Raw genomic sequence first — 72,089 nt, forward strand, 5'->3', positions numbered from 1 at the left:
AGTTCCCCAGCCAGCCAGCCAAGGTTGGACACCCCTGAGCTAAAACATTCCCTTAACAGTGCAAAACAAAAAGGAAAGAAAATGTATGCAAAACAGTTGCAAAACTTTAAAAAACGAAGACACCCAACAGTCAATTCTCACTGTATGAACACATAAAATTATGCTGTTTTGTGGGGCACTTCCTTAAGAGCATCAACCACACACCCTTCCTCACCCACAAAAGGGCATTATCACACAGTCTATTCCAGTAGAGATTCCTTATCTAACGTCGGTATTATATGAACTGGGAAATTTTGATGGGTGTTTTTTTTTATTTGTGATTCCTTAAATAAGTTCTCCATTATATGAAGTGGGAAATTTTAATCGTCTTCTGTCCCTAGGAGACATTTCCAAAGACCGCATGCCAACTAAGGAGAAACGATTTTGTTCTTTCGTGTTTGTTTGTTCCAAAGCAAGTTTGTTCTTTGCCAAAATTAGAACAAAGTGCAGAAAAAAAGTCTCAAAAGTATTGTGTTCGCCTTCCTCTTGTTTTCTGATGGCATTTTAAATCAGGCTATAGATCTCAAGCAAGCATATTTTATCCACAGTTTCCGGGAAGGTTTCCACCACATAAATTAGGCTTTCTTCACTAGAATAGGAGCACTTGCAAATATACAGAAAACAAAAAGAAAAACAATAGCGTATTTTTTTTTAAAAAAACCAGCATTTGGTATCGGTCACTCAAAAGTATAGAAAACCTGGAAGGTACTTAAAGCTTTAAATAAAAGCGAAATAAATAAATAAATATTGCATGTAAATTGAAGACAAAATATATCAAGAACATCTATTGCACAGCTTCAAACTTTGGAAATGCCTGTAAAGCCCATGGAGTGAATGACCTAGAGTTAACACTTCCCATTTCAAAGAATAAATAATTTATCCCAGAAAGGCAATAAATCTGGCTCTAGGTTGTATCAATGGAAGCTTAAATCTGTACAGATAGTTCTTCAAAATCCCTGCAGTGTGCAAAAGGCTTCGCTTCGTTCCTGTGACTGCATGAATTTTCATACAGTTACACAACAGCCCCCTCGGGCGTCGTTTAGACCCAATTTTTCCATTTTCCTAAAATTAAATAAATGATAATTCTTGAGATTATCTGCCTGGAAGCTAGAAACGAGCATGGCAATGAATGCTGTAGAATCCATGTATAGATTCATTCTTCCGTGTAGCCCTGGCAGCTGCATCGGACTTCTGTGCTTCCAATTTGACCTTACACCAAAGCTACACCCTCCCTCAATTCTCTTCCAGGCAGGAAGGGGACCGGAAGCATCCTGCGTGTTGTGCTGGTCGTCCCCACCCACCCCCGGACTTCTGCCCCCTAGGCGGCCAGAGGTTCCACGCAGCTACATGGAGGAAAGCAGCTGAGGGTTCAACGATCCATGCCAAAGATTCTGCTTTGCGGTGAAGCCAACTCTGCCAGTTTTTCTCATCCTGCTTTCCATGGATGTCCCAGGCTACAACTTAGCACAGAGGATGGAAAAATGCACCAAACTGGGTATATTCCATAATTTACCTAATGCATCTTCCTGGAGGGACTTCAATTTAGAGGCCTCCTAGCCAACATGGCATTTGGAAATTGGGAAGAGGCAGGCCAATACACAATTGGATGCAAAATTTTCCACCCTACTGCATTTTCCTGGGATATCTTAAGTCAAGCCAAAATATTCCAAGGAGATCCCTTTGCTTGAAAAATGTTAACTTCTGAGCACCAAGATTGTCTTACAACTGTGATTCTCAGCCTTGGCCGCTGGAAGAAGGGTGGACTTCAACTCCCAGAATCCCCCAGCCAGCATAGCTTCTGGGAGTTGAGGTCCACCCGTCTTCAAGTGGACAAGGTTGCAGAAACAGTGGTGTACCATGTTTACTCTCTGAAGTTCAACCTTGCAAGCCAGCACTTGTTAATATAAATAGTTGGAGAGAGATGTAGCCTTCATCACAGCATCGATAAACCTCCTTTGTTCTGGCAAGTCATTAACAGGCTCTCTTCCAACCTCTACAGTTTAAATAGGACTGATTATGTTTGCAAATTAAGGGAGTCTCTGTGCACGATGAGACTTATGTGAAAAATTTGCTTTTTCGTAAGCGGGGTGTTCAGACGTGAATCTGACACAGCCCCTATCAGCTATTCTAAAATAGTTGGGATCCACCTGAGTCCAGCTCAACTTAACTTGCAGAAAAGCCCGGAAGCATAGACTAAAACCTCAGATGACTTAGCTCATCTTGACTGGTTTAACGGCTCAGTTGATGTCAAGAAGCAAAACTGTCAGGGGTGAAAACGCCACCCAGCAAAGATGATCTAAGGAGATTGAAAAACAGCTGGAATCCCTAGGACTACTGAATACCACAGCATGAGCTAGAAAACAACCCCCCCCCCAAAAAAAACTGGAAAAATTAAGACTTGATAACACAGTAAAGATAATACCGATATTCTAGCTAACGATGTAGAAGCAGAACCTTTTTTTCAGACTTAACACAATTATTCTTTTGCAATCTAGTCGTTTCCGAACTCCGGAAGGACCTTTGTAGAGCAAAGAATTTAAACAGCTGATCTGTGCTGTGGGAAGGGGGAGGGGGAGGGGGAGGGAGAACACCAGGAGCTGATGCCAGAGACCCTTCCCACAGGTTCTGACTCTCTCTGAGGGCATCTCTGGCCAGCTTCAAAGCAGTTTACTACTTGGTACACTAAGCTGACAAAATGTTACTGCTCCGGGATGCTGGCTAAGGGACACAGACACCCCACGCAGCAAACACTCACAGACACCTATGAAATGAATGCAAGGAGAGGAGAGGAGGCTTTCCTCTTGGTTCCTGAATTCCGCAGGACACAGTGCAAGGAATTACGTCGACGACAGCCAAGGCCGGAGGGAGGGAGGGGGGGGTTGGCTGCTACACACAGCGCCAGGTGAGTTGGTTCTTGCTGGGCTCCAGAAAGTGCTCCACGAGGGCTCCGATGAGCTTCGTGAGGTCCTCTTCCAAAAAGGCGACATCGCTAAAGAGCAAGGAAGGCAAGAGTTGGAAACCATCAAAATAGGAAGGTTCATTCTAAAGCCCCAAACCCACAGGCAACCCACCTGCTGCTCCTCACCCCCAAAGTCTTGGCAAAGTCAAGCTAGGGGAGAGACGGCTGTCAGCTGGGCAGCAGAAAAGAATACAGGATATTCTCTTCAATAGAAAGCAACGTTTGTAGCTCAGGGTTGAACTGTGGAGTGCTTGGTGATCTCTCAGCCTGGCTGTTTCCTTGCAGGTGTTTTATTACCCAACTAGGTAACCTCATTGGTGCTAGAAGGGAGTGGGGTTTGGGGGGGGGAGGAGGGAGGAGGAGGAAGAGACCCCCTCCAGTTGCCAACAGGCTTCCCCTCTGCCACTGCAGCAGCACCCTCCATAACCTTGTGGTTGGGATACTGGGAAGCTGAGAGGGGAAAGGCAATATATCCTGCCCTGCGCATCCAAAGAGGAAGTCCTTCCAAAATCAGAAATAACGGTCATCACCCTACAAGGAAGTCTAGACTAAGAAACCATAGAGGTCATAGAGGACTACTTTTTTTGTAAAGCTATAGCAACAGCATCTTGCACGTCTGAGTGGGCTTCCACCCCCCATCCCACCCCTTTACTTCACTTTACTTCTATGTGAACTAGGGAAAGGCTTCTCTTATTCACGTTACTTTCCAAGGCAAGGCTCAAGCCCTGTTTATCTGGCCATTGCTTTGGGGGTGGAACTTCCTCCTGTCCTTCAAGGCCATTTCCTCTTCCCTCTACCCCTCCCCCCCCCTCCCTCCAACTTGGCTAAAGCCTTCCAGGAATCAGGCTTGGTTTACAGGAAAGAGTTTCCCCACCTCTGGCCTGGCGGCGCACACATCTCCGCGTAGTATTTAATCTTTGGTTCGGTTCCACTGGTCCGGAGAGTGGCCACGCAGCCATTTTGAAAAGTGAAGGTGATCATCTGGCTGTTTTTGCTCACGGGCAACACCTGACACAACAGGAAAAGCACCGGAAATCACAACCCCTCTCTAAAGAAGTACTGATCCGATCGTGGCTTTGCACAGAATCTGAACTGGATGTGGCCATCACACCTTCTTCCTCCTATTTTCCCCACAACAACCACTCAATGAGGTGAGCTGGGCCCAGCTGTCTTTCACCCCTAAGACAGGACTAAAACTCACACTCCCCTGGTGACTGGCTCAAAGTCACCCCACCGGCTTTCATGCCTAACCTGGAACTAGAATTCACCATCTCTTGGCGACTGGCACAAAATCACCCAGCTGGCATTCCACCTACTCCAGGACTAGAATTCACAGTCTCCTAGTGATTGGCCCAAAGTCACACAACCAGCTTTTGTGCCTAAGGCAGGACTAGAATTCACAGTCTCCTGGTCTTTAGGTTGGGGCATTACACCAGTAGAACAAACAGGCCGTCCATTTCAGTAGGATGCTTTGTGTATTTAAAGTGCAAGATGAAAAAGGAAGTAAAAATTAGTTACTATGCTCTGCATTGCATACTATTCTAGGGGAACTTCAGAGGCGTAACCCTGGTAGTCCTAGTAAGCCCTAGTAAAGTTTACAGGTAGTCCTCAACTTAAGACCAGCGACTCTCAAAGTTAAAACAGACCTATATGCAGGTACTTAATGACCCAGATTTGAGCTTCCAATGGTGAGGCTCCCCTTGTGGTCATGTGACCTCACTTCAGGTGCTCAGTAGCCAGCCTGCTTTTACAGCTGTTTGCTGCATCCCATGGTCGCTTAATTAAGCATTTGCTTAATGCCCACCACAAAAAAGGTCATAAAACCCACTTTACGACCATCATGACTTACAACTGTAATGGGCAGGCTCCATTACAGCCCAAACTCAAGGACTAACTGTGTTTGGATTTGAGGAAATTGATACCAGTTTCTGTGGAAACGGAATAAATCTGGAATTTTGTGATTTGCCAAAGAAATCTGGGATTTGCATGTTAATTTTTGCAACAGGACAATATGTGACTTGTGCGTTTCAAAGCAGGATATAAGCTTAGGCACGTATCCCTCTGGTTTGCAATGCAATTTGCCACCATTGGTAAGCAAATCACTGCCGTTGTTAAGTGGGTCATGCTGTATCTTCAAAGGGTCATTAAGTGGAAGACTACCTATATACATTGAATAAAACAGAAAGCACTTCTCTAGAGCCTCTGTAAAAACAAAACGAAGTTATGAAAGAGCTTGTTTCAAACAAGAAACTAAACCTTCCAGAAATAACCAAAACTACAGAGCTTCGGTCACTCTGAACCAAAAGAGGGAAACGACTGACCGATTTTTTCTTCAGCTGGCTGCTGTCATAGCCGGTGGTGACGTCCCGGACATGAAGAATACCGTAAGTCCCACAAGAGGTCGGATAAGAATCAGGCATATCGAAGTTTCGGAGCCTTTCAAATATCCTTTTGATTGTAGGGGGATCGTAACACAGGAAGTAGGAGGTTTTTGAAATGTGGTAGCCATACCTGTGAGAAGACAAGGCAGAATTGGCTAAAAGAAAACATTTTGGATCTATCGTCTATGGAGATCCTCAGGTCATGGTTGTCCCTTTGGAAGAAAGCACCTTTGGGACTTTGGATCTATTCCAAGCTGGGTCTCTCCTGAGCAGGGACAGCCGGGGGGGGGGGGGGGGGGGGCAGAGAGGCATCCCCTCTAGGCAGAATCTCTGTGGCAGCTGCCAAAGAACAGCAGCGTATGTCAGGTGTGCCTCCGTTCAAAACTCAAGAAAGAAAAACCCCAACTCCATGTTTGTAGAGAAAGGTACTTTTACTGAGCATGAACTGAATGCAACGAAGGAAAAGCAAAGTCTGAGGGAATAGGCGTGCAAATTACATATTGAAAGCATCCCCCAAATCCCTCCCCCAAAGGACCCAGGTTGAGTGTCCAATCCACATCTCCCCAAGGTATCATGTGGCCCCATCTATCCGGTATGCTGGAACAGTTGACCTTGACAGCTATCAGCTCTCTCTGCAGCTGCTATGAAGACAGTGAGAATTTCCCTCCCTTTTTCGAGACATCTCCACCATTTACCCCCCTCCTCCCAAATACCAGCAATGCCTCCCCCCTCCTGTTACAATGGCAGCCGAAAGCAAGCAAGCATCATAGAGGCTGACAGCGTGCCTGTGTGAACATCTGTTCCAGCTGTGGAATTTAAAAAAGGTTACCTCTGCTGCCGTTTGCACTTCTTGAATCCAAGGCAGCCAAGGACTTACATTTTATAGATCTCCGTTAGCTGATGGGCCAGCCTTTGGCCCTTGGTGTCCAGCCAGGCAGCCATTTCTGCTATGACCACGGCAGCGCTGACGCCATCTTTGTCCAGCACGGACGTGCCGCACATGAAGCCTGAGAAACAAACATATCCCGTTCAAAGGACAGCAGTTTGTAGATTATAGCAGCACTCAAGCTTGAAAAATCAAACCGCCTCAATGACCAGTGGCTTAAAAAAAAAACAAGAGGAATAGCAGAATTCTGGGATCATTTCCATGGTTTTTATTTCTTTACTGATTTTTATCAGCCGTCCCAACTTGGCCAGTTAGAAAAAGAAAGACTCTCGGCCCCATAGTTAGCCAAAAGTATACTTTACTAACGCCAAGTTGGTTAGAGAAGAAGCAAAGTTGGATCAGAGGTTTTCGCGGCCAAAGTATAGGGTTAATTTTTCCCTTGTTCTCATCCACCCCCCACCCCGTTTATCAACGAGTGCCCAATTAGATGCTAACGAATTGTTTGGGTAACATTCCCTGTTTTTTCAGGCTGGATGGTTCTGCATTCCTTCGTGTGACCTTGGAACAGCCAGCGGCTCTCATGGGATGGCATGATAGCAATAGCCCTTAGACACAGATACCACTTTACAGTGCTTTCCAGCCCTCTCCAAGAGGTTTACAGAGTCAGCATACTGCCTCCAACAAGGCTCATTTTACCCACCTCGGAAGGATGGAAGACCGAGTCAACCCTAAATCTGGTGAGATTCGATCTGCCAAATTGCAGACAGCCAGCAGTGGCCTACAGTACTGCACTCTATCCACTGCGCCACCACGGCTGACCCACTCCTTATCCCACCCTGCCATTCCCCACCCCCACCCTCATGGCGTAGCAGGATGGCAGCCTTGACAGATTTTTACTGATAACTCCAGAGTCGTTTGCCGAGATGAGCAGCTATAGAAATCGAATAAATAATAAATCAGCTGTAACCCTGCATTTCCATGCTTTCTGGCTGAGATGTCACCCTCATCCCAAACCAGGAACAAAATGAAAAGAGACAGACTTTTCCAAGAATTCTGCCGAGATGGAATAATTTTTAGATGAAATACATCCCTAGGCGTCACTCAGCATTCACAAGAACATATTCATGTCAACTCTGAAGCTGGCCTGACTGAATTGGCCATCTTGGAGGCTTCAGTGTAGCCACAATGGTGATGGGGGAGAGGGAGGGGAGAATAGAGATAGTTGGGGTTTTGTAGCCAAAGCAAAATAGTTTCCCCTGAGAACCAAGGACATTCATTCCCACAGGTGGCTGACCAGAGGAGGAGTGAAGTTTCCAAGCAACCGGACGGCACCTTGATTGGACCATGTGACTGATTGTTTGGGGAACTTTTACTTTTAATTAGGGGAAAACCGCGGGAACCTTTAGAGTCATTTTTCACCAGTCTGTTCCAATATGATACGTCCAATAAACCTGTTCTTTGAGGAACCTGTTTACTTCGGAGTTCTGTTTGCTATGGGTGTATTACTTGGAACCCTGACAATTTATTGACTAAATAAATGAAAGGTTCTGGTTTGGGAATAAAAAATACCAGGAGAAATCCCTTTATTTCTGGATGAGGAGGACGCCACAGCTGGCCAAGGCTTACCGATGGATTCTTCGAAGGCAAAAAGGACTTCTTTGCCGCTGTCCACCAGATCCTTCACCCTGCTGCCGATCCATTTGAAGCCAGGGAGGGTCTCCTGAAATGAGACAAAGAGATGCTCCTTTCAGAAGAACCGCAGTGGTGGCTCACTCTCAGCTGCGAGCAGATTTCACCGAGGGATGCGGTCCACGAGACCTTGCCCGAAACTTCTGTTGCTAAGCAAGACGGTTGTTAAGTGAACTTTGCCCCATTTTGCGACCTTTCTTGGCTGGCAGTTGTTAAATGTATCGTTGCAGTGGTTACGTTAGTCACATGGTTGTTAAGTGAATCTGGCTCCCCCATGGATTTTGCTTCTCAAAAGGTCGCAAAAGGGGATCACGTGACTCCCCCACCCCAGGACACGGCAACTTTTCATAAATATATAAGACAATTGCTGAGCGTCTGAATTTTGATCATTTGGCCACAGGGATGCTGTCATAAGTGTGAAAACAGTCATTAGTCCCTTTTTTTCAGTGTCATAACTTTGAGCAGTCAAAGCAGTCCAGGACGACACACCTGTATTTATCAAATTTATATGCAACCTTAAACCTCTGTTCAGCCAGGCCTCCTCGCTCCAAATAAACAGGGCTAGTCTTCGACTTACAACCACAATTGAGCCCAAAATTTGCATTGCTAAACGAGGCAGCTGTTAAAAGAGCTCGGCCCCCTTTTACGATCTTTCTTGCCACCGTTGTTAAGTGAATCGGTGCAGTTGTTAAGTTAGTAACACGGTTGTTAAGTGAATCTGGCTCCCCCATGGACTTTGTTTGTCACGAGGTCCCAAAAAGGGGGGGATCGGACCACGTGATCCCAGGTAAAAGCAACCGTCATAAATATGACCCAGTTGCCAAGCCTCTGGTCATGTGACCATGGGGTCATGGGTGAAACACAGTCAGACACTTTTTTCAGTGCCGCCGTGACTTTGAACAGTCATTAAGCAAACGGTTGTAAGTGGAGGGCTACCTCTCTGCATACAAAACTGAACTTGGGTCGGAATCTTCTGGGGTTTGAGGGCCACAATCCATGGCAGCTGATCTTCTGAGGACTCACAGCAGGCGTGGCCAGTGCCTGCTCACAGGCAGATATTCTCCAGGCACAAAAAAAACCAGACTTGAAAAAAACCTCTGTTTGGAACCAGCGCAGGAGGAAACCCGTGTTCATAAGGATGACCAGCGATCAGGACTGAGTGACCCTCCTCCTCAAAACATCTCAAGACTTCCTCCTGGAGGCCCGAGACCACCTGGAGCATGGCACCAAAGAGGAGGCCCTCGGACAACTCACTTCAAAATTAAATCCTTCCTTGAGAGCGATGGCCCGCAGAATTTTGGAGGAGACGGTGGTGGCCAACATGTAAACGTTCTTCACATCGGCTTCCTTGGGACAATTATCCTTCCAACAAGTGAACATCCACCAGCCAAACAAGGCAGCCAGCTCATTGCCAGTGAAGACTTTCCAGCGGCCGCTGAGGGGGAAAAAATGAGACAAGATTAAAGACTTAACCAGGTTAGGGGTAGTCCTCGACTTAAGACCAGAATCAGGACCTGAATTTCCATTGTTAAAGTGGTTATAGCTGCCTGGTTTGGCTCTGCAACCCAACAAGACAGACACAGACTTCAGAGGATCATTAGAACTGCAGAAAGAACAATGGCTACCAACCTGCCTTCCATGGAGGACCTGTATCCTGCACGAGTCAAAAAGAGGGCTGGGAAAATATCTACAGACCTTTCACATCCTGGACATAAACTGTTTCAACTCCTACCCTCAAAACGACGCTATGGAGCACTGCACACCAGAACAACTAGACACAAGGACATTTTTTTTCCCGAACGCCATCACTCTTCCAAACAAATAATTCCCTCAACACTGTCAAACTATTCACTTAGTGAATAGCACTACTATTAATCTTCTCATTGTTTCTATCACCCATCTCCTCCCACTTATGACTGCATGACTGTAACTTTGTTACTTGTATCCTTACGATTTATATTGATATTGTTTCCTGATTGCTTATTTGTTCCCTACGACTATCATTGTGTTGTACCTTTTGATTCTTGATGAATGTATCTTTTCTTTTACATACACCGAGCGCGTATGCACCAAAGACAAATTCCTTGTGTGTCCAATCACACTTGGCCAATAAAGAATTCTATTCTATTCCATTCTATTCTAATTTTCTATTCTATTCTATTCTATTCTATTCTATTCTATTCTATTCTATTCTATTCTATTCTATTCTATTCTATTCTATTCTATTCTATTTCTACTCTACTCTACTCTACTCTACTCTACTCTACTCTATTCTATTCCTAATTCATATTCTATTCTATTCTATTCTATTCTATTCTATTCTATTCTATTCTATTCTAATTTTCTATTCTATTCTATTCTATTTCTACTCTACTCTATTCACAAGGTGGTTAAGTGAGCTGCGCCCGATTTTATGACTTTTTCTGACACGATTGTTAAGGGAATCACTGCAGGCATTAAGTGAATCACATGGTCATTAAGCGAAATTCAGCTTTCATTGAGTATGCGTTTTTGTCTATGGCAAGCATGTGACCGAGTTGTCAAGTGCCGAACTTTGATCACATGACCTTGGGTGACAGTTGTAACTACAAGGGCCGGTTGTAAATCATTTTTTTCAGGGCCATTGTAATTTTGAAAAGATGGTTGTTATGTTGAGGGCCACCTGTTCTAAATTAACCCGCTTCCTGGAACCACGGGTGGCAATTTCTCAAGCGAGCTCTTTGTAACATGTCATGAAACAACAAACAGGGTTAACGTTAACCAGGCTTAGCATGTTGTGCACCAACATTATTCAATCTAGTTTAAGAAATTGTTTGAACGCAACCATTCTGGGACAAACGTCACTTTATAGGCTGGGAGGGCTCTTGGCACTTGTCTAACGCACAACAAAGGGCAACTAACAATTCTTAAAGGATCACTAAGGATTTGGAGAGCTTAATAAAAACAAGCACTGTTGTATTAAAGGTAGAAATGGGTCCAAAACGTGTTCACAGCAAATTCTGGCATGTTAGTATTGGAAATGAGATTAAGGGTAGTCAGAACAAGGTGTACGGTGTTCCACAAAGAACATGTAAGTGCAGAATTAGGACTTAACGAATAAAGAAATGTTTGGAAAATGAAGAACTGGAACAATAGTTGTACTGATTCCACCTGCACTGAGCCATAAAGCATGTCTGGTTTTGTTCCTTAGACCACCAGCCGCTGTGTTTTTTATCTTCAGTATTATATGTAAATAAGCATTATGGGATATGTAGCTTGTTTGACAAAGCTCCAACAAGCCTGCAGTACTGACAATCATGTTGCTAATCCAAATTTATCTGAATATTTATAATAAAATAGTTAGATTATGAAACAATCATTAAAGTTTTAATTTTTTATTCTCCAAAGCACCTGAGGGCAGGACAAGAAGCAAAGGGTGGGAACTAATCAAGGAGAGAAGCAATTTAGAACTAAGGAGAAATTTCCTGACAGTCAGAACAATTAATAAACGGAACAACTTGCCTCCAGAAGCTATGAATGCTCCAACACTGAAGGTTTTTAAGAAAAGACTAGACAGCCATTTGACTGAAATGGTATAGGGTCTCCGGCTTGAGTAAGGGGTTGGACTAGAAGACCTCTGAGGGCCCTTCCAACTCTGTTATTCTGTTATCAATCAGATACTGGGGAATAAATATTGGAGAAGGGAGTTCTGGTGGAGCAGTGGTTGGAATGAAGCAGGGTGGATAAAAATCAATGATTTTTTAAAAAAAAATCAAAAAAATCAGATTTTTTTAAATTTAAATCAGATTTTTTTGATTTTTAGCAAATTTATTTTAATAAAAAACTTTTGGGGTAAAAATCTATCGTAAGATAGTTTTCTATTTAAGATACATAAATAATTTAGTTTATTCAGCATGAAACGGAGCTTAGTTATGTAGCAGGAGGCTGTATATTCTGCAACACTGGGACTATCGGTGAGTCAACGGCGGGTCAAAGGAGTAGCAGAGGTGACAGTCGCTCTTTAAAAATTATGATTTAAATCGAGTTGATTTAAATCAAGCCTTTTTACTAGTGATTTAAATCGTGATTTAAATTGTGATTTAAATCAACTCGATTTAAATCAAATCCACCCTGGAATGAAGTATTGCAAGAAAACTCTGCCACAGCCAAGAGTTTGATCCTGATGAGTCAAGGCTGACTCAGCCGTCCATCCTTCCATGGTTGGTAAAATGAGGACACAGATTGTTGGGAACAAGATGCAAATAATGCTTACACTGTAAACATTATTTACAGAGAGTGCTGTAAAGCACTATGGGGTGGTATATAAGCCTAAATGCTATTGCTATAATACATAATCTGTATAAAATTTGGTGTACAGACATCTAAAAATCTTTGTAAACTGAGGTCTAAATAGCAATGTTCACAGTTCTTTCCTCTGGGACAGGAGGCGAGGAAGAATGGCCCTTTTATGACTTGTGGACTTCAACTCCCAGAATTCCTGAGTCAGCATGGAATTCTAAGCATGGCTGGCTCAGGAATTCTGGGAGTTGAAGTCCACAAGTCATAAAGGGGCCACAGTTCCCCACTTCTGCTCTAGGAGATCACACAGAATTAGCCTCATCAAACTGGAAATAAGAAAACTCTAAAGTTTTAAAGCTTGTTAACAGTATTTTTGACAATGAACATTTTAAGAACTGGATAAAGATATTTGGGGGCAGGCAGCTTTCGAAATTCTTCAAATCTATATGCAGAATCAGAACTGGGGGAAAAAATCCTAAAATTTACATTGGTTCTTTTTGTTAAGATCTGAAATCTTTAAACACAGGATGTGTGTGGAAAACACTGCACTCTGCCAGCCATTCAAATTGTTAAAGGTGCTTGGTACAGGCAGTCCTTGACTTAAGACAACAATTGAGCCCAAAATTTCTGTTGCTAAGTGAGACAGTTGTTAAGTGAGATTTGCCCCATTTTATGACCTTTCTTGCCACAGTTGTTAAGTGAATCATGCGGTCATTCAGCAAATCTGGCTTCCCCATTGACTTTGCCAGTCTGAAGGTCATAAAAGGTGATCACATGACCCCGGGACACTGCAACCGTCATAAATATGAGCCAGTTTCCAAGCGTCTTAAGTGTGAAAACGTTCATAAGTCATTTTTTTTCAGTGATGCTATAACTTAAAACAGTCACTAAACAAATGGTTGAGGTCGAAGTCAAGGACTACCTATATTTATTTGATTGATTATAACATTTATTTGCCACTATAAGCTACCCAATAGTCACTCTGGATAGTGAGATGGGCGGCATATAAATTAAATAAATAAATGTTACTTTCAGACAGGTTCACGGAGAGCAGCCAAGCCAGCTTCTCCTGGGGGGTTGACGCTCTTGGCTAAGAAGAAGAAGGAGTTACGGCAAAGCCAAGCCACCGGAACCTCCAGCCACTCACTTTTCCTGTTGTTCGGCCACCGCTAGCCTGTCCGCATCAGGATCCGTAGCCACGACCACTCGCGCACCCTCTTTCTCCGCCAGCCGCAAAGACAGTTCCTGGAAAAACATTTGTGGTCACCATTCAAAAGAGCCGATCGGAGTGTCGATCCCAGCCGATCGACTTGGAGAAGGCCGCCGCTCCCCTTCCTGTGGCCCATAGAAGCACCACAAACACCTACCAACACCGATTCTCCTTCTTCGGGATTGGGACATTTGACCGTGGAAAAATCTGGATCCGGATCTTTTTGTTCGGGGACTGGAATGGGGGGCTGGAAGCCAAAGGCCTGGAAAGCCAGCTGCACGTAGTCGTGTCCCACCCCGTGGAAAGACGTGTGCACAAACTTCAAGGGAGTCTTCGCGTTCAGCTCTCTGTAATGGAAAACAGCAGGAAGAAAGCGTTAGAAGGGCAGCTAGTGCTTCGAACGAACCTTCACCGAACTCAGCCTACACCCGAGCTACAGATATTCCCCACCGTTGCAGGCAGTGGGGGCTACCCAGAGGGGAGAATTCAAGGGAAAAGGGACCAATGGCAGAGCAGCGGAGAAGCGGATTTCCTCCTGGTTTGGCTGCAGAATTGCAGGCTGCAATTTGAAGGCAACCATGCTCTCTTCTTCACAGGGGCTACCCTGCAGGAAGTCCTCCACTTACAACCCTTCATTTAGGGACTGTTCGAAATTACAACGGCACTGAAAAAAAACTGACTTATGGCCGTTTTTCACAGTTACGACTGTTGCAGCATCCCCGTGATCCCATGACAAAAATTCAGACTTTTGGCAACTGCTTCATATTTATCATGGATGTAGCATCCCAGGGTCATGTGATCCACTTTTGCGAACTTCTGACAAACCAGGTTAATGGGGAAGCCAGATTCATTTAACAACTGTGTCACTAATTTAAGAGCAGCAGCGATTCACCCAACAACTTGGCAAGAAAGGTTGTAAAACGGGGCAAAACTCACTTAACGAATGTTTTGCTTAGCAACAGAAATTTTGGGCTCAGTTGTGATTTCAAGTCAAGGACTACCTGTAGTTTTAAATTTTGAAGCACACACAGACGTTTCACCATTACTTATTGCTAACCACAGTGTTTTTCAACCTTAGTAATTTTAACATGTCTATTCCTAGAATTCCCATCAGGGTTCTGGGGGTTGAAGTCCACATATGGTGGCTTGGAAATTCCAGGAGCTGAGGCCCACCTTTCTTAAAAGTTGCCAAATTTGAGAAACACTGATTTACTCCCATTACATTCCAAGATGCAATTTTCCAGAGATCAGTCATGCATTTGGGGGGGAGGGGAGGGGCAATGTTGGCTGGGGAATTCTGGGAGCTGAAGTCTTTATGTCTTAAAGTTGCCAAGTTTGAGAAAGACTGGAAGACATGTTAAAATCCCCCGAAGCCCAACATTATGAATGCTGCCTTTGCTCCATGGTACTCTACTAGAGAGGGAGGGCTATGGGCTAATAAAAGATGATTATTGTGAAATTCTCACTATAGATATAGATATAGACAGGACTGTCACCTCCCTTCCCCCAAAACCATTGTAAATGCTTTTAATGTGGAGAAGTGGGCTGAGAGAATATTTTAGTAAGCAGGCAAAGTTAGTTCTTTATGGTGGCAGATTGTTTCTGCTTGGTCAGATATGTTGAAAATGCTAGATTGAAACCCAATCTGCATTCAATTTTAGATTGCTGACTTTGGGTTACACGGTCTCCCATATGCCTCGTGGTTCACATGTGATTACTGACTCAGGTAGCTTTCTAATTGGGAATAAATAATCCTGATGAGTAAGGAGACAATCTATCATTTATAACACGATAGCAAGTAAAAAAGGGCCCAGTTTGGTCTAGTGATGAAGGCACCAGGTTAGAAAACAAGAGACCGTGAGTTCTACTCCTGCCTTAGGCAAGACGTAGCCCAATCACCAAGAGGTGATGACTTCTCGTCCTACCTTAGTGTGGAAGTCAACTGGGTGAATTTGGGCTAATCACCAGGAGATGGTGATTGCCCCATGGTGAGAAGATGGTGAGCTCTAGCCCATCTTAGGCAAGAAGTGGGCCAATCCCATGGAAGCCAGCTGGGTGACTTTCAGCCAATCCCTCTCTCTCAGCACAACCCACCTCACAAGGTTGTTGTAGGAAAAATAGGAGGAGGAGGAGGAGGAGGAGGAAGGAGTATTGGGTATGTTCGACACTCAAGTTATTCATAAAGCTAATCAAGGCAAACGTGCTTTCCTTCTCCGGAGACTACATTTCTCCTCTTCAAACTGTGCTTACAGGGTAGGGTTTCTTACCGGTGGTAGCAGATCTTTTTCAGGTCCTCCATGTAGCTTGCAGAGATTTTTTGCAGAGGGTCCCGAGTGAGAGGGCTGCAGTCCACCAGGTTTTCGTTCCAGGAGTCGTTCCACGGCTCCACGCATTCTTCGATGCATTTCAGGATCTCTTTATCGTGCGGGGATGTGATCTGAGCGCCATTTTCCCAGTAGACCTGCAGGGAGAGTTTGCAAAAGTGAGGAATTCACTTAACAGTCAAGCTGTGGGCAGAGGTACACAAGGTAGTCCTCGACTTACGACATCTAACCGGTAGTCCTCAATTTACAATTTACAACAACTAACAACTATTCTCAAAAACAAGCCCTGTCCATGTGTAATTTTTGAAGGCTGTGGAAGCCTTGCAGCAATGGGGTGTGCGGTCTCATACAGTCTCCAGGGACTCCTGAGGTCACGTGAGAGGGCTATGTGCTTGCTGAGGGCACCAAGGACCCCTCATTTTCCAAACTTCTGGCACACTGAGCCCAAAAGGTTCACCATCACTGACTTGGGGAGAGAGGAGGAAAAGTTGCAAACCAATTAGTCAAATCAGGCACCTACAAAGTTTGCTGACCTACCTTGTAGCCGTTGTCTTCTTTACGGTTGTGGGAAGCTGTAATCATCACCCCCGCGACAGCTCTGAGCTGCTGGACCGCATACGGCTACAAAACAAAATTTATTTATATTTAATATTTCTAAACCGCCATCTCCTTCAGAGATCCTGGATCATATCTATGAACTGTCCAAACTCATGCGTGGTTGACCAAAATCACCCAGGCTTAACCCCTAGAAGGAACACCAAAGTACCCCAAGCACCTGGTCAAGGCAGTCCTTGACTTATGACCAGTTGCTTAGCAACTGTTTCAAGTTACGACTGACCTCCCGGGAGCTACTTACAACCTGGTTTCAAAATTCGGACAGCTGCCTCTCTCCATGCAATTGCATTTTGGGTGCTTGGCAACTAGCTCACCTTTATAAAGCTGTTTGCAACACACCACGGTCACGCAACTGTGATTTACAATGTCTTTTGCAGGAAACAAATGAGTTTGCTTAACGACCATGGCATTCATTTAATGATTTTTTTTTTTAATTTGATTTATATGCCGCCCTTCTCCGGAGACTCAGGGCGGCTTACAATGCGTTAAGCAATAGCCTTCATTCTTTTGTATATTTTATACAAAGTCAGCTTATTTCCCCCACAAACTGGGTCCTCATTTCACCTACCTTAGAAAGGATGCAAGGCTGAGTCAACCTTGAGCCTTGGAGAGATTCGAACCAGCAGAAATTGCAGGCAGCTGTGTTAATAACAGGGTGCACTAAACCACTGTACTATCAAGGCTCTAGTGTAGTGTTGTAGTGATTGTAGTGTTCATTTAATAACGCTTAATCACTGCCTGAAAAAGGTTATAAAAGCAGGCTCTGGTCACATGGGGACCTGCTTAATGATGACTGGCACGACATACAAGCAGCATTCTGGGCTCTGTTATGGTTGTAAGTCGAGGACTGTCAGTGCAATTTTAAGGAGGGATGAAGAGATGTTATTGCCTGTAGATTAAGGGAAATCTTCAGTTACCACAGGGGGCGCCCAGCACTAACCCCGTTTCATTTCTGGATATGGTGGTTGAGATGGCCAGCTTAATTCAAACCGCAGTGCCACCAAATTCAAGAGCCTTTCACAGCAGAAGTACCAATCCACTCCATGAAGCTCAGTCAGAATTTTTAAAAATGGCCACTTACCACAAAAGGCGTGGGGACGTATCTTGAGAACAAGTAAACAGGAACTCCCTTTGCAAGCAGGACTGCTGCTGTGAGCCTGGCAAGTCTGCGGAAAACAAGAAATTAAAATATAGGAAATAAATAGCTTCTCAGGAAGAGAAAAAAAAAAAAAACAGCCATGGGCAAGACTGACAACTTGCTATCATAGGAGCTGCAAAACAGCTCAGCTATTTCTTTTATACTGCATTACGCTCTCCTGATTTTTGCCATGAGAAATAATTGGGTGTTGCAGTTAAGACATCAGGCTAGATACCGAGAGATCACAAGTTCTAATCCTGCTTTAGGCATGAAACTCGGCTGGGTGATTTTGATCAAGTTACCAGGACACAGTGAGTTCTAGTCCCACCTTAGCCATGAAAGCTGGCTGGGTGATTTTGGTCCAATCACCAGGAAAATGTGAGTTCTAGTCCCATTTTATGGCTGAAACAGCTGGGTAACTCAGTGAATTCTAGTTCCACCTTAGGCATGAAAGCCAGCTGGGGGACTTCAATCATCAGGAGACCAGGAGTTCTAGTCCTACTTTAGGCATGAAGCCACCTACCCTGGGCCAGTCCCTCTTTCTCAGCCCTAGAAAGAAGGCAATGGCCAAAACCAATCCTGAAATCTTGCCTAGAATATTGCAGGGACTAATCTAGGCGCTCTCTAGGAGCTTAAAAAAACGAGTCGAAGGCATAAAAATAGTGCCATCCTTCTCAACAGCACAAATTACTACACAGTGCTGACTAAGGCACATGTCTGTTCTGGAACCCTAAAGTGCTGAGGGATATAGCAAGCACAGAAACATGGGCCTGTTGAACAAATTTCTCTTCTGAATCAGCTTCATGCCCAAATCAAAATACTTTCCATATTACAAGATGATTTTAAAAAACACATTTAGACCCTGTGAGTCTGTTGGATTCCAGATTAATTCAATAGGATCAACAGCAAATTCTGCAGGAGAATGTATGATAACTGTACCCATGGTGAAAGGCTAATATTTATCATTCAATTCTGCTTAAATGTTTTGTCTGCCACAAAGGATTTAGATCTAGATCTACAGCTTCCGTGGCACCCAAAACTATCCAGATTTCGCTGACCCCTGGAGAGAGAATGAAGATCTGAATCCAGTCAGATCTATGTAAAGCATTAATTAACAGTTATTACTGATGCTTATTTGCAGAAAAAAAATTGTGGGTTTTTTTCCAGATTTGCTCTCCACTTCAAACTATTAATATTGGCCTCTGCGAGAGAAACAGAGGCATTCTTTACTTCTAGACTTTTAAATCTGGACCAAGTCCGTACCTGAAGCTGCTGCACATGCTGGTCACCTGGCCTCGTGTGTCATATCCTACCACAAAACCACGTTGCTTGAAGTCGGAAAAACATTGCCCAAGGTATTTGTACATCCCCTGCAGGAAAGGAAAAGAGAGAGGAGGAGAATACAGTATCGTTTGACTGGGTAGGAAAGTTAATGGAAAGTTATTGAGATTGTGCTCTATTGCAGGGCTGTCAAACTCAAGGCCCACAAGCCAGATCCAGCCCGTGTGGTGCTTAAATCTGGCCTGTGGGTTGGCCTGGAAATAGCAAAGGACCGGCCCGCGGTGCCTCTGGCAGCCGAAACGGGGCATGGGGAGCCGCACACGGCCACACCCCATTTTTGGCCTGGACGACCTCCTGAAGCATTTTGCAGGTGAAAACAGGGCGTGGGGGGATGCGTGCAGTCGCACGGCAGGTTTTTTGGGGGAGGCCAGCAAAGTGCTGCAGGAGGCCATCCAGGCCAAAAACAGGCTGCGGGGGGGGGCTGTGCACAACCCCCCATGCCCCGTTTTGGCTGGCAGGGTGCTGCAGGAGGCGTCTGTCCTGTCTTCCTCTCCTCCCCACCCCAGCCGGCCAGCAGAGAACTACAGTGCTGATCTGGCCCTCGAAGAAATCCAGTTTGACACCTTTGCTCTATTGCTTAGACCAGGAGGCATCACTCTTGGATTCCGTCCAAGGAAGTGGTGGTTCCATTTGGCTATATATATATAGAAGTGTTTTTCTTTTAAAAGATAAGGAGTAATTCTTATTTACAAGATGTCTGGCATGGCCCAAGGTCTGCTACGACAAGGCTCTTGGATCAGCTACTATCTGAAGCTACTGATCCCTGGATCACTTTGCAAGAAAAACAAAAAGAACTACTCACAGTCGGTCGCTTTCCCCAAGTGCCAATAGGTGGAGATAACTGCTAAAGCAAACTTCACAATGGACAATATTTGCTGAACGGTACGGTTCATTATATTCCCCACACAATAAAGATTTCCAAAACAAACATGCCATTCCAGGCTAAAGACAGTGTACTGATTCAGATAATTCTATTTAAGTTAAGTAGATCAATGTATCAGCAGTCTCTTTCTCCACAGCTAACTACAATAATGCCAAAAAGCTTTCCATTTGTTATTCTTTGGTATCTGGGCCACTGTCAGGTTCAAAACTAGTCAGTTAAAATCTTAACTTGTTTTCAGCTTATTTTCTGGATAAGCAAAATTTTAGGGAGGGTAGGAAGGAGATAGGGAGGGAGGGATAGGAAGGAAGGAAGGGAGATGAAGACCGATCACATGGGCCAAACAAACACTCTAACCTCCTATAGTTTATTAAGCTGAGATATGACTGCCTAACAGCATAATCTTAAAATGCCCTGCATGACAAACAGAAGAAACTGTGCTACCCCAGAATAAAAGACTGAAGCACTCAGATGTACACAATTCTCTATTTTGGGGGGCCTCAAAGTCAGACAAGCAAAGACTTCACATTCTAACTTTTAATTTTCCCAGGGAGAAATTTTAGTCTACCTTCCACATACCTGACACCGATATTGTTTTTGTTTCACTTTTCTGTGTTCTGCATAGGTGTAGGTGTATAAATACACTCATATTTGTGGACTGATTTTGTTTTTAATTTCTCCCAAATTAATCATGTTGTGGGGGTTCAAATTATGCAACCCAGAGGATATCTCTGAATCAGCACAAATCCAATAGAGGCTCAAAATGGCTATTTGGGGGAATGCTGATTTAGTGCCTGGTACTTCGGTCAGCACAAATCCCACTCAAGAGACCTAGTGCCTGAATCTTTACCACGCTTAACTGATTGCTCAATAAGTCTGCATTGCATAGTCCTTTTCTTAGGGCTGGCTGCAACATGGATTAAACAAAACAAAACTAGTTAAAACTAGTTAAAAATGCATAAGTAAAATGTATAGGTAGGGACCAATTCTGGACATTAGTTCATTTCAAAAACTGCTAGATTCTATTCACTTATTAGAGCAGTGTTTCTCCACACCTTGCTCAATTTAAGATGTGTGAACTTCAACTCCCAGAATTCCTCAGCCAGCATGGTGGTTGCTAAGGCTTCTGGGAATTGAGGTCCACGCTTCTTGAAGCTACCAAGATCGAAAAATACTACCCTAAAGATATAACCAAGAGACCTCAAAATGAGCTGTGAAAGGGAACGTTGAACAAAATCTGGGTCCTCCAAGACATTCTACAGCCCTGGCTGCAGGGCTGTCTGAGGAATTCTGGGAGTTGAAGTTCACACATTATTAAGTCAGCAAGGCTGAGAAAGACTGTAGTAGAAGGAAGGATCCAGGATGTGGAAGTCAAAGGTTAATCCAAGTTTCTACAGCTTTACTTGGATATTCCCTAAATAGAATCAATGGGGCAATACAAGGTTGATATAGGGAATATGGGGGGGTGGGGGCAAGGACCAAAAGCAACCCCTTCCCCAACTACAAGCCAGCTTACTAAAGGCTACTACAGATGCAAATGCAGTTCGCACGGAAAGAGCAACTACTGCTAAGTGCAATTCGCAACTTACCCAAGATATATCACCGGATGGATAATGTAGCCGACCGATCTTCCTCAATTAAATATGCACACTTGGCTGGCAGTTAGGATAAGATCAAGAAAAAACACCTTCATTAACCCCCCCAAAAAAATGCTCACTAAGATATCCTGGGGTGACTACTGAAAATTTACGGAGACATCAGCATTATTCTAAGTCTCTTGTGGCAGCATTCCTTCCTTCCTCTTCCTCCCTCCCTCCAAAAATTGTGTGTGTGTGTGTGTGTGTGTGTGTGTGTGTGTGTGTGTGTGTGTGTGTAAAAAACAAACAAAATGTTAAAAAGTTATGGTATTTATGTAGTTACCTATCAAGCACATCTAAATTATGTTAAAGTAACCAAAATATCTTTATGATCCCCAAGGCATGTCAAACTTTTGAGCACCCCAAGGTTTGGAAATTGAAAACTGAAAAATTTGACACGCCCTAAATGCATCCTATAGAGAGGATTTGTTCACAACCAAATTACCGCAACAATTCTGCTAGATCAAAAGAGCAGCCATGCAACCCACAGGAATTAGGGAAGCAAACATCCAGCGGCCCAGAATGTAATCAACAAAACAAAACGTAGTCACAGGGACTCCCTGGTGTCTGAACGTGACCTTCCTCCCAGAAACGCCTATTGCGATTTATCAGCCCAATCTCCAAGCGCACATTCTTCCTAGCAAACCAAAGCACAAAGCCAGCATGTGCTGGGCAGGCTTTCAGAGCATGACCAACTCGGAGTCAAGAAGGAGGAAGTTCAGAGTTTGGCAGGCTTCCACAGTGATCCAAGGTCTCTTGATCTGCCCCATTCTTGCTTCTATTAATTCGTGTTTACTTTACTGTAGAGCAGGTCTTGCTCCAGACACCTCCCCAGCTTTTCAATCCTGCGCACACAAACACAACCTCTTCGTATTTCCAATACTCATAACCAAGATTGTTAATAGGTTCACCACTCACACATGGGCAATTCAGAGAAAAGAGGAAAATGAAAGCTTCCATTTATACAAGTAGTCCTCGACTTACAACCACAATTGAGCCCAAAATTTCTGCTCTTAAGTGAGATGTTTGTTAAGTGAGTTTTGCCCCATTTTACGACCTTTCTTGCCACAGAGGGTTAAGTCAATCACTGCAGTTGTTAAGTTAGTAAGGTTACTGAGTGAATCTGGCTTCCCCATTGATTTTACTTGTCAGAAAGTCACAAAAAGGGATTACATGACCCCAGGACCAGGGGTGAAAGCAGCAGGTTCTGGAGAACCGGTAGCAGAAATTGTGAGTAGTTCGGAGAACCGGCAAATGCCACCTTTGCTGGCTCTAGAGTGGGGTGGGAATGGAGATTTTGCAGTATCCTTCCCCTGCCACGCCCACCAAGCCACGCCCACAGAACCGGTAGGGGGGGAAAAAATGGATTTCACCACTGCCCAGGACACTACAACCATGATAAATATGAACCCATCTCCAAGTATCTGAATTTTGATCATGTGACCATGGGGATGCTACAATGGTTGTAAGTGTAAAAAATGGTCATAAGTCACTTTTTTCGATGCCACTGTAACTTCGAGCAGTCATTAAATGAACTGTTGTAAGCCAAAGACTACCTAGACATGAACCACACTGCCTCACTGCCACAGCCTTCCTTGGAATGTCACTCTTGCCCAAGATAAAAAAAAAAAAATTCAGATAAAAAGTGATGTTCCCTTCATTGGAAATTAGCGCTTCAAGCAGTGAGCATTTTGTTTCTTAACAGGGCCACGCGACAATAATTCATTTCTAAATGCGTTTCCTCAGGGTTTATTCCACTTACATCTTTTTTAAAAAAAAACCACATAATATTCTGGCAGGCTTAGGAAAAACAAATCCTCTCTGTTTTAATATTCCTCCAGGAAGCTCAGACGAGCAAGGCCCCGTTCCACTTTATTGTTTTCTCCTGTAAGGGAGGTTAAGCCAAGTTCACCAATAACCCCAAGCGTTTGGTTGGGTTTTTTTTTTTTTTTGGTTTTTTTTTGAGAATTACTTAACAAGACAGGGCAAATCTGTTTCGTTGAACGCTCGGTGCCGAGTCAACAGGAAGAAGGGTTGCTGACTGTCTCCACAATGCCAAAATCTCCAAAGCTGTACTTCTCTCCCTTTCCATTTCTCCGTTTTCTGCGGCATTTTTTCAAATGGAAGCAAGGAGGAAACACAACTTGCTTGGCTTTGTTGTCCATTTTTGAGCCTTTTTAGTTGAAGAGTATGGCAGAAACATTTTAGATCAATGTTTCTCAATCTTGGCAACTTTTAAGATGTGTGGACTTCAATTTAAAATAACTTGAAGTCCATACATCTTAAATGTATGTACTTCATACATTTTTGTCTTAAAAACATTAGGGTTGTTTAAATTGTCACGGGCCAAATTATTTAATCATATTTTATACTGTTTTTAAATTTTGTAATTTATGTGTTTTATCTGGCTGTTCACCGCCCTGAGTCCTGCGGGAGTAGGGTGATATATAAATCTAATAAAATAAAAATAAAATAAATAAAATAAAATAAAATAAAATAAATACATCTTAAATACATCTTAAATACATCTTAAAGTTGAATTCTGCGACTTGAAGTACGCAGTTCTTCAAGATGAATTCTGGGAGTTGAAGTCCACATGTCTTAAAAGTTGAATTCTGGGACCTGAAGTACACAGATCTTAAAGTTTAAAGGGTTTCCAATCCCACACAAAATCCAAGCTGGATTTTGAGTCCACACATCTTACAATGCCACAGTTGAGAAACACTGCTTTTGATTAGCGGTCTCCAAACTTGGCAACTTTAAAACTTGCGGATTCAACTTCCAGAATCTGCAAGACATCCTAGCTGCTTGAGGAATTCTGAAAGTTAAAGTCCACAAATCTTAAAGTTGTCAAGTTTGGAGATCCCTGTTTTACATGTACCAAGCATGTATCAGAGGCACGTGGGATATTAAACAATTGGTTTTTTTTTAATTTGCTTTTCCAATTCAGGATACGTCCTTCATGCATTACGGGGCACCAACAATGCATCTGATGTCGTATGTGGGACAGAGGAGAGGGGGGACAGAGCTTTTAGCCTTCACAATGACTCTGGAACTCACCTGGGTCGACTGGATCACGGTAAGATCGTTGATGTAGCAGAAGCCAGCCCCCATGGCGGAACGGAGACCAGCGGTCCCAAAGGTCAGCCTGCGGCACAGACGATCGTGCAGCTCCTTATTCCTCCCATTTCGTAACAGATTTTCAATCTGCTCTTTGGTTTTAGGATTCTACGAAGGAAACAATTGGCAGGATCAGACTTCACATATGTCGTAATCACATGCTCCTAGTGGGCTAATGACTTAGTAAAGGAAGTCATCTAGTAGAGAAACTCATAGAAAATAATATTTGTTGCTCAGGGTTGAACTGTGGGGTCCTTGGTGCTCTCTGTGGTTGGTGGTTTTCTTGCAGACATTTCATTACCCAAATAGATAATGCCATCAGTAGTAGAAGGGAGTGGGACTTGCAGAGAGGAGGAGCACTCTAAGTCTGATCACGTGACCTGGGGGGAATGTTGCAGCGGTCGTTAAGTGAGAGAACTGGTCATAAATCACAAGATTACAAGGGCACTGAAAAAAGTGACTTCCGACCAGTTTTCACATTTATAACTGTTGCAGCATCCCAGTGTCACATGATCAAACTTGTTTGCGGTATCCTGGGAGTGCCATTTGCAACCTTCCCAGCCAGTTTCAGACAAGCAAAGTCAATTGGGGAAGCCAGAATCACTTAACGACTGCATGATTCACTTATCAACTGCAGTGATTTGCTTAATAAAGTCGTGAAATGGGGGGGATGACTGATTTAACAATTGCCCTGCTTAACAACAGTAAATTTGGGTTGAATTGTGGTCATACATCGAGGATGACCTATATTCCAACTTTGTTTTGTTCAAACCAATAGAATAGAATAGAATAACAGAGTTGGAAGGGGCCTTGGAGGTCTTCTAGTCCAACCCCCTGCTTAGGCAGGAAACCCTACACCACTTCAGACAAATGGTTATCCAACATCTTCTTAAAAACTTCCAGTGTTGGAGCATTCACAACTTCTGGAGGCAAGTTGTTCCACTGATTAATTGTTCTAACTGTCAGGAAATTTCTCCTTAGTTCTAGGTTGTTTCTCTCCTTGATTAGTTTCCATCCGTTGCTTCTTCTCCTGCCTTCAGGTGCTTTGGAGAACAGCTTGACTCCCTCTTCTTTGTGGCAGCCCCTGAGATATCAGAACACTGCTATCGTGTCTCCCCTAGTCCATCTATTCATTAAATTAAACATACCCAGTTCCTGCAACCGTTCTTCATATGTTTTAGCCTCCAGTCCGCTCCTCATCTTAACTGAATGCAATATTCCAAGTGTGGAATAAATGCTCTTGCTACTTATATTCCACTCAACAACAACCCTGTGAGGTGGGTTGGGCCAAGAGAGAATGAGAGGCCGAAAGTCACCCAACCAGCTTTTATGACTAAGGAAAGACTGATGTAGAAGAACTCAGATCAGTCCAGTCCACCATTGCACAAACTGAAAATTTAAAGTCATGTTTTTAATTCCAGGACATACTTACAGAAATTGCACAAGCAATTGTAAGAGCCTGTAGTACAGTGGACTAAAGCACTGTTATTAATATCTGCTGCTTGCAATTACTGTAAGTTAAAGTCTCACCAGGCTCAAGGTTGACTCAGCCTTCCATCCTTTCAAAGGTAGGTGAAATGAGGACCCAGATTGTGGGGGCAATAAGCTGACTTTGTATAAAATATACAAAAGTATGAAGGCTATTGCTTAACGCATTGTAAGCCGCCCTGAGTTTCCAGAGAAGGGCGGCATATAAATTAAAGCAAAAAAAAAAAAAAAAAGCAGAAGGAAGCGCAAAATACATCACAAAACAAAACAGTCTACCATTCCCCACTAAGCCTGTGTTCACAATCAAGAAAGTTTTGAATTTTATCTGTAACCCTCTTTAGCGATAAGATGTATTTTACTGCCATTTTAATGTGATTTATATATACTGTATATTTGTGGTTTCTTTTTAATGTTGTAAGATGCTCAGAGTTGCTTTGCAGTGAGATGGGCAGCAAACAAATTTAATAGATTAAATAATTAAATACAAAAATTAAACCTAATTCAAATTTCAGAAGTCACTTTGATTACAGTCAATAAAAGCCCAGAACAAGCCACAACCTGTTATAATTGGGAGGAAAATTTTGTTGCTGATCTCAGAAAGCCTTGTACATGCTACCATTTGTTTTGCCAAATCCTTTTTGTGAAACCCGAGGATTTGCAAAGCTGCAAGTTCATGCTTTCATGTTTCTGCCAAGCACAAAGATGGTAGATAGATCACTGGGAGTGCAATTTGTACCGCATAACAAACCCTGCAGCTTCTGATTTAGGTGCAACTGCGTAAAGCGCATGCATGCAAAATAAAATCTCCTATGCATCACAAGCTGCTCTCTGCAGCTCACGGCCTCCTTACAGGCCCTTTAAAAAGGCAATGGCATCTAGAATCCCAGGGGTGAGTGAGAAGCCTGACCTTTACTACAAAGAGGTCAGCCAGGATCCAGGGACTGCCAGCTATGGGTCAGTCGGTGGAAATTGAAAAATAGGTATTTCGAAGACAGAATGTTTTTATTTTAATTAACTAATTAAATCTATTTGCTGCCCACCTCGTTTCAAAACAGCTTAGTTATTTGGGAACCAGATCTGGCTGACCTTCAAAAGAACTCAACCGACATCAGTCTTGAATAAAAGAACATCCTCTCCTGTTAAAATCACAAAATTTGATGGAGCTGAACGTGACTCAGAACATCATTTGCACATGAATTAGATGAGGTAAACAGGCTGTGTCTAATTCGTGTGCAAATGATGTTCTGAATCACTGCTCAGCTCCATCAAACTGAAGTAAAAAAAACGAAGCGTTTCACAGGACAAGAACTTTACACTGCCTTGAACAGAGAAAAATGCATTTTACATTTTAATAGGAAAATTCTCATTGCATATAAAACTCTGAGGTTTATTCATGCATGATCAAATCTAAGTATGGCAGAAGAGGAAAGAGTTCAATTCCATCACAGAAGAATGTTCCCCAATACATGGATGGGTGTTTCCAACAGAATCTGTACTGTTCTATTCTTCAAGGTCTTTTAACTTTTCTTGGCAAAAAAAACCCTCAGAAAATTTAGGATTATGGATCTTTGCACAGATTAATCTGTGCAAAAATCCATAATCCCAAATTTTCTGTTTTTATGACATCAGTCAGCAGTTATATATTTTAAATGTGCAAACCATGGAAAACACTGCCTATGGAGGCATGAAATAACACCTCTTCCTCTCTTCTCTGAGAATTTAAGGGAGCCTAATGCTGGGAACGATGGAGGGCAAAAGGAGAAGGGGACGGTAGAGAAGGAGGTGGCTGGACAGAGTCACTGAAGCAGTCGGCATGAGCTTAAATGGACTCAGGGGATGGTAGAGGACAGGAAGGCCTGGAGGAACGTTGTCCATGGGGCTGCGATGGGTCGGACACGAGTTCGCAACTAACAACAACAAAAGACTGCACATACTCATCTGACAGTGCTTTAAAACAGCACTCTTTCCTCAAATTTCGAAGAATCACTGCAAAAGTCAGATGGTCAAAAAGAAGCAGAACAGTACAGGTAGTCCTTGACTTACAGCCATTCATTTAGTGACCATTTGAAATTACATCAAAAAAGTGACTTATGACCATTCTTCACACTTACAAACATTGCAGGATCCCCATGGTCAAAATTCAGATGCTTGGCAACTAGTTGCAGTGCCCTGTGGTCAGATGATCCCCCTCTTGCAACTTTCTGACAAGCAAAGTCAGTGGGGAGGCCGGATTGACTTAACCACCATGTTACTAATTGACAACTGAAGTGATATAGGTAAAATGAATATACTGAATATACTGTAAAGGTATAGGGCCGTGATGGCGTGCCAGAGGTGGCACACAGAGTCCTCTCTGTGGGCACCCGCTCCGTCACCAGCTGCTCTTCCAGTTTCCGTCTTCAAGTGCGCCGGAGCGCTGGAAACCCGAAGACCAGCTGGCAGGCGTGCATGTGCGCCAGTGGTGGGTTTCAAAATTTTTTACTACCAGTTCTGTGGGCGTGGCTTGGTGGGCATGGCAGGGGAAGGATACTGCAAAATCCCCATTTCCTCCCGATCAGCTGGGACTCGGGAGGCAGAGAATAGATGGGGGCGGGGCCAGTCAGAATTTTTACTACCGGTTCTCCGAACTACTCAAAATTTCCGCTACCGGTTCTCCAGAACTGGTCAGAACCTGCTGAAACCCACCTCTGATGTGCGCGCTGAAAACCCAAAGACCAGCTGGCTGGCGCACACATGCGCACCGGCCAGCTGGTTTTTGTGTTTCTGGCACTCCAGCGTGCGTGAAGACCAGCTGGCTGGCACACATGTGCACCAGAAACCCAAAGATCAGCTGGCTGGCGCGCATATGTGCACCGGCCAGCTGGTCTTCGGGTTTCCAGTGCTCCGGCGTGCGTGTGCATTTTTGGTTTCAGCACTCAGTGCCGAAAAGATTCGCCATCACTGGTATGGGGTTTCCTGCTCAAGCAGGGGTTTATTTATTTATTTATTTATTTATTTTTCATATTTGTATACCGCCCTACTCCCGAAGGACTCAGGGCGGTGAACAGCCATAATAAATACAAATACATATAGAAGTTAAAAACTATTAAGAAACAGATTAAGTAATTTAGGCTCAAAGATTAAAAAACATCCAAATTTATCTAAAGAGGTTTAAAACCCAATTTAAAAGCCAGTTTAAAAGCCAATTAAAAAGGGAGAGTTAGGCCAGACCAGCTTGTTGGAATAGAAATGTTTTCAGGGCACGGCGGAATATGCGTAAGTCTTGGATGTTTCGTAACTCCGGGGGAAGCCCGTTCCAGATGGTAGGTGCCCCCACAGAAAAGGCTCTCCCCCTGGAGGCCATCAGTCGACATTGTTTGGCCGACGGCACCCTGAGGAGTCCCTCTCTATGGGAGCGAACTGGTCGGTGAGAGGCTATTGGTGGCAGGAGGCGGTCTCGTAAGTACCCTGGTCCTGAGCCATGGAGCGCTCTAAAGATAGTAACCAAAACCTTGAAGCGCACCCGGAAGACCACTGGGAGCCAGTGCAGCTCGCGCAGGAGGGGGGTTACATGAGAGCGCCACATTGCTCCCATTACCACCCGCGCGGCCGCATTCTGGACCAGTTGGAGCCTTCGGGTGCTTCTCAAGGGGAGCCCCATGTAGAGAGCATTACAATAATCCAGGCGTGAGGTGACAAGGGCGTGAGTGACCGTGCGTAATGAGTCCCGATCCAGAAAGGGATGCAACTGGCGAATCAGGCGAACCTGATAAAAAGTCCTCCTGGCTACGGCCGTCATATGCTCTTCAAAAGACAGCCGTGAGTCCAGGAGGATGCCCAAGTTGCGAACCCCATCTATGGGGGCCAACGACTCGCCCCCAATAGTCAGAGATGGCGCCAACTGACTATATCGGGACGACGGAAACCACAGCCACTCGGTCTTGGATGGGTTGAGTCTGAGTTTGTTCCTCCCCATCCAGATCCGTACGGCCTCCAGGCACCGGGACATCACCTCGAGGGCATCATTGGGGTGGTCTGGGGTGGAGATGTACAGCTGGGTGTCATCAGCGTACTGATGGTACTTCACCCCAAAACCACGGATGATCTCACCCAGCGGCTTCACATAAATGTTGAATAGAAGGGGCGAGAGGACCGATCCTTGTGGCACCCCACATATAACGGGCCTCGGGATCGACCTCTGCCCCCCTGTCAACACAGACTGCGACCGGTCAGAGAGAAAGGAGGAGAACCACTGTAGAACAGTGCCCCCCACCCCCAACCCTTCCAACCGGTGCAGCATGATATCATGATCGATGGTATCAAAAGCCGCTGAGAGGTCTAATAAGACAAGGACTGAGGAGCAACCCCTGTCTCGAGCCCTCCAGAGATCATCAACCAATGCGACCAATGCTGTCTCTGTGCTGTACCCGGGCCTGAATCCCGACTGGAACGGATCTAGATAATTCGATTCATCCAGGTACTGAGGCAGTTGTCGTGCAACCACACTCTCAACAACCTTTGCAACAAAGCAAAGGTTGGAGACAGGACGATAATTTGCTAATACAGCTGGATCCAGGGAGGGCTTCTTGAGGAGGGGCCTCACCACCGCCTCTTTCAAGACGGTGGGAAAGACACCCTCACTCAAAGAAGCGTTTATAATCTCCTGGAGCCAGCCTCGTGTCACCTCCCGGGAGGCCAGTACCAACCAGGATGGACACGGGTCCAATAAACATGTGGTCGCCTTTAGTCTGTTCAGCTTTCCTGTCCACGCTTTCGGGTTGGACTAGAAGACCTGCAAAGTCCCTACCAAAACTCTGTTATTCTATGTTCTATGATTTACTTAACAACTGTGGCAAGAAAGATCGTAAAATGGGGCAAAATTCGTTTAACTGTCTTGTTTAGCGTGGAAATTTTGGGCTCAACCTGTAGTTTTCCATCAGCTGGAAAGTTTCCATACAGGGCACAGAATATGACATTTGAGTTAAAAGCCATTTAAGATTCTGCTAGAAAGAGCAATAGGAGGAGATCGCCTTTAGACAATCCTGATAAGATCCAGTAGTTCCCAAATCTCTTATCTGTGGTTCAATATAACCATCTGTTTACCCAGCAACAAAAATTCCAGCTCCTGTGAAAAGAATGCCCCACTGGCATTGACACAGACTTCTCTGCCCAAGTATTAACTACATACTCAAAATAATTCAACTTCCTGTTAATAGAGATGGTAACTTAACCCTGTTAAATGCGACAAAAGAATTAGCCAGCTTGAATTTCTTTATTGGAAGATTACAAAACCACTTAGCCTGTGGTTTACCTGCAATTAGCACTTTGTTTTTGCTTGCTGTACAGCTTGCTATATATATATATATATATACACACACACACACGCACAAAATAAGGTCTTACTGTAAACTTCCTTCTCTAATAAATGCAGGTAAGATTGCAACACAGGTAGTCTTCAATTTACGACTGCAACTGAGACCAGAATTTCCATTTGCACAAGCAGGATGGTTGTTCAGTGCGCGATTTTACAACCTTTTTGGCCATGGATGTTAAACGCATCACTGCAGTTATGTGAATCACACAGCCATTAAGTAAATCTGTGCCCCCCCCGCCCCCTGCCTCTTGCTGGAAGCCAGCTGAGCATCTTGCAGATGGTGACCACGTGACCCTGGGATGCTGCAGCCATCGTAAATACATGCCAGTTCCCAAGAGCCCAAATTCTGATCCCCTGGCTATGGGGATGCTATGGTGGTTGTGAGTGGAAACCTTCTCAAACAGGAGGTGTAACGGTGGACCAAATTGTGCCCGTTGGTACTCTCCAGCCTGGCAATATGCAGAACCTCTTCAAGTCAAGCTTCACATGAAAAATATCCTCTCCACGTCATTTGCGAGCAGTAACAGTAGAAAGGGAGGCGGAAAAACCAGTATTTGAAAATCTGACAGTAAGAAAAAGACAGCAAAGCAAGAACCACTTGCTAGAACGATCAACGGGCTTTCTCAAAACAAGGTCAAATTCCTGGCTGAGAATATCCAAGGTTCCAGTAAGAACTGATGTTATTTCTAGGTACATACTACCAATCTCTTGTACTAGCTAACCCTTTGCTATTGGGAAATAAGGAAAAAGGACTTGCATTTAACCATAAACAATATCATGATACAATTTTAACGTTCAGATCTACTACAAGATACAGATTAGCATGGGGTGGTGAGAGGAGGGGCAGGTCTAACTGACTGGCTGGCCAATATGGCCTCCAAAAACTCTGCAGGGTTTCCTGTGACTTCAGCCCTGAGCGAGGAGGGGAAAAAATCCATTTTTTTTTCACTTGTTGCAATCAAGTTCACTCTGCCCAAGCCGCATTGTGTAATGCCTTCACCTTTGCATCTAAGGTAGTATTTCTCAACCTCAGCAACTTTAAGCTGTGTACATTTCAACTCTATGGCTGGCTGGGGATTTTGGGAGTTGAAGTCCACACAGTTATGTATGTATTTATGATGTGTGTGTGTGTGTGTGTGTGTGTGTGTGTGTATATGTATATCTATACACACATATAAAAATATATCATTATGTATGTATGTGTATATATATATATATATATATATATACACACATATACATATATATCCAATTATGTATGTATATGTGTTTGTGTGTGTGTGTGTGTGTATATCTATCTATCTATCTATCTATCTATCTATCTATCTATCTATCTATCTATCTATGTCTTTGGTTATTCGGGTTTTCTCCCGCGTAAAATTGGAGGTGTCTTGGCAACATTTCGACAAAGTCTCATTCGTCATCTTCAGGCTGGTGTTTTCGGCTTCGTGCTTCTAGGAGCAACGTGTATGATCGTGTGATGTGCAAAAATAGATCTATTTTAGTCTCCCTTAAGTCTTGCAGCAGACAGCATAATGCTGCTTAAATGTCTGATAAAGCCTAGAAAATAGTGATTTGGGATGTCACTTAACTATGGCTATACAAACATCTTGATTTACGTAGGAAAAACCCTGGCTAGAACAGTAATGCACATATAGACCTACGAAAAAAAAGAATATATGTGTGTGTGTGTGTGTGTGTGTGTGTTTTTCTTCTAGCCAGGTTTTCCCTACGTAACCAAGGTTTTTTTGTAGCTCCAGCTCAGTAGAATCACATCTACTCGGTTCTGGGCTTTTTTCCTTTCTAACAGCTAGCAAGCTCTAACTGCTAGGGGGGAGACCTAAATAGATCCATTTCTAGCTTGTTTGCTTTCATCAGTAGGCCACACCCATATCTTATGTATCCTCCCTGTAAAGGTACAGTATCAATTTTCTTACTTCTTCGTAGGGTTTATGTGTGTTTTTCTTCTAGCCAGGTTTTCCCTACGTAATCAAGGTTTTTTTGTAGCTCCAGCTCAGTAGAATCACATCTACTCGGTTCTGGGCTTTATAACTATATAAAACTATATATATATATATAGCCATATATATATATAGATATATAACTATATAGCCAGTTGAGTTTCACTCAACTCCCTACTGCTTAAAGTTAAGGAATCCAATTGATGTTAGATAACTTGAGTCCAGTACAGATAGTCCTTGGCTTATAACAGTTCATTTAATGACCTTTCGAAGTTACAGTGGCACTGAAAAAAAGACTAATAACTATCTTTTGCACTCATGACCGTTGCAGCATCCCCATGGTCATGTGACTTACGTTCAGATACTTGACAACTGGTTCATATTTATTACAGTTGCAGTGTCCCAGGGTCATGCGATCATCTTGTGTGACCTTCTGACAAGAAATTTTCAGAATTCAGAAACTAACAACTACAGTGATTCACATAACAAACGTAGCAAGAAAAGTCGTAAAATGGGGCAAAACCCACTTAACCAATTTCTCACTTTGCAGCATAAATTCTGGGCTCTATTGTTGTCCTAAGTCAAGGACTAACTGTACTTATTTCAACTAAATCAGGATGGAGTTCCTCCATCCCCACCGAGGAGGTATCTCTCTTAACTACCCAAGCCAGGAGCCGAATCTGTGATTAGGTGCACATTAAAAGCTGGTTCTCTTGCTTCTGCCAGCATCCCCCCAAATCCAAGCAGTAGCTTTCACTTTCTCCTCTTATCTGTGCATCTGCTGGCATGTTATTAATCATTTCCTCTATCCCATTTTAGAGACAGCTGCAGCCTAAAATAGGCTTCCCAGCCCAAGGGGAGTTCTTGAAGCAAGCAAATTGAATAGCTCCACGATTTAAGAATAAATCATTGGATGGTCCCTCCCTTTGAGGTTCATAATCTCTGAAAGATCCAACACCAATATAGCACTCATTAGAATATTAAGCATACTGGCTAGGGAATCCTGGGAACTGAAGTCCCCATATCTTAACGTCGCCAAGTTGAGATACACTGTATTAAGCATTCTTTCCAACCAATATTTTCTTAGGGAAACATCAGCACACAGCTTAATAAGGTTTGTAACGATGCAAGCCAATTCTGTGACCTGTAAGACATTTTTTCACAAGAAGCTACACGGTTTATAGAATTATTCTAGTTATTACAGAATGTCTAAGATTCCTACAGGTCTAGTCTTCTAAGCATCCTAAGATGCAAAAGTCAGCAGCACTGAAGGCTATTTTTTTAATCCATAACATTCAATGCTCTCATTTAACTGCCTCTAATGGCAGCTTTATGCTTAATGTGTGTGTGTGTATATATATACACACACACACATACATACACATGCACACACACACTCCAGTATATATATAGCCATTTTGCTTAAAAACAAACAAACAAACTTCCATATAGGCTATTGTGGTGAAATATGATGGCAATAACTAAAATGTGGGACAAGGGGAGAGACTAATGGACTGTCCATTGCCACATACTGGAATTTTATTCAATATCTGCTCCCTAGTTTTACTTTGCAATACAGCCAGACTTACACAGAACCTCCCCTCTGCCAGCCATCCACAGATAATGCCCATTAATTTCTAAAATGCAGACTCTGACTTTCAGATACCTCTCATCCCTGTGCGTATTTTTTCCTCTCTTCCACGCTAGTAGATTTCCTATAAGGTCATCAAACATTCTGGCAGGGGAAAAACCTGAAATAAGGTAGCCAAAAGCCTACAAAGGGATGCCAATTGGAAGTCATTTCCAAAAGAGGAAAAAAGAAAGCATGCAAAAGGTTATAAATAGATAGCACTAGAAAGCATGAATTCATGTGTTTGCTATCCATTTCTAAAATGTCTTCATCTTCCCCAAATGAGATGAAACACTAGGTTTCTATATCGTCTAGATTTAATAAGTGCATTAGTCTTGCATTAATATTTTATAGTTTATTCTGTCCTGATTTTTTTAAATTTATGTTCGCTTGTGATACGTGCAAAGTTTTTTTCAATGTATTTTTTATATTGTATTGTAATAAAAGAGTAGATTGAGTTCAATTTTGTAAGGAAATGAGCTTTAAGCCAAAACACAAGCTGTAGTGTATGTGCGTGTATTTTTTATACATATATCCTATTCTTCCAGAGAGATGTCATAAAACCTGTGAGCAGTTTAAATCAGCTTAATCTCATGTTATTTCATAGCACCCCAAAGGCAGAATAGCAAGCTGTTTTTATATATATATATATATATATATAGGCTATTTCCTGCTAGAAAAAATAATATTTTTTTTTGATGCAGAGAACTGCCAAGCATCCATTCTCCCCTCAGACATTTTCCCTCACTGCCTATCCTGACAAGATGAACAAGGCTACATCGCACTGAGTATTTCTTAAAACAATACCGTTTCAGGACGCGGTGTCGCAATCACATAAAGCCGGGTTTTGGGTTGCTCTGGAGAAAGAGGAAAAGCATTTCCAAACACATTATCGTCTCCCTCCCACCCACCCACCCACCAAATCCTAGCTCCTTTTCCCTTTGACAAAAGCAGCAACCTTTGCATACAATTTTTGTGGGTCCAAAAAAAAGGAGCCACTGACACCTTGGTGGGGTTTTTCCCCCCCCCCACCCATTTGTGCAAAAGGAACGGGGTCCTTCCAAGGGGACCCAACCATGAATTCCTTTCACACACACCCCACACACATTGGGTGCCAAGGGCTGCGACAGGCAAAGGAAGAAAGCACATTTTGGCACAAACAAGCCATTTGTGAAAGGCGACAACAACCTGCTGTGGTCCTGGCTTGGAGGACATTCCTCCAACATCCTTCCCAGCCCAGACTCTGCCAGGTGGGCAAATCCTGGGCTGGTTTCCAGGCTGGGTTGGCATTGCCAAATGCCCACCTTGCCAGGAGCCCCCCACGCCCCCCCACCCACACATCCCCCCCCCCAAAGGCCACCTCCCTTTATCGATTTATTCCTTATTCATTCCTATTTTTGGCCAGCTGGGGGGGTGGGGGTGGTCCTTCCCAGTGCCTCCCCCCCCCCATACACACACACCTTGTCCCAGCTCAGCCACTGCCCCACCGCCCGGTCCAGCTGGGCGTCCCCGGTGCTGCAGCCGATCAGCAGGTTGGAGTTGACATCCCCCACCAGCAGGTCCCGGGGGTCGCCCATGGCTCTGGCCTGGCTGGAAAGACGGCGGGCTGGGTGGGTGGGCGGTCTCCAGCAGGGAAGGGCGGGTGGGGGCAAAAAAAAAAAGGGGGAGCGAGGGGGCTTCAGGTGGTCGACCCAGCTGCGGAGGCGCTCCCCGTTCACACGTGCAACTGCGGGCAGCGACCTGCAGGCGGGGAGGGAGGGAGGGGGAGGAAGAGGGTCACGTGACCGCCTGCTCCTCCTAGCAGCCCCCCCCTTCTCCTCCCCTCAGCCTGGCTAGGGGGCTCTCGGGAAGGGCGGGGGGGGAGAGAGAGGAAAGAAAGGGGAGGGGCTTCCCTAAACTGGGTGGGGGAGGGGCTTCCCTAAAATGAGTGGGGGAGGGGCCTGTCAATCTCCCCTCTGCCCCCCCACCCCACCCCCACCCTCCCCAAGCTATTTTTCTGCTCTTTTTTTTTACCTCACAGGGATTGTTGTGGGACGGAGGGGAGGGGAGGGGAAAAGAGCCAAAATTGAGGAAGGGGAGGCTTTAGATAAGCGTCCGTATAAATATTGAGAGAGAGAGAGAGAGACAAGACCCTTCCTCATCCCAAGGGGAGCCCTCCTCCAGGGACCATCGCCACAGTCCGCCCAACCGGTTCGCTCGCGCGCGCGCAAAAAAAAAACAAAGAAAAACCGCTCCTCAGAAACTGCCTCTTCTGAGGCAAAAAGACATCGGCGGCGGCGGCGGCGGCGGCGGCGGTTGCGCGCATGCGCCGTGCGCGAGACGGCTCCAGCCGCGCGCGCCCATGGGCGGGTTAGTAGCGGGGACCGGTGGGCGGAGAAACTGAAGCCGCCGCCGTGAAGGGCCCGCCCACCCACGAGCCGCGGGCGCTGCTGGGAAATGTACTCGGGGTGCTTTCCCCAACACGTTTGTTTGTTTGTTTGTTTATTTATTTATTTATTTATTTATTTATTTATTTATTTATTTATTTATTTATTTATTTATTTATTTTCTTCCTTTCTTTCTCTCTCTTTCTCTTGTTCTTTCTTTTCTTCCTTTCCCTCTCTCTTTCTCTTTCTCTCTCTCTTGTTCTTCCTCTTCCTCTTTTTCTTCCTTCCTTCCTTCTTTTCTTTCTTTCTCTCTCGTTCTTTTCTTCCTTCCTTCCTTTCTTTCTCTCTCTCTCTCTTTCTCTTGTTCTTCCTTCCTTCCTTCCTTCTTTCTTTCTTTTCTTCCTTTCTCTCTCTCTCTTTCTCTTGTTCTTCCTCTTGCTCTTCCTTCCTTCCTTCTTTCTTTCTTTTCTTCCTTTCTTTCTCTCTCTCTCTCTCTTTCTTGTTCTTCTTTCTTCTTTCTTTCTTTCTCTCTTTCTCTTTCTCTCTCTCTTTCTTTCTCTCTCTCTCTCTCTCTTTCTCTTTTTCTTTCTTTTTCTTTCTTTTCTTCCTTTCTCTCTCTTTCTCTCTCTCTCGTTCTTCCTCTCTCTCTTGTTCTTTCTTTCTTTTCTTTCTCTCCCTCTCTTTCTCTCTCTCTTGTTCTTTCTCTCTCTCTTTCTCTTGTTCTTTTCTTCCATTCTCTCTCTTTCTCTCTCTTGTTCTTCCTCTTGTTCTTCCTTCCTTCTTTCTTTCTTTTCTTCCTTCCTTCCTCTCTCTTTCTCTTGTTCTTCCTTCCTTCCTTCTTTCTTTCTTTTCTTCCTTCCTTTCTCTTTCTTTCTTTCTTTCTTTCTTTCTTTCTTTCTTTCTTTCTTTCTTTCTTTCTTTCTATGTTATTACTATTTATTAAATTTTAATGCCGCCCATCTCCACTGCAAGGTGAAGGTCATTTCTGACTCCTAGCACTGGACACATGAGATGTCAATGGACACATAGAAATCAACCTTATTTACACACAATTCAAAAGAGACAATAAAAAAGTCAAGAAGGAAACAAAAATAAAAGACCAGAACACTTCCTCTCCAGCAGCCAACACTTAGATAAGCAGGGATTAACCTCAGACAAACAATTAAGGAGAAAACAATATCCTCATGAAGGAATTACTAAGGAGTTATTTATCAAGCAGGAAAGAAAAGCAGAATCAAGGAAGGACTAAGAAGAGGAACCATCAGACAAAGAAACAATTAAGCACAAAACAAAGCCTAATAAAGGAACTACTAAGAAGAAAACACTACCAACACTGACAGGGCAAACTACTGTATATAAATAAAGGAAGAACCACTCCTAGCACTGATGATATGGCTTGGTTGGGTCATGAAATGTATGCAAGAAAACAACCAAGCTCAGAAGGCACCAAGGACCCCGCAGTCCAACTCTGAGCTACAAATACACATAATCCTCAATTTGCCTGGAGGCCGTGCGGATCTGGATGAGGAGAAACAAGCTCAGACTCAACCCCTCCAAGACCGAGTGGCTGTGGCTTCCGGCGTCCCGGTATAGTCAGCTGGTACCATCACTGACAATTGGGGATGAGATCTTGCTCCCCACAGAGAGGGCCCGCAACTTGGGTGTCCTCCTGGATTCACGGTTATCTTTAGAAGATCATTTGACGGCCGTGGCCAGGGGTACCTTTTATCAGGTTTGCCTGATCCGCCAGTTGCATTCCTTTCTGGATCGGGACTCCTTGCGCACAGTCACTCATGCCCTAGTTACCTCCCGTATGGACTACTGTAATGCTCTCTACATGGGGCTCCCCTTGAAAAGCACCCGGAGGCTCCAACTGGCCCAGAACGTAGCCGCGCGGGTGATTATGGGCGCAGCTCGTTACGCCCATGTAACACCTCTCCTACGCGAGCTGCACTGGCTCCCGGTGGTCTTCCGGGTGCGATTCAAGGTGTTAGTTATCACCTTTAAAGCTCTCCATGGCTTAGGACCTGGGTACCTACGAGACCGTCTTTTGCCACCAATAGCCTCCCACCGACCAGTTCATTCTCATAGGGAGGGACTACTCAGGGTACCGTCAGTCAAATTATGTCGACTGGCGACTCCCAAGGGGAGGGCCTTCTCTGTGGGGGCTCCAACCCTTCGGAATGAACTGCCCCCGGAGATACGGAATATCCCTGATCTCCGTGCTTTCCGCTGTGCCCTCAAGACCCTGATGTTCCAACAGGCAGGGCTAAACATACGAACATGTGAATGATTTTTTAAATGTTATCTAATTCTGGGTTTTTATTTAATAGAATAGAATAGAATAGAATAGAATAGAATAGAATAGAATAGAATAGAATAGAATAGAATAGAATAGAATAGAAAATATGGAATGGAATAGAATAGAATAGAATAGAATAGAGTAGAGTAGAGTAGAGTAGAGTAGAGTAGAGTAGAGTAGAGTAGAGTAGAATAGAAAATATGGAATGGAATGGAATAGAATAGAATAGAATAGAATAGAATAGAATAGAATAGAATAGAATAGAATAGAATAGAATAGAATAGAAAATATGGAATGGAATGGAATGGAATGGAATGGAATGGAATGGAATGGAATAGAATAGAATAGAATAGAATAGAATAGAATAGAATAGAATGGAAAATATGGAATGGAATAGAATAGAATAGAATGGAATAGAATGGAATGGAATAGAATAGAATAGAATAGAATAGAATAGAATAGAATAGAATAGAATAGAATAGAATAGAATAGAATAGGAGTTTTTTAACAAAGACTCCTAAAATCTACGTTCCCCACCCAGCTCCAAGGACAGAGCATGACCTCCCAGTCACAATGGTCAAAGTACATTTCACACCTAACAGGCATCTCAATCACAAAGCCCCAAAGAATATATAAAAGCCCATCTTTTAATGACCCCATAATCCCTTTCATCGGGGTGGAGACGGGGCAACTGAATGGAGCTAGCAGAGTGTTTTAATGGCCGGATGCCTTTCCTGTCGCCAATGCGGAGTTTTGTTCAGCAGATATATTCTCATTGTGCCCAGAGAGAGAAATATCTGCCTCTATGTAGGCTCGAACTCGCGGCCTCCTGATTGTGAGGCGAGAGCTCCACCTCTAGGCCACCGCACCACTCTATAAAAGCCTATCTATCTCAACCCCATTCTGTCAGCCATCCCAGAAACATGCTGCTGTCCCTGAAATTTCTGGAAAACCAAATAAACAGAGACCTGCATTCCTTGCAGCCAACCTCCATTTTATTTCCGGCGTCTTTCTCCCAGCTTTGAACTGGACCGGATTTTTATTCCATGGTCACGTGATTAAAATGCAGCGCTTTGGCAACTGACTCATATTTATGACTGTTGCAATGTCCTGGATTCATGGGATCCGGCCATGAATGGTGTGAATGCGTTCTAAGGTTTTTAATGTTTTTTAATCTTTTAAATGTTTTTAGAATGTTTTTTTTTTTAAAATGTATTGTGAGCCGCCCTGAGTCTCCGGAGAGGGGCGGCATATAAATTTAATAAATAAATAAATAAATAAATAAATAAATAAATAAATAAATAAATAAATAAATAAATGAATGAATGAATGAATGAATGAATGAATGAATGAATAAATAAATAAATAAATAAATGGGATCCTCTTTTGCAACCTTCTGACAAGCAAAGGCGATGGGAGAAAAAGATGAATAATTGTGCAACTAACTTAACAACGGTGGCAAGGAAGCTCATAAAATGAGGCAGAATTCACTTAACAAATGTCTCACTTTGCGACGGAAATTTTGGGCTGAGTTGTGGCTATAAGTAGAAAAACACCCCCCTCTCCCCCAGCCGTATTCCTTTAAAATCCAAATACTAATCGTGCATTCAGGTTCCATTGATCGCTAAAAAGCTTAGAAAACTAAAAGCTTTAAAAGGCCTTCCTCACTCAAGCTTTCTTTCATTCCAGACATCTTTGATTGAAAAGGCATGTTTGATGTCAAGGATGGGAGTTGTAGATCAAGGCACCTGGAGGAATGCCAGGTTAAAGCTCGCCTCTTTTCTTCCCCACCTATCCGATGACTTGAGTGCATTTGAAGAGCAGCTGGAGAATTAAGTTGGCACGAATTGTCCCTATAGCTGTATACTTATTTTTCCAGGCTGGTCTTTGTCTCATCATTGCTTATTTAACAGGGCCGACAGTGTTTCACCTGCCTGCTCAGGTAACACACCGCCAGACTCCTTGCTGAGGCCCTGTCTTTCCGGCAATTGCTTCTTTGTCCTGTTTTCCAGCGTAATTTTAAACCGAAATTGTGATCAAAGGACATCCGGATCTTCTGGCAACCAGAATACAGGATAGAATAACAGAATAACAGAGTTAGAAGGGACCTTGGAGGTCTTCTAGTCCAACCCCCTGCTCAAGCAGGAGACCCTACACCAGTGTTGGTGAACCTTTTTGGCACCGCACATATGAGTGCCGGAAGCCGGAAGGGCAACTGCCTTGTTGTGGAATGATGAGACCAACACAACTTTCCTAGGTCAGCCAGAGACAGTTTTATTGTGCAAGGTTCAGAGCCAGTTTTATACATGAAGCTTTGAACAAGGAGAGAACTCTGTTACAACGGTTTTATCCACTTCTAAGACAAAGGATTCTGTTAACTCAGCAGTTTATATGGTCATATACATTTGTTATATTTAATTGACATTTCCTAATTACTAAGTTTTACATTACCCTTGCCAAACAATCATAATTCTTCTGTAAATTACTGGAGCATAGATTCAAATCATCTTCTGACGATAGACAACTTTTAACTCATGTGGATCCCCTTGACCTAACCAACCTTTAAGCTGTATGTCATTAGAAGGTTCCTTTCTTCTGAGAAGAGCCTTGATAGTACTAACAGGTTTAGTGCACCCTGTCATTAACACAGCTGCCTGCAATTTCTGCTGGTTCGAATCTCGCCAAGGCTCAAGGTTGACTCAGCCTTCCATCCTTTCTAAGGTAGGTGAAATGAGGACCCAGTTTGTGGGGGCAATAAGCTGACTTTGAATAAAATATACAAAAGTATGAAGGCTATTGCTTAACGCATTGTAAGCCGCCCTGAATCTCCGGAGAAGGGCGGCATATAAATCAAATTTTAAAAAAACTTAGAGGCCTCCTAAAAGTATCAAAAGGATTTGGGCTGAGTTTGTACTTTTTCCAACCGGATGAATTTCCTGCCTTTAGAATAGAGTGAATAGAAAGTTATCCAGTGGTCATCTATCAGAGCCCGCTCCGTTTACATTAGCCTGGTGCACCACCACCTGGTCTTGTGGTTTATGGAGCGCATGAAAACCAGCTCTCCAGTGTGCATGCACCAGTGGTGGGTTGCCCCCCGGTTCGGACCGGTTCTCTAGAATCGGTAGCAAAACTGGAGGGAAGCTCCACCCACCGACCCCAACGTCATCAGAACGCTTCTGCGTATGCAAGCAAAGCAAGTGCGCAGGCCTGACCCTGTTGCAAACTGATAGTAAAGGTAAGTAGAACCCACCCCTGGCATGCACACCTCGGAAATCGGAAGAGCCATCGCCCGGCGCATGCATGCACCCCCGGGCAACTGCTCTTCGAGTTTCCGGTGCTCCCACGCACATGAAGACCAGCTGGCTGGCACCCCAGAACCCAGAAGAGCAACGTGTGCCATAGGCTCTCCATCATGGCCCTACACTATTCCAGACAAATAGTTGTCCAATCTCTTCTTCAAAACTTCCAGTGATGGAGCACCCACAATTTCTAGTGGCAAGTTGTTCCACTGGTTAATTGTTCTCACAGTCAGGAAATTTCTCCTTAATTCCAGGTTGCTTCTCTCCTTGATTAGTTTCCACCCGTTGCTTCTTGTCCTGCCTTAAAGTCCTTTGGAGAATAGGCTGACCGCTCTCAAAATATTGGCAAACTGCTATCATGTCACCCCTAGTCCTTTTTTTCCCCCCTCTAAATAGAATAGCAGAGATGGAAGGGACCTTGGATGTCTTCTAGTCCAACCCCCCAAATACCATTTCAGACAACTGGTTGTCTAATCTCTTCTTAAGAACCTCCAGTGACTGGACAGCCTTTTTTTTAAAAAAAATACTATAGTTAAAATACTAAAAAAAAAAAAAAAAAACCATTTTAAAAGAATAAGACCACTAAATGCTATGCCTTCTTTGTCTTTCTTTTTTTCTTTTTCATTGTTGTAGGTAAGCAATAAAAGGAATAAATGAATCTGATTGAATTGCCCCAGAAAAATCCTCTCCTTTTTCATATCTTGAGGCTGCATTGAAACTCATAAATCAGTTTTTTAATTGGGGGAAAAAAAAATGAAATGTGGAATGCCAGTTCTGATGTCAGCTATCCCTCCTGGCTTAATGCTGGGAATTATCGTTCTCATTAAATCAGAACTGAGTTTCAACTCCAGCTGGCAATCTTTGAAGGCCAAGTTGGGATCCAACTTGGAGGCCAGTGCCTTGAGCCCCCTATTCCTTGGTCTTTCCTTTATTACCTGTGTGCTCACCTAGCAACATCTGCCCTGTGGTTTCCACGGTGACCCACACCTGCCTTCAAAATGTGGTAGCACCATAAGCTTTTGAGCCAGTTGGATGGACTCAGCTGAAGAAGAACAGATCTCCTCCTAGCAGAAATGTAAGTGTTGGGCTCCTTCACTTCTGTCCGTACTCTCTTGGTCTTCTTTGGAAGAAGCTAAGCCTTGCCTGACCAATTTCAGGCTTATTTGAAAGGAAGGGGTGAGATGTGGAGTCTCGTGCAGACCTCAGCTGCATTAAACAGGGTATAGAATCAGCATCACACGAAGTTTTAGCACCACTTTATAACGCCTTGGTAACACCACACTTGGAATATTGCATCCAATTTTGATTGCCGCAGTATAACATTAGGTGTTGAGACTCTGGAAAGAGTGCAGAGAAGAGCAACAAGGATGATTAGGGGACTGGAGGCTAAAACATATGAAGAACGGTTGCTGGAATTGGGTAGTGAAAAGAAGGATTAGGGGGTGACATGATAGCAGTCTCCCAATATCTGAGGGGCTGCCCCAAAGAAGAGGGGGTGTTAACTTATTTTCCAAAGCACCCGAAGGCAGGACAAGAAGCAACGGATGGAAACTAATCAAGGAAAGAAGCAACCTGTAATTGAGGAGAAATTTCCTGACAGTGATCGATAAATAGATAGACACAGTGGTGGAATTCAAATAATTTAACAACCGGTTCTCTGCTCTAATGACCAGCTGGGTAGGCGTGGCTCGGTGGTCATGTAACCGTGTGGGCGTGGCCAACTCAACGTTACTCACGTGGATGGGCGCTTCGTCTTAGTTGTTACAATGTAATAAGGGTTAACCAGAGAGAGGCAGTTTCTGTAAGCAATAAAGATTAGGCTAGAAACACCACCAGAATGTTTCCTTCCTGCCTTCCTTACAGGATTAGTCCTGTAAAGTGGAAAAAAACAAAATAAGATTTCTTCCAACAACCGGTTCTCCGAACAGCTTAGAAAGTTAACAACCGGTTCTCCCGAATAAGTGCGAACTGGCTGAATCCCACCACTGGATAGACAGGCAGGCAGAAGATAGATAAGTGGATGGATGGATGGAAGATAGACAGATAGATAGATAGATCAGATGTGAAATCTGAACCGGTTTGCTACCGGTTCACTGGCCGCACATGTGCGCCACATGCCAAATGCGTGCTATGCGTGTGCATGCACACCAAACACATGCTGCATGCACATGCACAGGGCGCACCAAACACACGCTGCACATTTAAAAAGCTATCAGTTTGGGTGAACCAGTAGTTAGCACGCACCAAAAGGAGGCTTGGGTAGGTAAGTAGAACAGCGGGGGGGGGGGGATCAGCTGTGCCGCGTGGTTTAGCTTCGCTAGAAAGCAACAAATCCTGCTTTCTAGCAAAGCTAAACTGCACAGCCCAGCTGCTCGTCGGATCATAGCGTTTTTTAACTACCAAGCCTGAATCGGAGTGAACTGGTAGCATTTCACCAGTGGTGGGTTGCCCCCGGTTCGCACCGGTTCTATAGAACCGGTAGTAAAACTGGCGGGAGGCTCCGCCCACCAACTCCGATGTCATCAGAATGCTTCTGCGCATACGCGAGCGAAGCAAGAGCGCACCCGCGGCCTCGTTGCAAACCAGTAGTAAAGGTAAGTAGAACCCACCCCTGCATTTCACCCCTGAGTTAGATAGATAGATTATAGATGACAGATGGATAGAGTTGTGCTGTGGCCTAGAGGTGGAGCTCTCGCCTCACAATCAGGAGGCTGCAAGTTCGAGCCTACCTAGAGGCAGATATTTCTCTCTCTGGGCACAATGAGAATATATCTGCTGAACTAAACTCCGTACTGGCGTCAGGAAAGGCATCCGGCCAGTAAAACACTCAGCTCCATTCAGTTGCCCCGACTCCACCCCGATGAAAGGGATTACGGGGTCATTAAAAAACAAGCAAAAAAAATGATGGATGGATAGACAGATAGAGGTGGATGTGTGGATGGATAGACAGACAGACAGACAGATTAACAACCCAGATTTGTGTGTGTGTGTGTGTGTGTGTGTGTGTGTGTGTGTGTGTGTGTGTACACGTATACATATATTGCTTACCTATCCCATCCGATGGCATTTGGAACCCTCCCCAGCACCGTCTTTGACCCCACTGGTTGTGGATGATGGGAGTTGCAACCCAGCCCAATCTGGGGAGAGTAGGTCTGGATTGACCTATTGTGACGGATCTCCAGAAGGGATCCCTCCCTCAACCACTCCGGTCTTTGTCTCCATCGCAGAATGGATTTGTGCAGATTCCTTGATGACGACGATGATCTCCTGAAGGGGTTGGTCCCTTTCCGGTGGGAAGATTCAGACCTGTCCCCCAACAGCCTGGAGCTTAGCCAGGAGGATTCGCAAGAGGACATCCCGGGGGACAACGGCGGGCCTCTCCTGCGATGTCTCAAGAGGATCTACCGAAAAACCAAGAAGGAGAAAACAAGACGGCGGAAAAATCTGAACTCTGGTAAACGGTGGGGTAGAGCAAGATTGGGTCGGGGGCCTCGCTGGGCAGCCCTCTCCTTCCTGCTGGAATTAGGAATTACAGGTAGCCCTCGATTTATGACACAACTGAGCCCAAGATTTCCGTTGCTAAGCGAGACAGTTGTTAAGTGAGTTTTGCCCCATTTTACGACACCTTTCTTGCCAGAAGCGATTAAGTGAATCCCTGCAGTCATTAAGTTAGTCACACGGTCGCGAAGCGAATCTGACTTCCCCATTGACTTTGCCTGTCAGAAGATCGCAAAAGGGGATCACACATGCGACCGTCATAAATATGAACCAGTGGCCAAACGTCCAAATTTTGATCACGTGACCATGGGGGGTGGAACGCTACGACGGTCGTAAGTGTGAAAAACGGTCACTTTTTCCAGCGCTGCCATAACTTTGAACGCTCATTAATTAAAGGTTGTAAGGGAAGGACTACCTGTAGACTTTCTGAGGAGAAATCTTCCCCACAGAATGTCCTGTCTAATAAAACATTATATGGAGCTATGATTATTTGTTTTGGTTCCACAAAAGTGTCCACCATCTTTCCACAACAGAGTTGGTGGCATCACGTTCCTAATGACAGGGCTGGCCAAAGACTTGAAATAATAACCCATGTTCCCATTTCTTCAGTTGGTTGAGGATCTCAAGAACCTTGGAGAAGGTTCTCCCAGGTCTACAGCTGTCACCCCTGAGCTTCTGGGATTTCTCTTCTGGGACATCCTGTGGTTCTCCTCCTGGTGAGGTGGGGTCTTCCCTCCCGTTGGGGGAAGGAATTAATTGACTCTTTCTCTCCTCCTACTTCTCCATGGTAGGGTTAGTCCCTGATCTCTCAGCCATGGCTACGATTTGGGAAGAAAATGATGGCCCTCAGTCTGCTCAGGAACCGGAGCTCTTCCTGTCCTCCTGGAGAAGCAGCATGGAGTATTTCAACAGCAAAAAAGAGGTATGGAGAATGCTCGTCTTCTTAGAATAACAGAGGTGGAAGAGACCTCAGAGGTCTTCTAGTCCAGCCCCCTATATCCGTGATGGCGAACCTATGGCACGCGTGCCACAGGTGGCATGCGGAGCCATATTGGTGGGCACGCGAGCGTTGCCCGAGTTGAGCTCCGGCACGCGCCAGCTGATTTTCAGGCCTTCCGGGCCCACTGGAAGTCAGGAAACAGGCTGTTTCTAGCCTCTGGAGGGCTCCAGGGGGGTGGGGAAGGCCCGTTTTTTTGCTCTCCCCATGCTCCAGAACCTTTCTAGGAACCTGGGGAGGGCAAAAATGGCCTCCTCCTCCCCCCAGAGGCCCTTCAGAGGCTGGAAACGGCATGTTTGCTGACTTCCGGTGGGATCGGAAGGCCGTTTTTTGCCCTCCCCAGGCTCCTAGAAAGGCTCTGGAGCCTGGGGAGGGCAAAAAAAACAGGCCTACTGGGCCCACCGGGCCATCATGTGCAGGAGCGCGGGGGGGGGGTGTCACTTGCACATTCACGGGGGGCGGGGTGCATTGAACTATGGCTGTGGGCACATGTGCTCCCCCCTGCTTTTTGCACCCGACGGCAAAAAGGTTTGCCATCCCTGCCCTCTATCATTTCAGACAAATGGCTGTCCAGTCTCTTCTTGAAGGCCTTCAATGATGGAGCAGCCACAACTGGGAACACCAAAAGAAGAGCAACAAAAATGATTATGTTGTGGAGTTAATAAGACCAACACAACTTTTCAGGGTTAGCCAGAGACATTGTATATTGCGCAATAGGTTCAAAGCTCTGTACGTGAAGCGTTGAACAAAGACAGAAATTAGGTACAATGGTTTTTATACTCTTCTATGACAAAGGATTCTGTTAACTCAGCAGTTCATATGATCATATACATTTGTCATATTTAATTGACACTTCCCAATTACCAAGTTTCATATTATTCTTTGCCAACAGTCATAATTCTTTTTGCCAATTACTGAAGCATAGATTCAAATTATCTCTTGTTTTGTTTTGTTTTTTAAATTTGATTTATATGCCGCCCTTCTCCGAAGACTCAGGGCGGCTTACAATGTGCTCAGCAATAGCCTTCATCCTTTTGTATATTTTATACAAAGTCAGCTTATTGCCCCCACAAACTGGGTCCTCATTTCACCTACCTTAGAAAGGATGGAAGGCTGAGTCAACCTTGAGCCTTGGCAAGATTCGAACCTGCAGTAATTGCAGGCAGCTGGTCTTAATAAGCTTAATAACAGGGTGCCTGTTGTTGATATTACATGTGGTCATCCTTTGATCTGTTTTAACCTTCAAACAAATATCTCTATCTCTGGCAACTGAGGGGCCCCTCTTGTAAATGTTTCTACTTCAAAGGAATTCTCTGCCTTTCAACTGGTTAATTGGCTTCCCTCAAACAAGCACATTTCCTTTCTTACAATACTATGAATAAAGAGGGCACTTCAGTGATCATCCAGCTGGACCTGCATTTACCTACATTACTTAGGAGTTGGGGGCTAAAACATATGAAGAATGGTTGCAGGAATTGGGTATCTCTAATGAAAAGAAGGATTAGGGGTGACATGATAGCAGTCTTCCTCTAAGGGGCTGCCCCAAAGAAGAGTGGGGGTCAACCTGTTCTCCAAAGCACTTGAAGGCAGGACAAATAGCAACGGATGGAAACTCATCAAGGAGAGAAGCAACCTGGAATTAAGGAGAAATTTCCTGTGAGGACAATTAACCAGTGGAACAACTTGCCACTGGAAGTTGTGGGTGCTCCAACGCTGGAGGAGGCTGGACAGCCACTTGCCTGGAAATGTATAGGGTCTTTGCTTCAGCAGAGGGTTGGATTAGAAGACCTCCCAGGTCCCATCCAATTCTGTTATTCTGTGTTATATAAGGAGAAGGAAGGAAGAAGGAAAGAGGGATAGATGAGAAAGAAAAGAGAAGGGAGGGAGGGAGGGAGAGTGGGAAGAAGGAAGGAAGGAAGGAAGGAAGGAAGGAAGGAAGGAAGGAAGGAAGGAAGGAAGGAAGGAAGGAAGGAAGGGAAGGACCTAAATTCTGAATAATGTTCCTTCACTTGTGGATGCTCCATCACTGTAGATTTTCAAGAAGAAATTGGACAGCTGTTTGTTCAGAATGGTAGCGTTTCCTGCCTGATCAGGGAATTGGACCAGAAAACCCCCAAGGTCCCTTCCCCCTCTGTTTTTCTGTTCTGTTCCATCACCACCACCTCCTCCTCCTCCTCCTCCTCTTCTTCATCTTCTTCTTCTCCTTCTCCTTCTCCTCCTCCTCTCTTCTCCTCCTCCTCCTCCTTCTCCTTCTTCTCCTCCTCCTCTTCTCCTTCTCCTTCTCCTTCTCCTCCTCTTCCTCTCTTCTTCTCCTTCTCCTTCTCTTTCTCTTTCTCCTCCTCCTCCTCCTCTTCTCCTTCTTCTTCTCCTCCTCCTCCTCCTCCTCTCCTTCTTCTTTTCTTCTTCTTCTCCTCCTCCTCCTCCTCTCTTCTTCTTCTCCTTCTCCTTCTCCTTCTCCTTCTCCTTCTTCTTCTCCTCCTCCACTATTATTTTAATTCTTCTTGGGAATTACTTGGGAAAACTCGTAAGTTTTCCCTCTAAGAGAATACTGAATGGACAGAAAGATACAGTCTGCTCGCTTAATTAAAAAATAATATTTCTTTTTTTCTTTTTTTTCCCCTCTCTCTCCCTCCCTTTCCTCCCAAACCCCCTTCCAGGATGACGTGATGAAGAAAAGTTTCTTTAAATTCTTATCCGTCCTCAGCAAGACAATCAACTGGATGCACATGACCGAATTCTTTCTCGACAATTTTACCTCAGATGTCGTGGGAGCCATCACTGTATGTCTTCGGTCTTTTCACCCGCCTTCCAGGGATGACTGTGGTCAAAAAAGTCAAGATGGCCCCCACAGAAGCGCAGGATGAACGACACACACGATAAACAGGAAGAGCGTAGATCCTTCCCTTGGGGCCGCCATCTTGAAGTTTTTGACCTTGTCCTGTAGACACTCCATCTCTCAATGATTTCAGTCAAATTTCTGTTGCTAAGCGAGACAGCTGTTAAGTGAGCTTGGCTCCATTTTGCAAACTTTCTTGACACAGTTAAGCGAATCCCTGCAGTGTCCCATGGTCGTTAAGTGAATCTGACTTCCCCGTTGCTGGTCAGAAGCTTGTAAAAGGGGAATCACGTAATCCCGGGACACTGCGACTGTCATAAATGTGAGTCGGTTCCCAAGCCTCTGAATTTTGATCACATGTCCACGGGGAATGCTGCAAGGGTCGTTAAGTGTGAAAAATGGCCATAAGTCACTTTTCTCAGTGCTGTTCTAACTTCGAATGGTCACTAAATGAACCTGTTGTAAGTTGAGGATGATCTGTCTTGCCCAAATTGTATAAAAACTGTAAGATCCCAAAATCTCACGAAAAGGGATGATTATTCACCTTTTCCTTGTCTTTCAGAGATTATTAAAAAAAAATCTGAAATTTCTAATCGTTGCTTTTCAACCTTGCCGGGAACGGATCCCTAAAATTAAGTTGGCTGGGAGACTCATCAAAGGGGAAAATTTTCCTTATAGACCCTTCCTGTGGTTCAGGGGTGGCTGGTTGGGGAATTCTTGGAGTTGAAGTCTACCCATCTTCAAGCGGCCAAGGTTTTGAGAAGCACTGCGCTAGATACTTGTTTTAGTGGATTTGCCAAGATCCAGTCCTGGCTGGGTGGGACTTGTTTCGATCTAAGCCTTGACCTCACCAAAAATTATCTGCTCAACCTTGTATCCTCAACTCTTAACAGAACCCAAAATTATCTGCTCAACCTTGTCTCTTCAACTCTTAGTAGAACCCAAAATTATCTGCTCAACCTTGTATCTTCAACTCTTAGTAGAACCCAAACTAGCAGAACCCAGAATTATCTGCTCAGCCTTGAGGCCTCAACTCTTAACAGAACCCAAAATTATCTGCTCAACCTTGTATCTTCAACTCTTAGCAGAACCCAAAATTATCTGCTCAACCTTGTATCTTCAACTCTTAGCAGAACCCAAACGAGCTGAGGTCTTCAATCTTTTGAAGTTCTTCTTAGCGGAGCTGAGATGGTCTGACAGGGGACATGTCTTTCTCGTTGACAGGAGATGGTGAAACAAGAACTTCCAGAGCCCAACATTATCTGTCTTCAAGCGATGAACACCATCACTGACTTCAGGTAGATTTGCTTCTTCTAGTAGTTGACCTCATGTTGGTGGTCCAGAGCAGTCAAGTCATCTGCCTCTGAACTTCTCACTCGCATTCATTAAAATAGTCTACTTTCGGTGTTCAGGAAAATGTTGGAATCACAGTAGATGGCCAAAGGGGAAAACAGTTGCTATAATAGATATTCGGTCTGTATTGATTTAATATGGAGAACCAGTTTGGTCTAGTGGTTAAGGTGCTGGCTTAGAACCAGGAGACGGTGAGTTCTAGTCCCACTTTAGGCATGAAAGCCAGCTGGGTGACTTTGGGCCAATCACCAGGAGACTCTGAGTTCTAGTCCTGCCTTATCCATAAAAAATGGTTGGGTGATGTTGGGCCAATCACTAGGAGATGGTGAGTTCTAGTCCAGTCTTAGGCACGAAAGCCAACTAGGTGACTTTGAGCCAGCTCCTCTGTCTCAGCCCAACCCACCTTGTTGTTTTGGGGAAAATAGGAGGAAGAAGAAGAATTACGTAAGTTCGCCCCCTTGAGTTATTTTTAAAAATAATGAAGGCAGGAATAAAATAATAAAATAAATTAAAATAATAAAATGAAAACAAAATAAAAAAAAATTGAAGCAAAATAAAGTAAAATAAAAACAAAACAAAGAATTAAAGCAAAATAGAATTGAGTAAAATAAAATAATAAAAAGTAAAATAAAATAAATAATAAAAACAAAATAAATTACATTAGAATAGAATAAAGTAAAGTAAAATAAAATAATAAAAATAAAACAAAACAAAATAAATAATAAAAACAAAATAAAAAAGTAAAATAGAATAAAGTAAAATAAAATATAAAATAAAATAAAATAAAAAATGATAACAGAATAATTTTTAAAAAAAATTAAAGTAGAATAAAATAATCCATTGTTTTTTCCTAAACCAATGCAAAAGGACTTAAGGATGGTGCCTCCCAATTGCTCTAACCCTTGAGCACTATTGTACAAAACAGTGCAATTATAAAAATTTCCTTACTTTGACTTCAAAGTAGGATTGTTGGCTGCAGGCAATCTTGACCAACACCGAAGCGGCTAATAAATTCAAAGAAATAAATAAACAAATCACAACAGATTACAGAGTGATGATCTGCCTCAAATTGCCCAGCATCCAAAATATGTCGTAAGTCGAGGACTATCCATCAGCCTTGTGTTGTGTGGCTACAGGAAGAGAACCTCTGAGTCAACAATGCCTGCTGGAGTAATTTAGCAATCCCTTCTGGAAACAGGATGCGGGTTCGAACGAGGACAGTTGAAATACATTTGCTCTCCTGGTTATCATTAAGAAATCCCTAAGCAACAACAGGAGCATGGGAACAGCTAAAAATATGCTGTTCAACGTCTTTGTTAAACTTTGCTACACTTAACGAAATATTTTAATTTCTGCCCGTGGTGTATTTCCTTAGTGTAGAAGCCAGAAAGAAAATATCAACCTTCTTAATGGACCACAGTCCTAGTTAGTTCAGCAACTTTCTTCCAGCTTGGAAGAGGGGTCTCCAAACCTAGCAACTTTAAGACTTGTGGACATCAACTCCCAGAATTCCTCAGCCAGTATGGACGTCATGGCCGTCTGAGGAATTCTGGGAGTTGAAGTCCACAAGTCTTAAAGTTGCCAGATTTAGAAACTCTTGTGTAAGATCATCACAGACGTATTCTGGTTTTGGCCAACTGTGGTGGGAACCCAAGTTCGTCACCTTTGAAAATTGCAATTTAGCTCTTCAAAAGTTGGCTGATCCCAGCCCTTGTGACTCATTCCCTCAAACCAAGATGGGTAAACCCAGTTACCATCTCCCTCGCAGAGTGGGGACACGCAGATAGTCCATTGATGAATAGTATCCAGTTACCATCTGGAACCATGATTTGTGTGACTCTTCTGTTCGTGCCGGCTGGGAAGTTCTGGACACCAGAAGTCCACACGCCTTTAAAGTTGCCGAATTTGAAGAACACCTGAGCTATCAAATGACACCATCTCCCTTCCTAGACCTAGGTTCTGAACAGATCAGTTCAGACCTTAAAAATCTCACACTGGAGGTTTTGTGTGGTTTTGAGACTCTTCATTCTTCATCAGGAGTAACCAAAGGGGCCATTTTTTCATTCCAGCTTCTTGTAACTTTGCAAAGTGGTCAACAACTGTGAACTCTGGGGTGTGTTTTGCATTGTCCCCATCCGATTGTCCTACTGGGTCCCAAAACAATCAAGACTTCTTTTCATTTCCTCCAGCAAGAAGCACATCATGAAAACCATGGGGTCTTACAAGAAGGGTCTTCTTCTCCGGACTTTCTTCAAGAGTGTCTTCTCGTTGTCACCTGTGAAGGCAGGACAGGAAGAAGAAGGCGTGGACTCTTCTAATGTTCAGTACACAAAGGTACTCTGGTTTTCCAAGATTTGATTACTTGCTTACCATCATTGTGGATGTCTTTTCTCTATCGGCTTCTAGTAGTTGCTTCAGTGGAAATGTCTTGTATATGTTGATAGCTACCATGTTCAATGTTCAGCACAATGAACTTTTTTAAAAAAATTGATTTATATGCCGCCCTTCTCCAGAGACTCAGGGCGGCTTACAATACGTTAAGCAATAGCCTTCATCCTTTTATATATTTATACAAAGTCAGCTTATTGCCCCCACAATCTGGGTCCTCATTTCACCCACCTTAGAAAGGATGGAAGGCTGAGTCAACCTTGAGCCTACAAGGAATTTACAAAGCCAATCCTTCCTCAGCCACAGATTGACAGAGCAACCAGTCCAGGACATGAGAATTAGCAGTTCCATGGTGTTCACAGAATCAGAGAACTGTAGAGTTGGGCGGGACCACAAAGATCCACCAGGATCATCTAATAATCCATGATTGGGTGATTATGGCCCTTTATCACCTATGGACTTCAACTCCCAGAATCCCCCAGCCTGCTAGTCGCAAAATTAACTTTTTTTTTTTTTTATTGCAAAAGTTTTACAATTACATTTTCACCCCTTTTTTCACCCCCCCACCACCCTCCCCAAACTTCCCATCCTCCCTAACCCTCCCTAACCCTCCCCCCCCCCAGACTTCCCTATTACATACTCATAACTAATAACACTAATAAATAAACCTGAACCCATCCCTCCCCCTATATAATTTTTCCTCTTTGTCTCTTTACATTAAAATATTTCTAATACATTATTTTCAAATAAAAGCTATTTGATACTTTCTAGTTTGGTATTTGTTCTGAACATATTCTATCCACCTTTTCCATTCCCATTCATAAGTCTCTTGTGAACAATCTTTTAAATACGCTGAAATCTTCGCCATCTCTGCAAAACTGGCCATCTTCAAAGTCCATTCCTCGATAGTAGGCAAAGCTTCATTCTTCCAGTATTTACCTATCAACAATCTTGCTGCTGTTATCATATACAATATTAGTTTTATTTCACCCCGTGTAAAACCCTTAACTATACCCAATAAAAACAATTGTGGAGAAAATTGAATTTTTTTCTTCAAAACATTCTGCATGACCCACCAAATTTTTATCCAAAAAGCCTTAACTTTCCTACAGGTCCACCATACATGATAATACGTAGCATCCAAACATTCGCATCTCCAACATTTTGGCTGAACATTAGGGTACATACATGACAACTTTTTAGGATCTAAATGCCATCTATAAAACATTTTATAAAAATTTTCTCTCAGGTTTTGCGACTGTGTAAATTTAACATTCTGAACCCAAATTTTTTCCCAAGTTTCCAGCATCACTGGTTCTTCAAAATTCTGTGCCCACTTAATCATACAATCTTTAACTAATTCCGTTTCTGAATCTCTTTCTAACAAAACATTATAAAGCCTTTTAATATGCATTGGACCTTTCTCTCTTATATGTCTAACCAATTCTTCCTCATGCAACATAATACCAGTTTTTTGGTCCTCTTTCCATCTCATTTGTAATTGATTATATTGTAACCAGGTTAAATTAATCCCTTCGTCCAACAGTGTCTGCAATGTCTTCAGCTGCCATCTGCCCGCATCTGTAAAAAGAACCTCTTTATATAAAAACCCCCCGAGTGACATTATATTTGTATTCCACAAGGTATGACCAAGATCCAGCCATAGCGGTATTTTATAATCCCATTTGAGTCGGTGCTTCTTCCAAACTTTCATCAGGGAGTCTCTAAGTATATGACTTTTAAATACTTTATCCACTTTATTTTCATAAAATAAGTAAGCATGCCATCCAAATTCAAGATCAAAACTTTCTGCATTCAATATTCCAGCCTTTTTATTTCCAAACCAGTCACTTGTTAAAGTTAAAGCTGCTGCATCATAATATAACTGTAGGTTTGGGAGTTTAAGGCCTCCTCTTTCTGGAACATCTTGCATAATTTTCAATTTCACTCTCGGCTTTTTCTCGTTCCAGACAAACTTATTCACACCAGACTGCCAGACTTTCAGTTGTTTATCACTTTTAAGCACCGGAATCATTTGGAACAAAAACAGAAATCTTGGCAAAATATTCATCTTAACTGCTGCTATTCTTCCAAGTAAAGACAGTTGCAGCTTTTTCCAAGTCTCCATGTCTTTCTGAACCTCTCGCCACAACACCTCATAATTATTTTGAAACAATTTCATATTTGATTCTGCAACCTGAATTCCAAGATATTTTACCTTAGGTACAATTTCAAAACCTGCCCTCCTTTCAAGCTCATGTTTACGATCTTGTGTCATATTCTTAACTATCATTTTAGTCTTTTTTGAGTTCAGTTTAAAACCTGAAACTCTACCATAATCTTGTATAATGTCGTTCATCAGGATTATTGATTCCATTGGTTGTGATAGGGTAACAACCAGATCATCTGCAAATGCCTTTATTCTATAATCCTCTTGCCTTATCACTATACCTTTCAAAATTTTTGAGTCCCGTATTGTATTTAGCAAGACTTCCAATGTTAATATAAATAAAAGTGGGGACAACGGACATCCCTGTCTTGTTCCTTTTTCAATTTTAAACTCTGTCGTCAAACTTCCATTAATAATAATCTGTGCTTTTTGCTCTTGATAAATTGCTGAAATCGACTGTATAAATTGGTCCCCAAAGCCCATCTTTTTTAAAGTCTTTAGTAGAAAGTTCCAATCCACTCTATCAAAGGCTTTCTCCGCATCCAAAAAAACCAGCACTGCAGAAATCTGTTTATTCTTATCAAGATATTCCAATAAGTCTATTACTTGCCTTACATTATCCTTCATATATCTGCCCTCAATAAATCCCGCTTGGTCCTCATGAATTACTTTTTGGATTACTGGCATCAACCTGTTGGCTAATACCTTCGCATAAATTTTATAGTCTGTGTTCAAAAGAGATATTGGTCTGTAGTTCTCTGGTTTTTTAGGACCAACTTGTTCCTTTGGTATCAGAGATATATAAGCAGTTGTCCAAGATGGGGGTATTTTACCCCCTTGTTGAATATTGCAAAATAAATCTCTAAGTTGTTCCACCATTTCAGCTTGTAAAGTTTTGTAATACACTGCAGTCAAACCATCCGTGCCAGGAGCTTTGGCTGTTTTTAGCTGCTTAATTGCTGCTATTATCTCCTCCTCTGTTATAGGATAATTCATTCTTTCCTTTTGTTGATCAGTAATTTTTGTAACTCTCTTATCCTTTAAATATTTTTCTATAAGTCCATTCTGCACCTCTTCTTTGGCATATAATTTAGTATAATAGTCCACAAAAGCTTCTTTAATTAATTTTTGTTGAAAAGTTTCTTTCCCTCCAATGTTAATACTATCAATAGTCCGTATACTTTGTTTTTTCCTCAGTGTGTAAGCCAACCATCTGCCCGGTTTATTGGCATTGCAAAATGTATTATGCTTCGCGTATTGTAAACTTGTTGCAACTTGTTCCGCCATAAGCATTTGAAATTGGTCTTTCAAAAGTTTTATAGCACTTCGTATTCTTTCATCTGTTGGGTTTTTAATAAGTAATTGTTCCTTATTCTTTATTTCCATTTCCAACTCAGATCTTTTCTTTTGTCGGAACAGTCTATGTTTAGAATTCATGTAGATAAGTACCCCTCTCATATAAGCTTTACTAGCGTCCCAAACAATTTCAATTGGGGTACCTTTATTCAAATTTATCTCAAAAAATTCTTTCAAATGCTTTTTAAGTTCTATTGTATTTTTTTCATATCTAAACAAATTCTCATTTAATCTCCAAGAACGTCTCTCAACCTTATCCATCTCAATTTCTATCCATACAGGGCTATGGTCAGTCAAAGTTCTTGGAAAAATCTTTGTTCTTTTTGTCTTAATAAGTAGATCATTTGACAACAGGATAAAATCAATCCTAGAAAAGGATCTATGTCTATCGGAAAAGAAAGTGTAATCCAATTCATTTGGATTATGTATTCTCCAAACATCTTTTAGTTCCATATCTTCTTTCAAATCAAAAAAAGTCTGCGGTAGTCTAATTCTAGACTTTGCCAAACTCTTTTTGTCTAATTTAGAATCAATTACTCCATTCCAATCTCCCATAAATAAAATAGATCTATAGTCCCATTGCACTATTTTAGTATGTAACATCTTGTAAAAACAATCCTGTTGTTGGTTGGGAGCATAAATTCCAATCAAAAGAATTTGACCATTTGCTGTAAGCAATTCAATTGCTACAAACCTACCATCTTGATCTACTTCTATAACTTTTGCTGTTAATTTTTTATTTACATAGATAACCACACCATTCTTTTTCTGCGAAGTTGAAGATATATAATGTACTCCTAATTTTGAATTTATCAGATATTTCTGATCTTGAGTTGTAATATGCGTTTCTTGTAAACATATTATATCATTATTAAATTGTTTCAAATATGTAAATAGTTTCTTCCTTTTCTGTGCTGAATTCAACCCATTAACATTCCAAGATAAACACTTAAGGGTCATCGGCCTGTTTCTGGAGCGCAGAGCAAAATATTTGAAGTTCATCCAAGAGCTTCAATCTTGCTCCTCCCATAGCTCCACTCTCTTGTGGGGTACTCTTTGCTGCCTTCTTGTCTTGTCTTTCCTGTTGTTGTTGTTGCTTTTGTTTAAGTAACTTGGATTGAGCTCTAGTTATACGTTGATCTTTAACTTCAGTCAACTGAATCAAATCCAAAATTGGAGAAGAATCCAGCAAGGGCTCACTCAGAAAACCTCCTTCTGCACCTTGCACATTTTCTAATTCCTGCTTAGGCTGTTCTTCCAATTGCCTCTCTTCACTCTCCTTAATCTCCAAAACTGTAGATGTACGTGGAGATGGTGTTCTTTCCTTAAGAATAGTACTATAAAAATGTTGTGCCTTCTCCACAGTATTCAATCGATATCCTTCTCCCTTATATCTAAAAATTATCCCAGCTGGCGCATCCCACCGGAAGGGTATCTGTAAGTCTTTCAATTCCTTAACAAGAAAACCAAATTCTTTTCTAGCTTTCAGCATTTTAGGAGGTAATTCTTTAAAAATTACAAGTCGTGAGCCCCCCACTTGTACAGAGGTGTGAAAAGATTTTTGGAGGATTTCATTTCTAATTTCTCTCTCAGTAAAATATATGACCACATCTCTAGGCAGTTGTCTTTGTCTGGCCACCCAAGAGTTCACTCTGTAAATTTTATCTATTTTGTGAAATACCAGATCAGGGTTAACTTGTAAGATCTTAGCCAGGGCTTCAGAGCAAACTTGTCTCAAGTCCTGTCTCTCCTCCTCTCGAATTCCCCGAAGCCGTATGGCAAATTCCATCGCCCGGAATTGTATCATGACAATCTCATCTTCAATTCTCCGCATTTTATTATCAGCTTCTTCAATTTTATAGTCATTATCTTTCATCCTAACATTAACTTCTAATTTGAGTTCTTCAACTTTAAAATCAACTTTCCCAATAAAATTTGCCAGGCCAGACGCCACTTCTGATATTTGGACTTCCGGTTTGCGAGCCTCGGCGACGGCGGTGTTTCTTTAAAGACCGCCAGCCCCGCCGCCTGTAGAGCCGCCCCGCGATCGAGGAGCGGCTCGAAAACTCCAAAATCTTGAAGATTGAAGGAGAAGAGATAGCAGGGTACAGGTTGAGCCCCTGTAACCCCCCAGGGAACTGTTTCTGGGGAGGAAACAGGCGTGGCTCCCTTCCAACCTGCTGAAACTCCGGGCGGCGTGGGACGTTTCTGCTAATTAGCAGAACAAGCCGGCAGCAGCAAACTCTTAAAGCGAAAGGAACTAATTTTAACAAACAACGGAAATATCAACTTGAATCCAGAAACTTGAAAACTGCAAGTATCAGTGCTTTGTTGACTTTCTAATTTAAAAGAGAAAGTGAGTGAGTGAAAGTGATTTGAAAAAAAAAATGGCGCCTAGCATTTGAGTTAACGAGCTAATGAAAGTGGATTTGTGAAGCCTTCCTGCTTTGTTACAAAGTTATAAAGCTGCTATAAAGTTGCTCTATCTAAAGAAAAAATTTCTTTTTCTAAAATTTGACTTTGTTTTACTTCAGCTTCACTTGATTAAATCTGGGGGACTTTTTTAGAAGCTTTTGTGGAAGAGGGAAAGGAAAAAGAACTTCCCTCTTTAAAATTAGCTTACGTGGCACAATGGCTTCAAAGAAGCAGGAAGGGAAGGCATCAGGGGGGGGATCCCCCACACATAAACATCAAACGCAACTTCCCCCTGCTCAACAGTTACAAACTCAGAAAAAAGAACTTGATGTGGGAGATTTAAAAGACTTTATTTCTAAAACTTTGGATGAAAAATTTCAAGAATCTCAACAGGAAATAGATCATAAACTTCAAAAATCACATGAGGAATTTCTGCAGGAAATTAATGAAGTTAAAGATATGGTGAAGCAGAATCAAAATATGGTGACCGCAAAATTAACTTAATTAGAATTGGACTGCTACACATTAAGCCCATGTTCTTCATTAAACCAGGGGTGGACAATTTGAGCTTGGGGAAGGGAGAGAGGAAGTCCAAATTGGGCGAGAAGGTCCCATCAGACTTGTAGGTAGAGCTAGGTTAAGAAATTTGGGATATTTCAATCAATCAGAATAGAGCTGGAAGGGACCCTGGAGGTCTTCTAGTCCAACCCCCTGCTCAAGCAGGAGACCCTAGACCATTTCAGACAGTCTCTTCTTAAAAACCTCCAGCGATGAAGCACCTACAACTTCTGAAGGCATAATGTCATTTATTCAGTTATTTCTCATAGGGGTTGATGATTGTAGAAGATTTCTAAGGTCCTTCCAACCCTACAATTCTATATACAAGTCCACATGTATTGGCTGTGGATTCTGGGAGTTGAAGTCCACTCATCTTAAGGTTGCTAAGATTGAGGAACATTGTCCTACAACATCTGGAGATGATGTTGCCCTACCAGGCTTCTTGAATTGTTTGCAGGAGACATAATTGGCCACAAACGTTCAGTGCTGACCAGTTTTGGGACATTCAATAAAGAATTCAGAGGTCTCTTCTCCTCTGGACTTCTCATAGCTTACAAACTCTTTACTTCCTCAGTCCTAAAACTTGCTCTTTGTATCTCCTAGAATCTCTTCATTGGAACCTACCAAGCCTTCAGCGAAATGCTCCAGCAATTAATGGTGGAGAATCCAATTCCTTCGGAGCTGGAAAGGATCTTGCAGGTACGTTATTTGGGAGGAAAATCTTATTATTGGTTCGTCACGCATATGTCAATGAAGACTCGATGATCCAGGCCAAAGATTAAATCATGGCAACTGGACCAAAATTATTTTGACTCATGAAGTTGGTTGGATGAGCCGTGAAACGGCTCAGATTAACCAATTTTGCTCCTGTTGCCATGGCTTAACCTTTTTAAGATACTTTTGGCCTGGATGGTTGAATCAATCATTCAATCAATCAATCGGAATAGAGCTGAAAGGGAACTTAGAGATCTTCTAGTCCAACCCCCTGTTCAAGCAGGAGACCCTCTAGCATTTCAGACAAGTGACTGTTCAGTCTTCAGTGACATATTGCAATACATTTTGAGGAGAAACCCGTGAAGTTGTTACGGCAAGAGTTGGTTCATTCCGATGACTCGCTGCCTACCTGATTTTTTTTTTTATTTTGACCGATGAGGTTCGTCACGCAGTCAGCCAGATGTTCAGGCTGGATTCAGCATTTTTGCCCACCTGTCGAGTCCTCCCCAAGGACCTCCAGGGATAGCCAGATGTGGATGTTTGATGGCGTTACAAATATTGTGGCAGGATGTCATCTGTTCCAAACAAAGCTGCCTTCTGCAATTGACCGATGGGGAATTTGTCAATGTCGATAGTGTTCAAGAGGTGCTCCAGATGTTTTGGGGTTGCACCCAAGGTGCCTATCACAACTGGTACCCCCTTTGCTTTCTTTTGTTCTCTTTCTATTTTTTTTTTTTAATTTGATTTATATGCCGCCCTTCTCCGGAGACTCAGGGCGGCTTACAATGCCATAAGCAATAGCCTTCATCCTTTTGTATATTCATACAAAGTCAGCTTATTGCCCCCACAAACTGGGTCCTCAATTTACCTACCTTAGAAAGGATGGAAGGCTGAGTCAACCTTGAGCCTTGGAGAGATTCGAACCAGCAGTAATTGCAGGCAGCTGTGTTAATAACAGAGTGCATGAAACCACTGTACTACCAAGGCTCCTATTTGTAGGTCTTTGTATTTTGTGATCATCTCCAGTTTTTTTCTCTTCTCTTCCATAGTCTCCAGGCACTGCCACATCCATTATCCAGATTTTGTGGCTGTCTTATAAGCAATTGTTATGTCTGGGGTGTTGTATGTCTGTTTGAATTTACCAGGGGAGGAAGGAGAACAGGGAGGCTGGATTTGAGTCTGTTGTGGCAATGCAATGATTCCTAACTCATGACATGTTTAACCCCGCCTTCCAGCTCAGCCTCTTCTTTTCCTACAAGTCCCTTCTGTTTTCTACTTCTGTACAATCAATACCCAAAATACAGAATTAGGACATTGTGTGCAATGCAGAGTTTTGATGGTGCCATCAGGGTCCCCTTCTTGAGTTTTCAATGGCACATGTGATGACCTGGGGCACAGCACAGAGGTAACACAGACAGCTGGCAGTTCAAACCGCCCCTTTATTGCTCCAAATTGCCCCCAAACGCTCCCGCCTTTCGGGCAAGTCCCAGAGCAAAGTGATGACACAGAGACACACCTCAAGCAGCCTCTGTCTGCAAATAGTCCAGCCCAATGCTGTGAGCACCACGGCTGCAAAGCAAGAAATCCAGAAAGTATGCAAGGAATCCAGGAAAGTTCATACGTCGGCACTCAACATTCCAGGAATTCAGCGTTTGTTCCCGACAAAGGTCCCTCCCCACAGCGTCTCCTTAAGTCTCAGTCCCCAGGTGTGCCTTGTGAAGAGGGGCAGGGCGCTCTCCTCCCAAGTAACTGGATCAGCCTACGCTGTTCTCACCTTCTCTCCACTCTCCATGCTCGAGGATCAGGAGTGAGTGGTCCTTGCTCATCGCCTGAGCTCTGTCTCTCATGCTCCCTGCCCCAGTTCCTCCCTTCCTTCAAGCCGTCCCAATCCTGAAAGGCCCTGGCCTGACTGGGCCTGCTCCTCCCCACTTTCCTCCCAAGCCGCCCCTCGATCTCCGTCTGCTCCAGTTCTAGGTCATCTTCCCCTGCAAATTCAAGCTCTGATGAGGGCATGACAACAACCTTGTGGCCTCCATCTTTGACCACATACCGCAGAAACACTCCTCAACTGCTCCTAGTTGCTTTTAAATCACAGGGATTGCTCTTGGGGTCTTTTCCATGGACACTGCCTGTCCGGTTTGAGCTTCAATGACCGCTAAGAGTGCCCAAGCGAGCAGGGACACCCCTCTAAAGCTCTGCTTTTTTTTCCTCTTCTCCTTCCCTTACTCCCATGTAGCTCATGGTTCCTTGGCTGCAGTCCCCGGAGGCTGACCTGCGCGAGAGAGCCATCTGGAGCAGCGCCTCGCTCCTCAATTTTGTCGCCAACAAATTGCAGCTGGACGTGAGTCGCCACGAATCTGTCGCCACCAGAAAAGAAAAATTATGGATTACTCTTTTATCATTTATTTTATGCGTTTATCATTTTCGGTTTAATGTTGCATTATAGTATTGTTTGACAGTGTCACTCAACCTGGCAACTTTTAAGATGTGTGGGCCGGAGGTGGGTTTCAGCAGGTTCTGACCAGTTCTGGAGAACCGGTAGCGGAAAATTTGAGTAGTTCGGAGAACCGGTAGTAAAAATTCTGACTGGCCCCGTCCCCATCTATTCTCTGCCTCCCAGGTCCCAGCTGATCGGGAGGAAATGCGGATTTTGCAGTATCCTTTCCCCTGCCACACCCACCAAGCCATGCCACGCCCACCAAGCCACACCCACAGTAATAAAATTTGAAACCCACTACTGGTGTGGACTTCAATTCTCAGAATTCCCCAGGCAGCACAGTTGTTGCTAAGGTTTCTGGGAATTGAAGTCCACGCACTTGTAAGTGGCCCAACTGGAGAATGCTGGGAGTTCAAAACTCTGCAAAGATTTGAATCTATTTTGAATCTGCTCCATTTTGCCCCAAACACAGTGCTGGCTAGAAATGATAGATCCCAGTTCAAGACACATAGAATGACAAAAGTTGGAAGGGAACTTAGAGGTCTTCTAGTCCAACCCCTCATTCAAGCAGGAGACCCTACACCATTTCAGACAAATGGTTGTCCAATCTCTTCTTGAAAACCTCCAGTGTTGGAGCATCCACGACTTCTGGTGGCAAGCTGTTCCACTGGTTAATTGCTCTCGTGGTCAGGAAATTTCTTCTTAGTTCTAAGTTGGATCTCTCCTTGATTAGTTCCCATCCGCTGCTTCTTCTCCTGCCTTCAGGGGCTTTGGGGAATAGGTTGACCCCCAACTCTTCTTTGTGGTAGCTCTTCAACACCACATCCCTTGCTACTGTGCAAAATCAGAGATGGCTCCTCCTGTCTTCTAACTCTGGTCATTTCTCTCCCTTTAGACCAAGTCCAAGTTCTCTCACCTCGGTCATCTGGTAGCCATTCTGGGGATCTGCTGCGGTGATCCTATCAAGTCGATCTGTTCGAAGGCAGCCAAGAGCGTCCACCTTCTCCTCTCCATCGTGCTGGGCCAGAAGAGTAAGAGGGTCAAGTGGGAATCGAAGTCCAGAAAAATCCCCCGGGGTTACAGGCGCTCCTACAGAACATCAAATCCAGCCTCTCAGCTTAGTCCAGATTAAATCCCAAACAGATCTGGCCTCTCTTTATTCAGATCCAGTGAAGGGGACCTTCATTCCATCTGTGAGGATCCCCTAATCCTGTGTTGGCGAATCAATGGCACGCCTGCCAGAGATGGCACACAGAGCAGGGGTGAAATGCTCCCAGTTTGGACCGGATCGCCTGATCCGGCAGCGATGGAGGCGGGTGGTTCGGAGAACCGGTAGCAAAAGCCCCTGCGCCCTCCCCACCATGCCCAGCTGAGCCGCGCGATCATCAGAGGCTTTTTTCTTTAACTTTTAAAAGAAAAATGCTTTTAAAAGTAAAAAAAAGTCTCAGATGATCGCGCGGCTCAGCTGGGATCGTCAGAGGCTTTTCAAAGCATTTTTTTCTGCAACCTCTTGGCCGAAGAGGTGGTTTAAAAAAATGCTTTGAAAAGTCTCTGACGATCCCAGCTGAGTTGCCTGATCGTCAGAGGCTTTTCAAAGCATTAGAAAAAAATGCTTTGAAAAGTTTTTTTTTTTAAAAAAAGTTGGCCATGCCCACCCAGTCACATTACCCCCCCCTCCCCCACCAAGCCACGCCCACAAAACCGGTAGTAACAAATTTTACATTTCACCCCTGACGCAGAGCCCTCTCTGTGGGCACACATGCCATCGCCAGCTGTTCTTCTGGTTTCCAGCATGCACATGCACGCCGGCCGGCTGATCTTCGGGGGCACCAGAGTGCCAGAAAAACAACCTGAAAAACGGCCAAAAACACCCAAAAAACAGCCCAGCTTTTGGGCCATTTTTCAGGCTATTTTCAGGCCATTTTGGGGGCATTTTCAGGGTGTTTTTCGAGACATTTTTTAGGCTGTTTTCAGGCCAAAAATCGGCCTGAAAACAGGCATGTGCATGCCTGCCAGCTGATCTTTGGGGGCACCAGAGTGCCAAAAAACAGCCTGAAAAACGGCCAAAAACACCCAAAAACCAGGCCAGGTTTTGGGCCATTTTTCGGGCTGTTTTCAGGCCATTTTCAGGCATGTGTGCGCTGGCCAGCTGGTGTTCAGATTTCTGGTGCTTTGGCACGTGCGAAGACCAGCTGGCCGGCATGCACATGTGCACCAGCCAGGTGATCTTCGGGTTTCTGGTGCTCTGGTGTGCGCCCATGCGCACACATGCACACACGTTCTGGTTTGGGCACTCGGTGCCGAAAAGATTCGCCATCACTGTCCTAATCCAAGGGCGGGGAACCATGGCCCCTTTATGACTTGTGGACTTCAACTCCCAGAATTCCTCAGCCAGCATGGAATTCTGAGCATGGCTGGCTCTGGAATTCTGGGAGTTGAAGTCTGCAGGTCATAAAAGGGCCATCCTTCCTCACCTCTGCCTTAATCAATAAAAGCAATGCCCGTTGCTAAGCGAGGCAGTTGTTTTCCCCTGTTTTATGGCCTATCTTGCCACAGTTGCTAAGTGAATCACTGCAGTTGTTAAGTGAATCACTCACGGTTGTTGAGTGAATCTGGCTTCCCCCATTGACTTTGCTTGTCAGACGTCGCAAACGGGGATGACCCCGGGACATGCAACCGTCATAAATACGAGTTAGTTGTAAGCATCCAAATTTTGATCACGTGACCACGGGGATGCTGCAACGGACGTAAATGTGAAAACAGTCGTAAGTCACTATTTTTAGTTCTATTGTAATTTCGAATAGTTATTAAATGAACTGTTGTAAGTCAAGGACTACCTGTACATCTCAAGCTAGTTTGCCAACCCAAGAAATGGGTTACGGGTGTTGTGTGAAGTCAGCCAGCTCATTTGAAAGGTCCAAGAGTTACACGGAGGTAAAGTATGATCAGTAACGCCCGATTCTGCTGTGTGCCAGTTGCAAAATTAGACCAGAAGAACGTCCACACCGACGTCATTAAGTGGAAGCACCAGGAATTTCTGGAGACGTGGAATCCGATGGTTTTTCTCAAAAATCCTTCCAGAGTCGCTGAGGTAAATGAACGGAGGCCCACACGGTGACCAGCAGGGGGAAGGCGAAGAGGAAGAGGAGGAAAGGAAGGGAAGGAAGGTTTAGGGCTATGGTTATGGTTAGGGAAAGGGAAAAGGAAAAGGAAAAAAAGGGAAAATGAAAGCAAAAGCATAGGTGAAAGTGAAAACGAAAGTGAAAGTGCGGGGGGAAATGAAAGCGAAAGTGAACAGAAAGGAAAGGAAAGCAAAGGGTTGAAGGGTAAGGAAAACAAAAGCAAAAGTCAAAGGAAAGGAATGGGAATGGGAATGGAAGGAAAGCAAAGGAAAGGAGAAAGGTTTAGGGTTATGGTTAGGGAAAGGAAAGAGAATGAAAGTGAAAGTGTAATTGAAAACAAAAATGAAAGTGAAAGTGCGGGGGAAACAAAAGGAAAGGAAAGGAGAAAGGTTTAGGATTATGGTTAGGGAAAGGGGAAAAAAGAAAGTGAAAGTGAAAACGGAAACAAAAGTGAAAGTGCAGGAAAAGGAGGGCAGGGCAGGGCAAGAGAGGGAAGGGAAGGGAAGCAAGGGAAAGGAAAGGGAGAAAGGAAAGGAAAGGAAAGGAAAGGAAAGGAAAGGAAAGGAAAGGAAAGGAAAGGAAAGGAAAGGAAAGGAAAGGAAAGGAAAGGAAAGGAAAGGCCCTTCTTCTTGCTCTGTCTTCTCCAGGTATTCAGCGTCTACTTCAGCCCCAGAGAGAAGACAGATTTCCTCCTGACTGTCCTGGATGGACTGACCGACGCCTGCAATAATTTCTCTTTGGCAGCTACGGAGTCTCTTCTTGCCAGCATTGCAAGGACCTGCGGCCCAGAAATGGAAAAGGTAAATGAGACCCCCCCAAAGCCTGAGGAAGTCCCTGGATCCATCACTAGAGTCCCCTAACAGCACCTATTTCCAGGAGCTTTACTTATTCAACTATCTTAAAGCTTTTAGAGATCTTCAGGACAACACATTTGAAAAGCCACCTAGTGAGTGTTCCTTCATTCTTGAACAAAAGAAAAATTAATTGCTTCCTCCTCCTCCTTCTCCTCCCCCTGCCTCTCAAGGACAATCTCACTGATCATTACACCAGCAGAACCTTTTGGAGGAAGTTGAGTTTGAGGGAACAGGTGATTTCTTGCATGAGGGACAACTTTGCCTCTTCTTGAACCTTTCTCCCTCGTTGTCCTCTCAGATACCCGACATTATAGAAGGCATCTGCAGCCGTTTGAACCTGATCCCTCGGCCCAGCACCAGAAGACTGCTAATGAAGTTGGTGGGGTTGTTGGCAGGCAAGACTGAGCACTTAGATACCGTTATCTCAAGTCTTCTGGAACATTCCATCTCAACAGACAGGTGCCAAACACCTCCTTCCAGCCCTAGTACGAAAATTATAGCAATGATGTGTTTTATGGCAACTTCTGTTATTCCTCATTTGGGGCCTTAAGCCAGGATTTCCCAAATATGGCAATTTCCAGGGGTGGAGACTTCAATTCCCAGAATTCCACAGCCTGTAGGGCCATTGAGGAGAATTCTGGAAGTTGAAGTCCACACACCTGGATAGTGCCAAGGTTGAGAAACGGTGCCTTAAGCCAACCCCAAGCATAAGGGTTGTCCACCTTCAGATGTATGGTTCTCATAACTCCCATAATTCCCAGCCCATGGCATTCAGGAGTTGTGGGTTGGATGTATTTGGAGGCCCCATCAGGAGAAAGCAAAATTAGACTGGGATTCAATCCACTCAGTATCTCTTTTGATGACCTTAACAAACCCAACCAATCAATTCTTCAATCAAAATAGAGCTAGAAGGGAGCTTTGAGGTCTTGTAGTCCATCCCTTTGGTCAAGCAGGAGACCCTATGCCATTTCAGACAAATGGTTGTCCAGTCTCTTCTTAAAAACCTCCAGTGATGGAGCACCCAAAACCTCTGGTGGCGAACTGTTCCACTGGTTAATTGTCCTGTTAGGAAGTTTCTCCTTAATTCCAAGTTGCTTCTCTCCTTGGGTAGTTTCCACCCAAGTCAGGGGGGTACATGTCCCATCATGACCCATACATGTAATTTGAGTCACTAGTATGTAGCTTTAAAAAAAACCCAGGTTCCTTGGTCACATCCATCTACTGGGAGGGACGTAAGCGATGTGCTCCTCAAGGAGAGAGAGACCAAGTTCTAACCAACATTCAACTTTGGCCATTCCTTCAACCTTCCTCCCATTTGCAGTAGTCCATCTGAGCTATGGCGATCTCTTTCGGCTGAGGAAATGATTGAAGAACAACTTTTGGAGAACTTGCTTACCAGGCTGCAGAGTCAACATAAGATGGAGCTGCAACCACCTTCTCTATCCATCTCTGTGAGTTGGACCTTGCCTTTCTCTCAGGGACAGCTCAGGTCTAAGTCCTGGTTTCATTGAGAGAGTCCATCAGTTGGGCTTACTTTGGGCCAAATTCAGGGTCACAGAAATGGTTGGCCGACCTTTGACTTGTCCTCCCCTTCTACTAGTGGACAACCACTTGGTTTGAGAGTGTGCACTGATGGGTAAAATGGGTTGGGTCAGCTTCAAACAATATACTTGCTATTTGTCTCTCTGGCCATTAGATGGAGCAAGAGAGCAACAACAGTATATAAAAGTTATATGCTGGGGCATGACAGTCCCTTCCAGCTCTATTCTGATTGCCCTGCAAAGGTAGACTGGATCTTGCTCTCAAAGCCCCCTCCACCCCTTTCCTTCTCCCCCCACCCCCTCCGCATCCCCCTGCAGTTGACCCAGGCTCTCTACGAGGTGATCTCCGTCCTGGAATCCAGGGACACCATCCAAGGCCTTTTTCCAGAGCTCCTGATGACCTTCCTTGTGGAGCTCCATTTCAGCAGCCAGAGGGACTCCCTGCCAGATGTGGACTTCCTCCAGCAGTGTGGACAGGTCAAAGGTCAAGTCAGGTGCAGTATCATAGGAAAACCTCATCATCTCCCTATCCCCCCCAACCTTTTTGACATTACAGGTAGTCCTCGAATTGCAGCCGTTCGTTTAGTGGCCGTTCCAAGTTAAAACGGTACTGGAAAAAGGGACTTAGGAATGTTTTTCACACTTATGACCAGTGGTGGGATTCAGCCAGTTCGCACCTATCCGGGAGAACCAGTTGTTAACTTTCTAAGCAGTTCAGAGAACCAGTTGTTGGAAGAAATCTTATTTTGTTTTTTTTTCCACTTTAAAGGACTAATCCTGTAAGGAACGGAAACATTCTGGTGTTGTTTCTAGCCTAATCTTTATTGCCCTGCTTACAGAAACTGCCTCTCCGGTTAACCCTTATTACATTGTAACAGTAAGTGACATTGAGTTGGCCACGCCAACACAGTCACATGACCAATGAGCCACGCCTACCTAGCTGGTCATTAGGGCAGAGAACTGGTTGTTAAATTATTTGAATCCCACCACTGCTTATGACTCTGTGGAGATGTGATCAAAATGCAGACGTCTGGCAACTGATTCATATTTATGACGGTTGCAACTTTATGTGATTTACATTTGGCAATTGATTCATATTTATGACGGTTGCAGAGTCCCGGGGTCGACCTTCTGACAAGCACAGTCAACGGGGAAGCCAGATTCACTTAACGGCCATGTGACTAACTTAACAATGGCAGTGATTCACTTAACAACTGGGGCGAGAGAAGTTGTAGAAGTGGCCAAAACTCACTGAATGACTGTCTCTCTTCTTAGCAATGGAAATTTTGGCAACCATTGTGGTCGTAAGTCAAGGACTGCCTATACAGGTAGTCCTCGACTTACGACCATGACTGACCCCAACATTTATGTTGCTACGTGAGAAATATCTTAAGTAAATTTATATATGTATATTTTAACTGTATTTTAATATTTGTACTTGATGTTTTTACTTGGCTGTTCACCGCCCTGAGTCCTCAGGGAGAAGGGCGGTATACAAATTCAAAATAAAATAAAAATAAAAAATAAATTTTGCCCCATTTTGCAACTTTTCTTGCCAGGTTTGTTAAGTGAATCGCTGAAGTCATTAAGTTAGTAACACGGTTATTAAGTGAATCCGGCTTCCCCATTGACTTTGCTCGTCAGAAGGTCGCAAAAGGGGATCACGTAACCCCAGGGATGCTGCAACCGTCATAAATGTGAGTCAGTGGCCAAGCATAAATGTGAGTCAGTGGCCATGAATATAAATCATGCAGCCACGAGGCTGCTGCAACGGTCATAAGTGTGAAAAACGGTTCTAAGTCACTTTTTTTTCAGTGCCGTTGTAACTCCAAACGGTCACTAAATGAAAATGGTTGTAAGTCAAGGACTACCTGGATAAGGAAGAGCAAAGAGCAATAGGCCTGAGCGAGTCCTCCTCTCCCCACTCCTTCAGTTTTGCCGTGGAGGCCATCAAGATGCTCCTCATACGGATCGGATGCCGGTACGAGGTGACGTTCATGGAGAAGAAGCGGGGATGGTCGATGCTACAATGCGGCAGGGAACTCCTGCAGGGCAGTGCCCTCCTGGCCAGGTGAGTTTGCCACAGAGAACACAGCCGAGGGGGTGCCCAGTTCACCTGTGATTCTTCAGTTTAGAAGGTGGAAATCGCTCTTACGCCTGGTGGGGCGGCACCGTGGCTCAGCGGTTAAGACGCTGGGCTCGTCAGCTGCAAAGCCGGAAGGCCAAGTTCGAGACCCGAGCATGATGCAATGGGTGAGCTCCCATCCTCAGCTCAGCTCCTGCCCTCCTAGCAGTTCGAAAGCATACAAATGTCGGTAGATCAATACAGGTAGTTCTCAGTTCATTTAGTGACTGTTTTTTTTTGTTTTTTGTTTTTAATTTGATTTATATGCCGCCCTTCTCCGGAGACTCAGGGCGGCTTACAATGTGCTCAGCAATAGCCTTCATACTTTTGTATATTTATACAAAGTCAGCTTATGGCCCCCACAATCTGGGTCCTCATTTTACCTACCTCGGAAGGATGGAAGGCTGAGTCAACCTTGAGCCTGGGGAGATTCGAACCTGCAGTAATTGCAGGCAGCTGGTCTTAATAACAGGGTGCTTTAAACCACTGTAGTACCACTGTAGTTTAAAGTTACAACAGCACTGAAAAAAGTGATTGATGATCATTTTTCGTACTTATGACTGTTGCAGCAGATCACGTGATCAAAATTCAGACACTGGGCAACTGATTCGTATTTATGACGGTTGCAATGTCCTGAGCTCATGTGATCACCTTTTGCAATCTTCTGGCCAGCAAAGTCAATGAGGAAGCCAGATTCACTGAACAACCGTGTTACTAACTTAACAAGTGCAGTGATTCACTTAACAACTGTGGCAAGTAAGGTTGTAAAATGGGACAAGCATCACTTAACGACTGTCTCATTTGGCAACAGAAGTTTCGGGTTCAATTG

The 72,089-nt window shown here is 43.8% G+C and overlaps 1 protein-coding gene across 1 annotated transcript; it reads right to left on the reverse strand.

Annotated features, from left to right (window-relative positions):
- Positions 1-2,852: 2,852 nt before the first annotated feature.
- Positions 2,853-36,506, reverse strand: PGM2L1 (phosphoglucomutase 2 like 1). The gene is made up of 14 exons (XM_070944121.1): positions 36,390-36,506; positions 24,438-24,605; positions 18,783-18,889; positions 17,463-17,547; positions 16,304-16,387; positions 15,710-15,903; positions 13,600-13,789; positions 13,380-13,477; positions 9,209-9,389; positions 7,892-7,985; positions 6,257-6,386; positions 5,320-5,509; positions 3,873-4,006; positions 2,853-3,028 (listed from the first exon to the last, which is right to left on the reverse strand). The coding sequence occupies exons 1-14, from the start codon at positions 36,504-36,506 to the stop codon at positions 2,926-2,928; spliced, it is 1,875 nt and encodes a 624-aa protein (XP_070800222.1). The 3' UTR covers positions 2,853-2,925.
- Positions 36,507-72,089: the final 35,583 nt, after the last annotated feature.

Source organism: Pituophis catenifer, unplaced genomic scaffold (genome assembly GCF_029215685.1).
Source record: "Pituophis catenifer annectens isolate HBS135680 unplaced genomic scaffold, rPitCat1.0.hap2 SCAF_4, whole genome shotgun sequence".
Lineage (NCBI taxonomy): Eukaryota > Metazoa > Chordata > Lepidosauria > Squamata > Colubridae > Pituophis > Pituophis catenifer.

Bases quoted from the DNA above. Each gene is read 5' to 3' on its own strand.
- PGM2L1 (XM_070944121.1), bottom strand. From the start codon at position 36,506: ATGGGCGACCCCCGGGACCTGCTGGTGGGGGATGTCAACTCCAACCTG. The intron at 24,606-36,389 runs GTGTGTGTGTAT...TTTCCTTCGTAG, and splicing joins AGTGGCTGAGCTGGGACAAG to AATCCTAAAACCAAAGAGCA. The intron at 5,510-6,256 runs GTAAGTCCTTGG...GTCTTCTCACAG, and splicing joins CTAACGGAGATCTATAAAAT to GTATGGCTACCACATTTCAA.